This window comes from Misgurnus anguillicaudatus, chromosome 5 (assembly GCF_027580225.2).
Source record: "Misgurnus anguillicaudatus chromosome 5, ASM2758022v2, whole genome shotgun sequence".
Taxonomy (NCBI): Eukaryota; Metazoa; Chordata; class Actinopteri; order Cypriniformes; family Cobitidae; genus Misgurnus; species Misgurnus anguillicaudatus.
The window spans coordinates 14,062,276-14,123,223 of NC_073341.2; the positions used below are offsets into that span (position 1 = coordinate 14,062,276).

The 60,948-nt window shown below is 38.4% G+C and overlaps 1 protein-coding gene and 1 long non-coding RNA gene across 3 annotated transcripts; one reads left to right on the forward strand and one right to left on the reverse strand.

Moving 5' to 3' along the window:
- Window positions 1-28,881: 28,881 nt before the first annotated feature.
- On the forward strand, window positions 28,882-60,654 carry adrb3a (adrenoceptor beta 3a). 2 transcript variants are annotated; one of them, XM_055168724.2, is made up of 2 exons: window positions 28,882-30,802; window positions 58,661-60,654. In XM_055168724.2, exons 1-2 carry the CDS (start codon window positions 29,442-29,444, stop codon window positions 58,686-58,688), a joined length of 1,389 nt encoding a protein of 462 aa, XP_055024699.2. In that variant the 5' UTR covers window positions 28,882-29,441; the 3' UTR covers window positions 58,689-60,654. The 2 variants fall into 2 exon arrangements, with proteins under 2 accessions (XP_055024699.2, XP_055024700.2); XM_055168725.2 differs by having other exon boundaries at window positions 58,664-60,654.
- Window positions 41,750-46,040, reverse strand: LOC129446697 (uncharacterized). Its single transcript, XR_012369616.1, has 5 exons — window positions 45,874-46,040; window positions 44,527-44,614; window positions 44,346-44,454; window positions 42,641-44,256; window positions 41,750-42,520 (listed from the first exon to the last, which is right to left on the reverse strand). It is a non-coding gene; the product is annotated as an uncharacterized lncRNA (long non-coding RNA).
- Window positions 60,655-60,948: the final 294 nt, after the last annotated feature.

Here is a 60,948-nt window from a genome sequence, read left to right on the forward strand (position 1 = left end):
CTGGTAAGTAAATGCTTTGCTTTAAACAAATGCATCTATTTTTAAATGTGTTTTAAATGCTTCCCCATGGATTTATTGCATATGATGACTCTGTACCTGTGGATATGGTGAGATGAGAAACATTTTTAAGTAATGCTTTTTAAAAAAAATAATCTATATCCAGGCGTGTAACCACAGTAGAAGCACGACCGTCAGAGAAGAAGAAGCTTAGCAAGTTAAAGGGCGTTTTGCAGGTTACATTTTTCAACGCATTTGTGCAATTTGCTTGTTGATAATAAACACAGCACAAACGGTTTTGGCAGCATGTCTCTAATCCTGGAAGCTGAGTGAGGCACGTCATATGTGTTCGCGCGGACCAGCGACCCAAACGCACTCACTTTCTTACAACCAGTAGCGGAATGGCAATCGGGAGAGTCGGGACTTTCCCGGTGGGACGATCTGATAATAGTTATACATTTCGAGATAACACCGTCTGGCGGCGTGATGTGCGCCGGTTCCCGCAGCCTCTCTGCTCAACAAAGTATATAAAAGTGCTCAACCTGTTCGGCAGATCCAAACATGTACAGGATTTATAAAAATATGGTGATCAATGAGCGGTTCCTCCTCAAATGGCATAGCCTGTCGTGATGTAAAAAGCCGCCGAACGCCTGTTTATTACAGTATGTATGCGGTCGGATCCGAGTGTGCTGCAGCTGCTGACTGCTTCTGCGTATAAAATGATCGTGTGATTCCTTATAATCGCATAAACAATATAACAAAGCATCCTTTTATTTCACAAAACAATATATTTGAGATATTATTTGATAGACTAGTAAGTGTGGATTAAGGATGTTTAAAAATCTCTAGCCTGGTGGTCAGGACATGAATGGATCAAACCAGCAGATTTGCGAAGTTTTATTTATCTCCACATGTATCATAAATATTAATTAGCATGGTAACTTTGCAGTATACCACATTATATATATCCTACGATGTATATATGATTTCCAAATTATATACGTAAGTATTAAACAGCAATAAATGTCTCATCTATCTCTATGGCTCTGGCTGAGGCTTTCTCCACTTCTCCCCAACATGACGTCATCGCAGAATTGCGTAAAAAAAAAACGTTAATATCAAAAACGTAAAAAAAAAAGGTCTTTAAGACCATTTTTGAGACATTTTAAAAATTATACACATATCTTGAGTGATTTATGTACCCATTAATCGACAGTGGTGGTTAACCTGCAACACGCCCTTTAATCCACAAACGAAGAAGAAACAGCTACTTGTTGTGTATGATTTGAGAAGACCAGCAATGATGGAAGTAAATAAACTATGACTATAAACTAAACTATAAACTAAAATGGTCTAATGACCTATGACGCAGTTTTTTTTACCTGACAGGAGGGGTTCTGGTGGACCAATCACAGTGCTTGCGGTCTGCGTAGAACTGACGCATTGTTAAAAATTTTTAAGGTGCACATCAGGCTACGGATAACCTACGGCGTAGAGCTTACACACGACTATAAATCAGGCTTAACCCTAAACAGAAGCGACAATGATAAGAAAATAGGACAAAACAGTTTAGTAACCAATATGTGATAATCACACGAAAACAAGAATCCATTATACGATCACAAATAAATGCAGAGTTTCGTGATAATATCACGAAAAAAATTAAAAAGTTACGTGACTATATAACAAAATCTCGTAGGCATGGCGCAACTTGCTTTAAAGGGGATGAGAGCTGAGACTGGTCATTGGAGAAAAAATTTAAGATAAGGGCCGCTAATGTGTCTCACCTGACCATTTGTGATCAGATCACAAACCAGCGTTGGGTCAAAAAGGGTTGGGTTAAATTCATTTAAAAAAATGTTTATATTTGACCAAACAATGGGTTAAAACAACACAGCCTTTTGGATTGAAACTACCCAGCATAGGTTAAATTACAACCCAATGGGCTGGGTTTGTCCCTTTTGACCTGATTAACCCAGCCTAATGTAATATCAAATGAAAACAGTGCATTGGATTCTTTAAGTGAGAGATAATTCCATATAATATGAAAAAAATGGTACTGTGTGTCAGAATGTGGTCAGATGAGATTTGCTGAATTGCATTAAAACTTGATTTTCAGCCACATTTCATGCTCTTTGGACTTGGAAGCAGACACAACACACAAACCACTTATTAACTGAACCCATGCAAACATATGCTTTAATTCTATAAGCATTTCCTCTTGGCAAGAGTCAGGTATAGGGGAGCTTATCACTACATGGGTGCTTTGACCATACAGAGAGGAACCATATGAGAATTTATCGATACAGTTCAAATGTTGTCTCTCACGTTCAGTTTCTTACAACTCATCAGTATAATTCTAAAAAGAAAAGAGCAAAAACATCATGTGGTTCCACTCTCTATGTAATGACGGCAATTTCCCCCAAGAACCGAAGGTTATATTGCTCCAAACTCCACAGTGTGTTAAACATGTGCTTTATGATCTCATCCTTTCTTCTACAGACAAGAACAAACACTTGAGGGATGTAACAAGCTGAGATACGCCTTTTTTGCTCAGTTTATTTATTTTTCATTAGGTTTTTCTTAGATTTAGGTAACTGATTTTCAATAAAACAACTGGGAGTCAAGAAACGTAGTTCCTAATAAATTATTCTCCTGTCCCCAAAATCTGATGAAGTAAACATGTTTAGCTCACAAGCTATAGTTTAAAAGTACACTGTCATAAAAAACAGTCCCTAGCTGTCACTGGGACGATACCCTTTCAAAACTACATCTTTGCACCTAAAGAATTCATATTAGTACATTAAATGTACATGGTACAAAAAAAAGTTAATTCGACTTTAAAAAAGGTAGTTGACAGTGACACAACATTTTTACACAATTTTCTGAGTAAATGAATATTTTAAAGTTTAATTAACTCAAAATTTAAAGGGAAACTCCACTTTTTGGAAAATATGCTCATTTTCCAGCTCACCTAGAGTTAAACATTTGATTCTTACCATTTTGGAATCCAAGAAAAGTGCAATTATATTGCGTAGTGCCCGAAAAAAAGTCCCCTGCTATTGAAAGATACTAAGGGGACTATATTTGGCTGCTGCATAATATCATTGCGCCTCCTGCAGCCATGTTACGGCAGCAAAGTCGCAAACTTCTGTTACCACAATGGAAGGCCTGCCTCTCCCCTAATTCGATTGGACAATGGAAAACGGGAATGACGTCATTATAAAATAATTAAATGCCCATAGACTAGCACTTTGAAGAAAATCTGTCTTTATTTGTCTCCCCTTATGACATTTTCTTCAGTGAAACACAAATAAAATATAAATCATTGAATCGATCAAGTCAGATCTTTTGATGAATAGGTTGACCCTTTCACAGATCTGAATAATTCATTTAAAGGTGCATTATGTAACTTTTAGAAGGATCTTTTGACAGAAATGTAATGTAATATACATACTGTAACTATATTATCAGTGGTGTATACAGATCTTATATAATGAACTGTATTGTTTTTATTACCTTAGAATGAGACGTTTTTATCTACATAGACCACGGGTCTCCTTACATGGAAGTCGCCGCCATATTTCTACAGTAGCTCTAAATGGACAAACTGCTTTACAGAGCCGGTTTCATCACTACGTTGTCACAGTCGACTATATGTTTGTCCTGTGACAGCTACCATATGCGTTTTGAAATTGAGGGGTGAGTTGTTGGTTGCAATTCGCAGTCTCACCACTAGATGCCGCTAAAATTTAAACACACAACCTTTAAGAGATCAGATTGATTGAGTTCTTGAGTTCAACTCACTGAATCAATTATAAGCACTTTGGGCTCAATGAAGTGTAAAAGTATCATAATTACTTTAAATTTAGTGCTGTTCATCATGCAAAGACCAAAAATTTTACATCTTGACAGCAGCAGTCATCTTTTTTTATTGTATGAAAAAGGGTAAGCAGGATATTTTTTAATACATTATCCTTTGTCGAAGAAAGTCTGCAAGTTATAAACAGTATTTGATGAGTGACGCCAGAATATTCATCAAATCCTCCAGATTGCTGTTACAGTATGTCTCCAAAAATATTCACAATGATAAATGCTCAATCTTTTGTTAATATTTACAAAAAGGAAAGGATGTGATAATCTTAAACAATGACTTAATGGTTTGGCTTTATCCCACTCTTTCGTGAACAGTTTAGGATTTTTCCTCGAGTGTTTTCTTGCTGTTGAATATCAAAGCCAACATGACATCACGCCCCATACAGTTAAATTATGCTCTTTTCTAAGGAGTGAAGAACAAAAAGACATTTGACTTGTGTTGAAATTGCATGTCTCTCTGCTCTGTTGAAATGAGTAGACGAATTGACCAACAGAGCTTCACAAATCATTTAGATATAGACTCCAGCATGTCTCTAAACAATTACAGGATGGATTTGTTCAGTGCTTATATATGCATTGGCCATCATTCCCAGAGCTCTATTATGCAATGAGGGATTAACTTTGACACACAGAAGTGTCTCTTGCCAAGCTACAGTGGTGAGAACTGTCATAAATAAAACAAGAATAAAATTTCAATGTTAGAAATGTTTCATATATTCCTGTGAGGCACGTAAACGCCTATCTGCCTGACACTCTGCTTACCCCATCCCTTGGGTGTAGTTACCTTGTGACCAGAGCATTTGTCCCTCTGTTGACCAAAGACCTGAGATGCATTAACATGAAATATGAATGCATTCTTCACTGATTTCATACAGTAACTTTGATATATATACTATACAGTTCTATGGTATTGTATGAATACCATATTTACATACAATGGTATTTACATAGTGCAAGTTTGTTTTTGAGCGGGCACAGCCTAACACCCACTTACTATAAATGTAACACTGACCTTTTACCTATTAAAGTTACACAGGATTTGTGTTTGGTCTTTTTCTTTTGCAATTTTGTAATACGTTTAACTTTTAACAGAGAAAGAGCATTCAGAACTAACAGTACCTGCATATGCATTCAGCGAAGGCAAAAAAAGGAATAAACGACGAAATCAAATGAGAGTGAATATCGCGTGTCATTTCCCCGAGTCGATGATGCGATAGCGGTATTGTCTCTGGAGTGTAGTCCTCATCAGAGTCAACAATGCTTTCATCACGGAAACTCTTACATGCAAAACACAAGTTATGAATCTTCCACGAAATTCACCTTCATCACAGTGTAACTGATGGTAATAAAAAACTCTGCCTTTTAAGTAAGGTAACAAAGTATTTGTACCTCTGCATTTGCAGGTTTGTTAATCCCAGATAACAACCACTCAAAACGAATAACACACAGTAACCCAAATGCTGCATTTTGACAGGTACAGTTTAATATTACACAAAAATTGAATATAAATATGTCTTTTAATAACATATATGACAGTATATTTACAAATGATTAAACTAAATAACGTGTTTGCTACATTTGGAAGGTCTGTACTTGTTAAAAATGATCTAATGAAATATTTCAAATCAATATTTAATGTTCCTTATTTTACTTATTAGGTAAATAGCCGTGTAATATGAAGATTTTTATAAATGCCTGACGTAAATATATTAGTTTAGGGGTGGGATAGAGGCAGTAGCTCTATGTATAAATCTATGTATATAATCTTTTTATACAAATTTATATGAAATTGCTACCTCATAAAAGTTATATATAGCCATCAAAATGACGTAATAACAATTTTTTTAGGCTGTCATTTTAATAAATTTTTATGGTCTAACTAACAGACATACACTGGACAGGACACCTATAAAAACAGTGGTTATATATAACATAGTAATGAAGAATAGTTATTGAAATTGTCTTTTGCTGAGGTAGAAAGGGAGGGACGCAGTGTTTTGCTTTGAATGTTTCCTATTTCCTTCAGCTCTCTTGATTAGCCTCGAATGCTAATGGAGAATTTCCTGTGTTAAGAAAACGCCACTCAAACAAACTGAGACGGCGCAATACTAAATTACACATAAACAGGCTAGTCACGACAGGCTTTAAATGACCAAAAAAGAGAGAAATATCATAACGCAGAATGCAGCGCAGACATACTTTTGGACATATGGAAACGTCTTGAAGAATTTTAGCCGTCCGAAAAATGTTTTAGAGTTTGACATGTATTAATATACATTGCTGCTTTTGATACCATATCTGATTTTGCGAAGATCACATATGGGAACATTCGAAAGGATTTTATGCAAACAAACACTTGAAAATCACTTGCCATCATATTTCTTTTGATTCCAACCTGAAATGTAATTCTTCAGATTTTATAATGCTTTCAGGTTGAATTGCTTTATTTTGCGATGTGTGGTTTGCTGGGTGTTTGAATGGCTGGGATTAGTGTGTAGTCTGGAGACCCCGCTTTTATGAAATCTGACACAGTTTTTTTCAGTACAATAATCATATACAGTGTGATCAAGGAGTGTTATATTTGCTGGTAGATTCCTGGAGAGGCAAGATGTCAATCACACCCAAAAAAAGTAGTAGTACCTTAAGGAATATACCAGGTGGGACCAAGTCATTGTTTTGCAAGTCACAAGTAAGTCTTGAGTCTTTGCATTCAACTCTAATGTTGAGTCAAGACAGGCAAGTCCAACTCGAGTAAGCTTCAAGTCTTAAACAAGTAATTAGTGCTATTTGCCCAAATTAGTGTATCAATATTAATAATCATATAAAATGTATATTAATTTATATCAGGAAGGCAGTTCGAATATTTTTAAAATAGTTTCATTTTATGCGAGAGGGGTGCCTTTAGTAAAACTACTCATTCAATTTAGGGATTGTGCCAAAATAGGACAAGCAGTGAAGAAAAACACAATTTTATTAGAGATGAATTCGTTTGCTGGTCTGATATGAACATCAACGCAAACAGAATTACCTCACAGAACTTTGAGATCCTACACATTAAAATCTTAAATGTAGATATAAAAATAAAAACTTTTTAAAAGGGAAGTTTAACACTGAAGCACAAGCAAACATGCTGAAAGAGGAACTGACGGCAGCTAGTGAATTATATGAAAAACCATCGATCAGGACATCAGCATGGGCTTATTGTAGTGCATGTAGTGTTTGTGAATCTATGGGAACAATCCATCCATTGATACAGGTCATTGAAAGTGCTTAAATTAATTTTATGCAAGAAGTTTTCTGGAAAAAAAATCCATATTATTCCCAGTGTAGGATAATATTATTAAAATTCTAGACTTTGTAAGCACAAGTGCTAAACTGTTTGCTTTAAATGCTTATATCTTCTGTATGCGAATGTTGATTCATACCAAAATGCTTTTTTGCATAGTTGTGTTTGACACATGAAAACATCTCTGTTATGTATGTATCTGTTGTTCCCTGAGAAGGGAACGAGACGCTGCGTCTCCCTTGCCATACTTCCTGCGTCCCTGTAATGCCGTCTTTGGCAATATTTCAGATAGCGATATACTTCCTGGCTTCCGCGTCACCCTGTCTTTGTCATTAAGCCTCACCATCGGTTGAATTTGATATACACATTCAGACACACTTACCCCTGGAGGCATCCCCAAAGGGTCACCGCAGTGACGCAGCGCCAGTTCCCTCAAAAGGGAACTGTAACAATGTATCTTAAACGGTAACACGATGTAACCTTGCTCTCACTTGAAATGTGTCCCCACATTTAGTCCTTGAATTTGAGGATAATGGACCTGGAAAGTCCTTGAAAGGTCCTTGAATTTGAAGTTAGCCAAGGTGTGGGATCCCTGTTGTGGTGCCACACCAGACTGCTTTCCAGTCACTTTTGTGCCGCTGTGGTAATTTGATTTAATATGCCGATCGGATCACAGAATGGGTCAAGTGCACACTGCAGGGACTCATCTAAAGTGATAAGGACTCTGATCTTATTATAAAGTCTTTCCGAGTCACAGGGCTCAAGTCCAAGTCAAGTCTCGAGTCATTGCTTATCATAGTCTAAGTCGAGACTGAAGTCTTTTTTAGTTATGTCGAGATGAGTCGCAAGTCATCAAATTTGGGATTCGAGTCCGAGTCGAGTTGCAAGTCATCAAATTTGGGACTCAAGTACGAGTTGAGTCACAAGTCATGTGACTCGAGTCCACATGACTGGAATATACTGTGCTGAATCGATATTTTTAGTCATGTTTTTGTCAATCAATTAGTATGAATCAGAGTGAAGTTGAATGACTTTTGGGTCTGCTTAACAAACAAAGCTCAAATACGACTTCAGAAAATTAGGACTGCAGTGCACAAGTTCAAGCGTAAAAAATCTCTAGTTGTTGGAATATAAAAGATTTTTTAAACAAAATTGTAATTTGTTGGCAAACAGTTTCTTTCCAATACTCCAACAATTTGATTTGCCTCTTGTCTCTTGCCATTTTTCATATATCATTCTGCCCCATTTACAGTTTATACTTCACAGCCTTATTGGTTCTCCTCTATTGACCAATACCACATGCCAAACATTTATCAACTTAAGCAATCATTCCCTCTAAATTCAATTCGAACTTTCATCTTTAATCCTACTTTTCTCGCTCTGCTTTTTTCCTTTCAAGGAAGGAGATCATGTCACAGTTCTGCAAAGAGAGCCAGTTTCTAATTCAATCGCAATGTGCGCAAAGGGTCTCCATGGAAATTAATGAAACAATCCCGAAACAAATTGGTGACGGGTGTATGATAAATAGGCAGGTCATAACATTCCGACTGCTCTCATAATTTACGGCCGAGGTAGAGATAGCATCTCGCTAATTCAAGAAGGCCTTCTGTTTGTAAACGGCATTTCCACCCTTTGAAGGACAAAGCTGCAGTCTCGTAAACTTGTGTGAGGCTCTTCTAAGGCAACGCCGAGAGACACTGAGGGCAGACAGATGTGGGAAGGGTCAAGGAAACAGAGCAAAAAAATTGACATGGGGTTATAGGAGATTATAGCTTTGAGTTTGACCTCAGTGATAAAGATCTTTTCCTGAGTCATTACGGAGATGTGAATGTTCTGGAAGGGCGGTTCTCAAGCCTATCAGCTAATAATCAAGGCTCTTTTTTGTTGGAATTTAAGCATTCAACACACCTCTCGAGGTAGTTTCAAATAAAAACAACATATAAATTACATCATGCATTGCATGGGAGGTATTTCACCACTGTATCCAATTTCCCCTGACGAATGGATAAACAAAACGAGAAAGGACAAATATTGGCTTGCGATATCGCAACAAAACGGTCATGCTTTATTTCACACAACAGACCGCTATCGGTTTCGATCCATACAAGTATTTTGTTGTGACCAATAAAAAAAAAGGAATGCAACAACTTTGCCAAAAGATGAACAGAAGATTGTGCAAAGCACTGACTGGGTTACAGTGGTCACTGGTGTTTGTGTGAGAAATGATAAATGATCTGATATGGTAACTAATAGCATTGCCTATTTTGGTAAGTTATTTAGAAAAATGCTATTTGAGTTAGGTTGAAAATGGGTTGTAAATTAGTATATCTAATCAATTCGTATCTAGTATTAAACAAAAGTTTAGTGAATTATGATCGTAATCAAAAACTATCAACAACAACAAAAAAAAAACTAAAAAAGAAAACTAACCAAGCCAATGCACCGTTGTGAAATCCTCTTAAAACTTTATGAGCAGTGTTGAACATTCTGTAAAGCCCTTTTCACACACAGATTCTGGAAAATACACAAGAAATGCATCCACATTTAAAACCCACGTGTCAAAGAACTGAACAATAACTTCTTGTTGCGTCTTGTCAACATGATCTCACAAAGTTCCGTGGGATAGTCACTCATTTTCCGTGGAAGTCTCACGGATTGGTTACTCAACTGCTTTTTCCAATTTTCAAACAGTTTTCACTTCGGTTTAGGGTTAGATTTGGTGTTTGCATTAGTTTGTCAATTTAAGTATTGGTTTATACTTTTTTCTGATTTATTATTTTATATTTTCTAAACTTTAAACAATTGTTGGGGTTAGAGTTGGGTTTGGGTACGGATGTCATTTTATGTAAATTTAACCTTAAACCGAAGGGAAAAAAAGTCTGTGGCAGGGCCAGGTAAAAATGCGGACATCCGTGAGAATGCCACGGAAAAATGAGCAAAAAATTCTGTGACTATCCCACGGAAATTCGTGAGATCAGGTTGGGTCTTGTTCATGCACTCCAGCATTGGCTGCGGCCGAAATCTCTAAAATCCTGCTTTCGGGGGCAGCATTCGAAGACATCAAGCCATGTCCAAATTCAATGTGTGGTTTACTTCCTGTCTCATGATGTTCCTTCACCGTCTTCTCGCACAATTTGATGCATGGGCGTGTGAAAGGAATGTGATTGGTCGAGCCTGGTCAAGTTCGAAAAAATTAAACAGCGAGCAGCTGGAGCATAAATTACTTTTAAATAAGGTTTTATTTTTTCCTTTTACACCTTTTGATTGCATTTCTAGAGAAAAATGAGCATTGTAGTTTATGAATATGAGATTAGTTATCACAAAGCCGCACTCTGTTTATATTTACAAACATAATTCCGTTAAGCTGCCTATGATGGCTGCCCGAATGCATTTCCCAAAGATATGCCTTTATGTCATTGCCTCATGAGGCAGCGAGGTAACAAGTCAGCTGCCTTAGTTTTCAGACGTAGCCAGGGTTTCTGCCTTTTGTTCCCGCAGGACGTGTTCCGTAAATGTTACAGCAATGTTACTAGGTCCTCTTTTGCGTGAGCTATCCCAGAAACAATTATGGGAGGTGTTTGCGTTCACACAGAAGGCACTTTTATGGGACTTTTCTGAGATTTGTGGGCTGTAGGAATGAGGTTTTAGGTTGTACGATAAGTCAAGCATGCTACTTCTGAGTCTGGATTGGACATAAAACCCCATTTGGGCATGAAAAGTGAGCTTTTTATAGGGCCACTGTCTATCAACACCTCAAGCTGGGCCAGTGTTCTCCCAGTCCCGCTGTACCAGCACCTCAGCCAGCCATGGCACGTTCTCACGCACAGATTAATGACCACCTGCCAAGTCTGTCAGCTTCCACACTTACTGGTGTGGTTCCCACTGACAACCCCAAAACATACACACAAAGAACAAAAAAGCCCTCGGATACATGAGAACACAGTTGCCCATCTGTGCTGTTTCTGTATATTGTCCACACAGGGAGAAATGCTCTTTCTCACAAAGCATAATTCATTAGCGTATATGCAGGCACAACGGAAATCCCTTTTGACTCTTGCATACTGCAGGAGAAATGTGCCCCTCCTCAGGACTGTTCAATCGACAGTTTCCTTTAAAGGGAGTGGCCACCGTCTTCCAAAAATCGGGCGCAAGATGAAACAGAAAGAGCTTTGCAATTCACATAACATCCTCTTTTGTACTGTATGCTCACTGTGCAATATCTGTACACGTTTACTTTATTTACCAGAATTTTATTTATTCATCTTACTAAAAAGTTAAATAAACATATAGAAACGGCATTAGCAAACAAATCTTCTACAGTTTTTATAATTCTTAGTTCGTGTTAATTTTAGCATTTAATACTTTTTTTTAAAAAAGTTGTAACTGTTTACATTAGTTAATGCACAATGAGCATGAACATTAACAAAGATGAATAAGTCCCGAAAAAGATATTGCTCATTGTTAGTTCATGTTAGCTAATGCATTTACATATAACAAAAACAACCTTTTAAAGTGAAACCCCCAAATCTTTTTTTTTCAGTGAAAATTATGCAAGTTATATCAATTTGGTCCACAATTAACAAATAAATAAGTCAGCTTTTTTTCTCAAAAATAAATAACAACTTCAAATATGGTGGAAATTACATTTTTTTTAAAGTTTCGTATGGCCCTATATGACTGGAACACAGCCAGAGAGAGAAAGAAAGAAGTAGAGCAGACGCGAGAGAGTCAGAGCGAGACGAGGTTGGGGAGGTTGCTCATCTGTGTGTGGTAATCCATCATAATAAGAGACTGAAAAAGCTTTTATTGCTCAATCCAATTAAAGTCTTAACAAGTTCAAATGAGCATCTCGCTAATGAGTCACTTTGCTTTCACAGCACATTTATCACACAGGTTGCCAATGGACATTTATCACAAATTTGCCCACTCACATCAACATGTTCCTGGGTGATGCCGTGTAAAAAGGGACTGTTTGACAATCCTTTGAGTAAGTCTGACTTTGTGCACCATTTTTCCCACATTTAAATTAATTTTATCAATGACTTCATAAATATAAATGTAGGTTAGACTTAAAGTGTCCCTGTTACAATGTAATTATACATTTATAATAATGTCATTTAGCACTGTACTGCCCATTGTCCCTGTTAAATAAAACAATTCATTAATTAATAAACAAAAAGTACTTACTATACACTGTCCCATACGACAAAAATATATTTTTAAATATAATTTTAAATATATTTTCAAAATATATTTGCTGAAATATATTTTTAAATATGTTTATAATATAATAGTATTATAATATTATAATATGTTTAGAAAAATGTATTTTTCCCCAATATATTTTTTGGCATAACAGGTTTGAAAAGATTACAAGAAATATATTTTCAACTTTAAAAATATGCTTATAATTTTATATTTTATACATACTTATACATTTTATACTTTATAGATTTTTTAAAAACTGAATGGAAAAATATGTTTTTGCTGTATGGGTTGTTAAATTAGAAATTTATTTGTTGCCCCTGAAATACAGTTTTAAAAATATATTAATATATGAAGGTTAAAACTAAACATATTTTCAAATTTAAAAAATATATTTAATTAAGCTTTACATTTTAGAAAATATATTTTGCATATATTAAAAACGTATTTTGGCCAGAGAACTGTATTATTAAAATACTGAAGTGTTGAGTACAAGTTTAATACAATTAAACCTACTATATTAAGTTTTCACAGGTATAACTTAAAAACAGGCTGAAATTATTCAACTTAATTTGTTAAGTTGAAGTAAAACAAAAACATATGTTGATATAAAAAATACAGTGTAGGGTTAGGGATAGGAAAGGGTTAGTTGCATGCAATTATGCATAATTTACTATTATTACTAAAGGATGTACATATTAGAGGTCTTCTCGGGTCCAAAGAAATGTACCCGACCCGAAATGACCCGAATCACTTCATACCCGAACCCGACGTGCATAAATACATTTTTTTTTAAAGAAAGACCCGACCCGGGACAAACCCGAGAAAATTAGACCCGAGTCCGACCCATACTAGTGAAAATTTTTTTTTAACCCGACTGGAACCGAATGTAAACGGCACTGACGCGTGTGCATTCTGCAGACCCACGCGCAGCAGTCAGAGAGAAAGAAACTCCGGTGGCCTTGCAACCAATTTGGCGAGCTGCTCCATTCGTTTTACTTTGTTATCTAACGACGACACCAACGTAACCGCTAAAATGTACATTTATAATAGACTGACATGTTTGTCTCAACGAAAATGAACCTTCCGACAACCACACAATGTCGCAAGCGCTCTTGGCAAACAGATGAGAGTTTTGAAAAGGACATTGACGCACACAGGCGAGAGAGTTCGGGTCTTCTCGGGTCCGTTCAGAAAAAACACATTCATTTTTAAATTACCCGAGACCCGATGCCGCTATTATTGTACCCGACCCGTGTCCGAGGCACATGTGAAACTTTTAGACCCGAACCCGATCGGGTCTCGGGTCGGACCTCGGGTTTTCGGATCTAAGTGGACCCGTGAAGACCTATAGTACATATAAGGGGCTGTTTACACTTGGTATTAAGATGTGTTTTCATCGATCGGATCACAAGTGGATGAGAGAGACACATGACGTTTACACCTGGTATTTAAATCCGTCTCTTTTGTCCACTTTCGACCGCTTCTGTGCTGAATACTATGAGGGGGTGGTCTGTGAGACGGTGGGCGAGTCTCTCTGTTGTCATTCAAACCCGAGCGGGAGTAATTATGAGTTTATATGGACGCAAACTAATATAATGTCGGAGTGCACTGCTTGTTTAGCAAGTAAACATGCTGCACAGTGTTTTGTACATGAGTATGTAAGAGCTTTCTTTGAATTTTCAGCGCAATTGATGAAATAGGATCGCACAACTTTCACACGCTTTCAAAACGAAACTACGGAGATCCTCCGCTTTAGTTTTATCAATGAAAGGCTAAAAATAGCGCTGTTCACCGAATGTTCACGCCAGAAGTCAAAAAAGACGTAAAACTTGTGTTTAATACCTCAGATTAGATAAATGGGCGGAGAGAAGGCGGTCGCGTGTGGCTGTTCGAACGCATTCAACCACATGTGCGTTCCGCAGCTCCAAAGCGATCCGATCGAAAGTGGTTTCGACCACCTCTGGATGTGGTTGAAAGTGGTCGAAAGTGGACGAGCTCAAAACGTTTTGAACACCGTTTACACCTGGCATTAACGTCGTCCACTTGTGATCCGATCGACGAAAACACATGTTAATGCCAAGTGTAAACAGCCAATAACATGTATAAACGGTTTCAGCAGTAACAACATAAACACGTGGCTTTCGTGGTCATCACGTAACTTCTGGTAAACTCTGCGAAGAATAAATATCAACAAAGTCCTTTTAAAGTAGTTTTATTGATGTAACAAGCAAAATCAACAACACGTAGATTATATAGGAACCCAAAACATTTATTTTCGAGGAGGTATTTGTTTAAGAGTTCAGTTTACACCAACTAGTCAGACCATTAAACAAACAGAAACCGGAAGTAAAGTTCGGACCAGACGATTAACGCGTCACCGCACGTGCGCCCAATGAAACGGTCTATACAACACTGTAAAATAAAGTGTTACAAAATGTATGTACTTACTAAATGAAAATGGCAAAATAACAGTAGCATTAAAGTTTTAGATTAATTAAAGTTAAAAAAGTTGTAAATCCAGGTGTAGATAGATGACATAAGAGAGAAAGAATGAGAAACAATTCAGGGTAGCACTTTATTTTTTGAGTCCACTTCCATATGTACATACAGTACTATGTCCTTATTGTGTAACTGCAGGTACCAGCCCTGAACCTAACCCTAATCCTAACCAACATTAAGTACATGGATTTACCAGTATTTTGTTGGGTAAATACACTTTAAGTGCACGCACTGTACAATAAAGTGCAACTCAATTCAGTATGCAAATATTAGAATTGACTCTGTATAAAAAGCAGCTAAATTTGGTTGTCACTTCACCTTTTTGTGCTTTAATCCAGTTCTGTACCCACACAATGCAGTAATTTACAGGAGGGACAACCACATTCTACTACTGAATTAACTCCTGCGAAATGCAGAAAGTGACAACTGCATTTACAGATACTATGCGTAGTGTACTACAGCAGGGGGTAATGTCTTTCGTTTGTCCAGTCATTGATATAAGATTGATTTTTGTGAGGAAAGCATTGTAAAAAGAACAACTTTAGGCCTAAATGTAATTTTAATCTTATTATTAATATTATTAGCCGTCGTGAGTAACTGCGCTGCATGCTCCAAAACGCAATAGCGATGTCCAACTCAAGAACGATTTGCGTGTGATTTACTACAAAGGCGCAAATAAAATACACAGGCACAATAATGACATAAGAACATTTCCATAATGACCATTGCAATCTACTAAGAGCAGCGCAAATTAGTACAGAAACCTCGGCAGGACATCGCAATGAAAATGCGGACTGCGGAGTGTGAAATTCCAGCTAAGTAAAAGCACCCGGAGGATGCAAGATGAAGCATGAAGGGTTAAAGAAGTTTTGAAAAACCTGATTTGACTTCTCTTCGTGACTTCTCCTCCTCTTTTCTTCAGCAAATTAAACATAGCATAGGTTTGGCAAAACTATATATTTTTTATATTTTTAAAAAAGTGTGTTCCTCTGTGCTTCTAAAAGGAAAAATTCTACAAATGCATATGCAATAAGGCCGCAAAATAACACCCTTTCAGAGCTAAATATCTACTGCGTGTCTCTAGTAAGTTCAGTCGTTTTTTTAACGTCAAAATTATGGTTTGCGCAAGCTGTTAGTAAATCTGGCCCTTAAAGGGGTGAAATGATGAAATTTTTTTAATTTGTAAAATAAGTCTTTGGCGTTCACAGAGTCCTTATGTGAAGTTTTATCTCAAACACCCTACAGATAATTAATTATAGCATGTCAAAGTTGACATTTTGTAAGCCTGAGCAAAAATGTGCCGTTTTTGGGTGTGTCTTTTAAAATGCAAATGAGCTGATAAAATGCAAACACTGATGATGGTGGTTTGTTGAAATAAACATGCTTCATCAGTCAGTGATTTTTACTTAAATGTTTAAAATTAATTAGTTAATTAATATTACTAATTATTTGTCTTTAAAACACAACTTTCGTTTAGTTTCGATGAAGGGGTACTTGAGCCTTACTGATAGGGCTGTGGGGGTACTTAGGGCTGAAAAGGTTGGGAACCACTGTAATACAGAACCTAACTGAACAACTAGTCTCTCTCTCTCTCTCTCTCTCTCTCTCTCTCTCTCTCTCTCTCTCTCTCTCTCTGTATGCGTGGTTGAGGTACAAGCATTTAATAACTGTACAGTACTTGTGTTGACAGATCTTGCACAAATAAACAGCAAACAACAGGTTCATAATAAACCAAAATAAATCCACATAATTTACATAAAAAATAAGACCAAAATATCTGTAATATGTGGCCACTGCTAACATTTGATTTGATTGCTTTGCGAGCCAAACCCAAGAAAGTTGTAATAGATGGACATGGCAACACAGCAAGAGAAAAAATACAACACACTATGATTTTGTAGATGGTAGTTTAGTTAATATTGCAGTAAAACACTAATATTGCTTTGGTCAATGCAAGCAAGATGTTAAATGTTTAATTGGAAAGTGTGGAAATTTGTGTGGAAAGTGTGAAAAATTGTGGCAGAAGAAAAGGAAAGAAATTGAGCACTCTAAATATATCATCCACCGTATGTGCACATAAATTTTATTTTTAACAAGCCAATACAGTTTTTTATCCTAGTACTTATGCTATAATGAGTTCAAATCCAGCTTGAATCTTTTCTCTAATCCCTTTCTGTTTCTTTTTAACATTTCATGTGTCTCAGCTTTAAAGATTTAAATGTAATTTCATCATAATTTGCAGTAATATAAACACAAATGCTGGACGTACAGACTGTTGGACTGTATTTCAGGGTAGGATAGATTTTAATTCCACTACTAAAATACCTGAATTATATATCTGACAAGTATACAACAGTTCATATAGTTTCAGCAAAAACTCTTGTGGAGTGGCATGAAGGTTGTTGATTATTCTGAAATCTAATAAAGTACCAAAGTCACATTGAGTTTATAAAAGAAATCTTCGGTAGGTATACATAACGCAGACATACTTTCAGTGCACAAACGTACAATGAAATTCATGTGTTAACAATACAGAAAGACTTGTGCATCTTTTTCAGATTTCTTTATATCAATAGTAATAACTCACAACTTACAGATGTTCATATAGTCTCTTTCTTATTCTATATTTAAAAACGTCCCAAGACAGCAGCAAAAGCAATAAAACCTCACTTAACCGAACAGAGAACAACGCTGCCAACTCTTTGCGGTGAAAAAGAGGAAACATATTTTGTTTTTATCTGTGTCCATCTATATCCAGCACCGTGTGACCGGAAAAAATTGGGAGTCTAGTCTACACACTGAAATGAGTTCCTGTTCTCATTGGCTTTTCCAGAAAGGTAATACAACACTATTAAGATAGCGTTGTACATGATGCTTTAAAACTGACCGGAAATATTATTGGCAATAATGCTTCCAGGTGTAAAATATGAATAATGTGAATGGAAATGACAGAGAGTCAAACGTTCATGATAAGAAGTTTACAATTGTGATAAGTAATTGCACAACCCTGCATCACGAAATTAGCTACCTAAAGTCACGTAAATTTGTGAGTTTTTTCCATGACACTAACACGCTTTTCCGCCTTTTTTGCGTGAACATGTCACGCATTTCTGTTTACGTGTCACTGTCACGTATTTGTTAACTGTTTTGTCCAATTTTCAAACCATTGATGCTTCGGTTTAGGGTAAGATTTGGTGTTTGTGTTAGGATTAACTTTATACCTGTTATACCTTTTTTCATGATTTATTTTTTTATATTTTATGATTTTTAAAGGTGCAGTGTGCAATTTTTAAAAGGATCTCTTGACAGAAATGCAAAATAATATACAAAACTATATTATCAGGGGTGTATAAAGCCATTTTTAATGAACCGTTATGATTTTATTACCTTAGAATGAGACGTTTTCATCTACATACACAGAGGGTCCCCTTAAGTGGAAGTCGCCATTTTGTGCCGCCATGTTTCTACAGAAGCTCTTAACAGACAAACTTTTTAACGAAGTTGTCTCCGTTGATGACATGTTTTTCCGGTGGCAGCTACCATAGCTTCTCGTTGCATTTCAAAAGCGAGGGGTGAGCAGTGGACTGAGCAGTTGGTTGCAATTCGCAACCTCGCCACTAGATGCCGCTAAAATTTACGCACTGCACCTTTAAACTATTGTCGCCTGGCATTAGGGTTAGAGTTGGTTTTGGGTAAAGATGTCATTTTATGTAAATCTAACCCTAAACCGAATGACAATGGTAAGAAAATAGGATAAAACAGTTGAGTAACAAATAAGTGACAATAACAAGTAAACAGAAATGCGTGACATGTTCACGCAAAAAGATAGAAAAGCAGGTCTGTGTCACGTAAAAGACTCACAAACTTACGTGACTATAAGTACGTAATTTCGTGATACTGCGTTGAATGGCAAGCAGTTTGTCTGCCTTCACTGACTGTTAAAACAGTTCACGTTTTAACACTATAACATCAAATAAGGACATATTTGTGACCCTGTCTTTGAAAGTCTCAATCTAATAATGAGATTAGGAGCATCAAAGTTTGATTTCAAAGATATATTAACATTATGTAGGATGATTTTATGTAAAAAAGCACAAAAAAAGTTGTTTAACTTTCAGTTACAATGATTGGAATTTTGGTCCAATGACATTTGACAGTGGGCGGGGTTACTACTTGCAGCATAGAAATAGAAACCAAGCAATCAACAAAATGCCCGGTGCTTGCCCTCGTGTCTGGTTATGGAAAAAACGAAGACAGATTTATCTCTTTATCACATCACGCCTGGTTTTGACATGGTGTTATGAAGAGCAGGATTTTGCACCAATGACATTTCGCCAGAGGAAGTGGGTGGGGTTCCCCCCAGCATGGCGCCGGAGAAATAGACTGTGATGACTGGTTTGGAAAATCAGGAAGCAAATGCAAGATAAATGAAAACAGGTTTATTGAACAGATGACTCAGATGATATGACAGATGGCACAGATGGTATAATGTTAAGTTGGACAGACAAAGGCTGCGGTGACGGATCCAAGTGCTCGTGAGTGTTTTCAGACTGACGGATGAAACCGGATACACAGACTGGTAGAACTCCACAGCGAAGACGAGACCACAGGAAACACACGACACGAGAACACGGGTGACAACGTAGTACAATCATCTGGCAGTGAGAGGAGAGAATGAGTGAGTATATATGCCGTGTGGTAACTACCACCAGCTGGAGCAAAGCAATCACGCACACCTGCACTCACTCAGATCATTAGCGATCAGACACTCACACACACACCTCAATCATACAGACAGACACAACACAGAAAGTCACGGTGGACTTATCCTACCGTGACAGTACCCCCTCCCCCACGGACGTCACCTGACGTTCCCGGGCTCCTTGACCTGCGATGGAAATCATCAATAAGGGAGTGATCCAATATGTCCCGAGCCGGAACCCAACTTCTCTCCTCCGGACCGTAACCTTCCCAATCCACCAAGTACTGAAATCCGCGTCCCCTCCGTCTAGAGTCCAGAATACGATTGATCGAATAGGTTGGTTCCCCATCTACGATACGAGGCGGGGGGGGAACCGGGGCAGGCGGATTAAGACGAGATCTAAACACAGGTTTGATTTTGGAAATGTGGAACACCGGATGAATTCGTCTGTACACAGGAGGGAGATTAAGGCGGACTGTTACTGGATTAATGATCTTAGCAACAGAAAATGGACCTATAAATTTGGGAGTCAACTTATTCGAGACGGAACGCATCGGAATATTCTGAGTAGAAAGCCACACTTTTTGACCCACGACGTAAACGGGAGGCTTTGACCGGTGGCGATCGGCCTTGGCCTTGGTGCGCTGTCTCACTTGGAGTATGACCTCACGTGCCCTACTCCAAGTGCGACGACACCTCTGGACGAAAGCGTGTGCGGAGGGGACCGCGACCTCGGACTCCAGACTGGGAAATAATGGTGGTTGGTACCCTAAACTACACTTAAACGGAGATAGGCCCGTGGCTGACACTGGTAACGAATTGTGCGTGTACTCCACCATAGAGAGTTGTTGGCTCCAGGAGGAAGGATTCTTGGAGACCAAACATCGCAACACTCTTTCCACATCCTGATTGGCTCGCTCGGTTTGACCATTGGTTTGAGGATGAAACCCCGAAGACAGACTAACCGTAGCCCCTAGCAACTTGCAAAACTCACGCCAAAATTTAGATATAAATTGGGGACCCCTATCAGAAACCACGTCTGTCGGAAGGCCATGTAACCGAAATACGTGGTCAACGATAGCGACCGCTGTCTCCTTGGCTGACGGTAATTTGGGCAAGGGAATAAAATGGGCCGCCTTCGAGAATCGGTCCACTACGGTTAAAATCACCGTATTACCCTGGGAGGGTGGGAGGGCGGTAATGAAATCGAGCGAAATATGGGACCAGGGTCTCGAAGGGACCGGCAGCGGTCTAAGGAGCCCGTCAGGAGGACGATTAGACGCCTTACCCACAGCACAAACCGAACAAGCCAATACAAAATCATGTGTGTCACGAGCCATCCCTGGCCACCAAAATCGTTGCTTAACCAAAAACTTGGTTCGACTGACCCCTGGATGGCAAGCTATACTGGAATTATGGCTCCATTTAAGTACCTCTGATCTCAGTCCCTCTGGCACAAATAACCGGTTCGGTGGGCAACGGGCCGGAGGCGTTACCCCTTCTAAGGCTTTGGTCACCTTCGATTCGATCTCCCATGAGAGCGCGGAGATGAATATAGTCTCCGGTAAAATGGGCTCGGGAGATGAGGCACGATCGGAACGCTCAAAAATGCGGGATAAAGCATCAGGTTTGGTGTTTTTGGAACCTGGACGGTAGGACAAAGTGAAATCGAAACGACCGAAAAATAAAGCCCACCGAGCCTGCCTAGAGTTCAAACGTTTGGCAGATTTGATGTATTCAAGATTCTTGTGATCAGTGTAAACTATGAAAGGCACACCCGACCCCTCAAGCCAATGACGCCATTCTTCCAGTGCTAGTTTAACAGCCAACAATTCCCGATTACCAATGTCATAATTACGTTCGGCAGGCGATAAACGATGGGAATAAAACGCGCAGGGATGCACCTTTCCGTCTGAGGACGTGCGTTGAGATAACACGGCTCCTACCCCCACATCTGATGCGTCGACCTCCACTATGAACTGACGCTTACGATCAGGGGCCACAAGAATTGGGGCTGAAACAAAGCAGCCTTTCAGTTTGGTAAAAGCAGTCTGGGCTGCCTCCGACCACCTGAACGCAGTACTAGCGGAGGTCAAGGCAGTCAGAGGTGCGGCTAGTTGGCTGAAATTGCGAATAAAACGCCGGTAAAAATTGGCGAACCCCAGAAATCTCTGCAGGGCCTTGCGAGACTCTGGGGATGGCCAATCAACCACAGCCTTAACCTTCTCCGGATCCATACGGACGCCCTCAGTCGAAATGATGTGCCCTAGGAAAGAAACAGACTGTGCATGAAATTCGCATTTCTCCGCCTTGACAAAAAGCCCATTCTCTAGCAACCTAAGAAGCACTCGTCGTACGTGTTGCACATGTTCCTGGAGAGACGAAGAAAAAATCAGTATGTCATCCAGGTAAACATACAGAAATTGGTCTACCATGTCTCGCAACACGTCACTAACGAGTGCTTGGAAAACTGCCGGCGAGTTAGATAGCCCGAAAGGCATCACGCAGTACTCAAAATGGCCACGAGGGGTGTTAAAAGCAGTTTTCCATTCGTCCCCCTCCCTTATGCGAACCAAATTATAAGCATTGCGTAAATCCAATTTTGTGAAAACGGATGCTCCTTGCAACCTCTCGAAAGCTGAAGACATTAACGGCAAAGGATAAGTATTCTTTGCCGTAATGTTATTCAACCCTCGGTAATCAATACAAGGTCGCAAAGATCCATCCTTCTTACTAACAAAAAAGAACCCCGCCCCCGCTGGAGATGAGGAAGGGCGGATGAACCCGGTTGCTAAAGAATCAGAAATGTATTTCTCCATGGCCTTCATCTCAGGAACAGATAGAGAGTAAAGTTTGCCCTTAGGCGGAGACGTACCTGGCAATAACTCTATGGCACAGTCATAGGGACGATGAGGAGGTAGAGAATCGGCCCGAGACTTACTGAACACTCCCTTCAGGTCCTGATACTCCACGGGCACGTTAGTTAAGTCCACCGTCTCCTCCTAAAACACAGACGCAGAGACAGATACACAAGCAGAGACAAGACAAGATTTATGACAAGCTTCACTCCAACCAGTGATAGTTCCTAATCTCCAGTTGACGGATGGGTTGTGTTTGAGCAGCCAAGGATGTCCAAGTACAATGGGAGCCAGAGGGGAAATAGTGACATAAAACTGCAAAGTCTCAGAATGATTGCCAGAAATACACAGGGTGACCGGGTCCGTGATGTGAGTGATGACAGATAATTCACTACCATTGAGTGCGAAGGGTGAAATGGGTTTGGAGAGAACTGTCAACGGAACCTGGAGCTTACGTGCAAAGTGGTGATCGATTAAATTCCCCTCGGCTCCCGAGTCCAGTAGTGCGTCACAGGTGAGATGTGTGTTGCGCCACCGCAGCTTCGCCGGAAGGAGGGTAGATGTTAAAGGGGTCTTTGCTGTAGAGATCCCGCCCGAAAGTAACCCCAGCACTACTCCCGGGCGTTGCCTTTTACCGGACACCGATGGAGGAGGTGCCCGGCCTCTCCGCAGTACAAGCAAAGCCCCAATGATCGACGACGAATCCTCTCCTCCCGGGAAAGCCGAGCTCGACCCACCTGCATGGGCTCCGGATCGGACGTGGAAGAACCGGCCGCAATCTCCCTCGACGACAGTCTTCCCTGAGAAACGGCTTGAGAACAACCATCATCGTCATGAACGGGAATACTCCTCAGCCGGATATCCACTCGGATCGCCGCGTCAATGAGACCGTTGAGAGAAATGGGAATCTCCCCATGTTGAAGTTCGCGCTGGATGCGGCCGGTTAACCCATGCAGGAAAATATCCCACTGCGCTTCCTCGTTCCAATTTGTGTCCGCCGCAAGAGTGCGAAAATCAATGGCGTAGTCTGAAACGGACCGTGTACCCTGACGCAGATCTGCCAACTTCCTAGCCGCATCTCTTCCAACTGCAGATCTATCGAACACCCTTCTCATCATGGCAGACAACGCCTCGAAACTCAGGGTACACGGGTCGTGATTCTCCCACACCGCTGTTCCCCAACGCGCCGCCTTTCCCGTCAGGAGGGATAACACAAATCCCACTTTACTCTCCTCCGTGATGTAAGTCTGGGGCTGAAGAAAGAAATGGAGAGAGCATTGCGATAGAAATGGTCTACAACATTCAGGATCACCTGCATATTTCTCGGGCGTGGAAAGTCTGGGTTCCTGACGGGACGCGCTCGCGGGTGGTGTAGAAGGAACAGACGGTGCGGGTGGCGCAGTGGGTAGCGTCAGCTGTTGGATCGCCTGGGTGAGCTCGGACACTTTGTCTGTCATATCCTTCATTCCCCGGCTCAGTTCCTCAATCCGACTGTCCTGGGTGGTGAAACGATGTATGGCAGCGGAGATAAACTCTTCAAACCGAGCCGGGGAACCTTTACCTGCTGCTTCCATGTTGGCCAGATGATTCTGTGATGACTGGTTTGGAAAATCAGGAAGCAAATGCAAGATAAATGAAAACAGGTTTATTGAACAGATGACTCAGATGATATGACAGATGGCACAGATGGTATAATGTTAAGTTGGACAGACAAAGGCTGCGGTGACGGATCCAAGTGCTCGTGAGGGTATTCAGACTGACGGATGAAACCGGATACACAGACAGGTAGAACTCCACAGCGAAGACGAGACCACAGGAAACACACGACACGATAACACGGGTGACAACGTAGTACAATCATCTGGCAGTGAGAGGAGAGAATGAGTGAGTATATATGCCGTGTGGTAACTACCACCAGCTGGAGCAAAGCAATCACGCACACCTGCACTCACTCAGATCATTAGCGATCAGACACTCACACACACACCTCAATCATACAGACAGACACAACACAGAAAGTCACGGTGGACTTATCCTACCGTGACATAGACAACAAGCAATCGACAAAATGTCTTGTCATTCGACACTTGTCATGATGGAGGCTAGATACTGTAAAACAAAATAGAGAAGACTTTTTAGAAGTAGTTTTATCGCTTGCTTTATCATGTCGCGGCTCGTTAGGACATGGTGTTAGTCAACACTTGCAAATAGTGAGCTAATATTAAAATGGGCTTGAGGAGTGTGCTCGGACAATCTGAAGGTAAAAGAATTCAATATATTTACATATGTTCATTTAGCACACACTCCTGTTCAGATTTAAAGGAGAGTGGATGAAAGACAAAGGGAAGGAAGTACTTGATGACAAAGACCTTGGCGACTACTCTACCCAGATTTTCGCAACTGAATGGCATGCCAGGCATTTGCCTTGATTGTTCTTCCTGGTCGTGGTCGGGTTGGCGTGAGTCGGAGGGAAGATAATCATCTATTATTTTTAGTGCTAAACACCAGCCGCAAGGGAACTGGTATCCTGTCCATATCTAGAAAAGTATAAAAAAAACACAACAAAATGTGATTATATAAGATAATTCGCAAGTGCCACTAACAGATGTGTTTTAATGGTCAACAACAGTTTTCATTTGACACAGGAGACTTATGGCAGGCCAAACAGGACACCGTCAAAGAATAATAAATATTTAACTACTTAGTACTACCTCATATAAAAGTGGCACAGATTTTATTTAGTGTGAAATGGGACCAGGGTTCAAATCCTGACCTAATGTGTTTTTAAATAACTGAAGCTGACATTCGGTGATCACACCTGATTTAAGCCAAGCATGAAAAAGAGCAACTTTGACATTTTGTTCCACAGGAAAGCAGTCAAAGTTTGGGGCGACCGGAGGTTGGAGATGGTGGCTGAAGGAGTTGATCCACAGTACAGTAGGTGAACAGATCAAATCCGGTGAGTTCAACATCTTTTTCATCAACAACAATTGCTCAACTTAGCTAAGATTTGAAAACCCCTGAAAAAACATATATGGGCTTAGCTCTCCCTAATTTTTCTGTCACATCAGTGGTTCGAAAATAAGAAACACTGCAGTGCACTGTCACAAAAGAAATGGTCAAAATATGTACCACATGGGCTCTATTAAAAAGGTTCCTAATTTAATATAATAATAAGTGACAGCTGGGGTACATACAGTATTATGACCATTTTTCTGACCGTGTGTAAAAGTGTTGTTTTCTACTTTCTATAACAAGACCTCTAACAGGCAAACGTGCACTATTATCTATCAATCATGCTTTGTCTACTATGCTGCGCTCAGATTAGTTCGGCAGAGCCTTGTGACTGCATTCTTGATGAATGACTACGTTTTTAACTTTCTTTGAACATGTTACATCAGGGCAATGCAGAGTGAGATTATTTAGTCCGTATAAACAGGCTTTTCCTGTTACGGTCACTACTGACAGTGTGCGACACTTAAGCAACATCATTTTTAAAGGCAACGGCTATTTACACTAAGTGCAAATAGCGTTGGATACTATTTACACTAAGTGCAAATAGCTGTAGATGCTATTTATTCTAAGAAAAAATATAGAGATATTTTCTAATTACAGTAAGTGACATCAGCATTTTTCTTAACTATAAATATAGAGAAAAATATGTTTTATTTAATAAATAAAATAAAACATTTGGCACTTTTATTCCACTTTCAGACAGTTTTTCATTTTTATTGGAAACAAAAGCCTTTTTGGTATGATTTGTGATAGGAAAAAGGAGAATGTTGGCAAAAGGCATATTCAAACCAGCAACATCACGTCAAAAGCGTGCTTCACAACCCATACACTCCACAAGCACCTGCAACACTGAAGTTATTGATTTCAGTGCGTCTTGTTTAAACTTTAGCGCTCCAACCAGACATTGGTAGGTAGAGCTAGTGTATAGCATTTTTGCCAGCAAGGGACACTATTAACACTTGATTTTTAACCCCCCGTGTCCACCGGATGTTTTAACCTGCAGCCGGCGAATGTTTTCAGTTGTTTACAATGAAGGTGCGTTTACAGCAGCTGACATATTTTGGTCAATTTAAGCTTATATTATTAATGTTGTTTTGTTGTAAATGATAATTTTGTGAAGTCACCGTTCAGGTGATCAGGGTTATTTACATGAACCCTGTTCAGCACATCTTATTGTAGTTCTTTCCACTCAGTACTGAAAATGCATCTCAAAAATTCAGTTTTGCGTGTGTTTCTGTGGAGAATCAAGATTTTTAATTTTGTGTTACACTGCCATTTATTATTAATATTACCAATTAATATAAAAAAATGTCAAGTTAAATCAACTTAAAATTAAGTTTATTGAACTTGATTACGCAATACGTGGTCACGCTGGCGCATCACACGGCTAGTGCAAGACGAAAGTTGTGGTTTAAAAGCAGTGTTCATATTTTGGGCGAACGTGAACTGAACGTACTGTATTACTGCCTGATGAACGTTACTGTGAATTCTGGTGTTTGTGAACGGCACGCTCTCTCAGTTTAACATCGTTCAATAGGGTGCCAGATTTTTATAGTCTCCCAGGTGAAAGCCCGGCTAAAACACACTATAAAACCGACCTCAATGTGTAGCGGAAAAAACACCCATTCTGGCAACACCAGCCACCAGTGTTTCACGGCTGCATGCATCATCAAAACAAAAAGCAGCATGGATGTGACACACTGACTCTGGACGCTGCTGAATTTCCTGCCTCTCACATAGTTTAACATTAAATAACATAATATATGTCCCAAATCGTTAACGATTAGCATAGGCTGTTAACGCATATTATGGATCTTGAAATAGACTCTGACTAAGCTCACGCTATTTAACGTGCACGTGCGGTGTGCGATACCTGCGAGTTGTCCTATACGTGATGCCGCGCAGCCCTTCTCACCCGGTGTGCGACCCCCTTGAAGCACCCGGCTAGCCTTTCAAGGTATGTGCCATAGATATATACACTAGATATCGCCTTGGGGTTCTAAGCATGCGTCAAAACTGCCGCCATCTTGGAACAGGGGTCTTGTCATAGGAAGTAGCTAGGTAAAGCTACTTTATCTGCTTGTACTTGAATTCATAGACGATGTCGGACTTTTGTGCTGCGTATGGGTGTTAGGCCTACTAGCACTATGCATTATAGTTAGAAAGTAGATTTTCATAATATCAAAACTTTAATTTTTTTCTGGACTCAGTGCTAAATACATGTCTGATTGTTGAAACAAACAAAAAGAAAAACTAGAAAATCGTATTCATGACGATTTATGGTGATTTTATTTCCGTGCCTACAATGCCTACAATGACGCTTATGCAGGGCTCCAGCAAAAACTGAAATTTAAAGACACTCAATGTAAACCTTGGTTGGATAAGGATTTAAAGTTGGATATTAAGATGAAATCTACGCATTTAGCTTCAGTGTTAAAACTGATAAAACAATTGCTGTCTATATGGGCTATAATGGCAATAACTTTTAAAAACTAATTTGGGAAAAAAGAACTATAAATTAGTTCATTTTTGGAACCGTGAACTATACTAGTCAACATTTGTAGTGGATCAAAAACGTTTTTCAAAGTTGTCCTAAGACAAGAACGGGTATTGGGTATTGATTTTAAGACAACTTTTAGAAAACTTTTTGATCCACTTCAATTGTTGACTAGTGTAGTTCAAAATTTTTAAACTTGAACTGTAAACTGAACTAGTTCATTTTAAAATTTGTGAACTGAACTTTGAACTAGTTCATGTACAATATGAACTTTCCCAACACTGTTTAAAAGTACATATTTTTTCATTTTCTTGGCGAAAATGACGATCGCTTCGCTAAATAAGACACTTATGTCACGGTTGGGATAATTTAGAGCACTTTGAAGTTGCATTGAAACTGCAACTTTAAATTGCATTGAAACTGCAACTTTAAATTGCATTAAAACTGTTGAGGTCCAATAAAGTCTATTAAATTAAGAAAAATCTTCTGTTTTGATAAAGAAACTTAATTTCTTCTTGACTGTACAAAGTAAGACATAAACATCTTGCATGACATAAGGGTGAGTGTTATCAGAATTTTTTTATGAAAGTAGAGTAATCCTTTAAGGTTTTTTTTTGATAAAAAATATATTTTTTTTTAATATATGTAGTATTATTTTATGTTGGATTTCATGACACATACATTGATACCACATGCTTGTTGGTTATGCATTTGTTGGGTGGACAGAACGAGACAGGCAGCCTTTTAAACTTTAGGAGTGAGGTGTTCCTTACAGCTCCACCCCTAGGGTGAAGTGTGACTGCAACTACAGCATGCTGAACGCCCAACTCCAAAAGGCGGGGAGACAGGGGGAGATAGAAAGATATAGAAAGAGAGAGAGAGAGAGAGAGAGAGAGAGAGAGAGAGAGAGAGAGAGAGAGAGAGAGAGAGAGAGAGAGGATAACAGAGAGGGAGGGTGCTTGAGCACTGTTGACTTGTCTGGTCCTAGCTGAAGTGTCACTGTTCCTTTGAACATTTGGCAGTAGACACACCTCCACACACACAGACAAGTGTGCGGCGGCAAAAAGCTCACTAAACCTCCAGCACCACAGCTCAAACTCCACTCCAGCGGACTACTTCAACAGGCTGGGTGCTTTTCTGCCTTTGCTCGGGTGGTTTGGAGAGATTTTTTGAAAGTTCTTCACATCTTTCTCTGACTCGTAATTAAAGGGGATTCTCTGCTTTTTTGCCTTACATCTGCAGTTCAGCTGTATGTGGAACATGACAGATTTGTTGGCTTCTAATGCTGCACGACAAACGAGCTGCTGGATGTTTTTAGGATAACCGAGGGTGAGGTGAAAAGCCGTCATTGATGGTATTGTTCAAGATTTGGAGATACTGTGGTATAAAATGCAAGTTTAAATGCACCCTCGTCTTGATATCTGAGTCAACAGTATAACAGGTCAAAGGTTTTAAGGCACCAAATGTTTTTTGTACCTAAAGTAGCCATGTGTCTCTTTGCTGATGCTTGTTGCTTTTCATATTCAGATTGAAAATATAATTCGATATCACTGCAACATGGAAGGAACAGCAAACTATAGCATCCTACTTCCCCAAAACTCCACTGAGACACAACTGCCTCCAGAATTAATACCGTTTGTGCTGGTTGTCATGGTAATAATCATTGCGAACATTGTTGTGGGTAACCTTCTGGTCATCATCGCAATAGCTCGCACCTCGACGCTGCAGACCACGACGAACATCTTCATCACATCATTGGCATGTGCTGACCTCATCATGGGGGTGCTGGTGGTGCCAATGGGTGCCACTATTGTCTTAACGGGTAAGTGGCAACTAAGTAAGACTTTGTGTGAGTTATGGACATCGGTGGACGTGTTGTGCGTTACGGCCAGCATAGAGACCCTCTGCGTCATTGCGGTGGATCGGTTTATCGCAATTACGCGGCCACTGCGCTACAAAGTCCTTCTGAATAAACGCAGGGCTCGCTTTATTGTCTGCGTCATTTGGGGGGTCTCCGCTTTGATCTCATTTGTCCCCATCATGAACCACAACTGGAAGCCAGCAGAAGATGATGAAGCAGCAGGCTGTTATGAAAACCCAGAGTGCTGTGATTTCGTAACGAACTTACCCTTTGCTATTATTTCCTCTGTTGTTTCATTTTATGTCCCGCTGCTCATCATGATATTTGTCTATGGACGGGTCTTCCTCATCGCCTCACGACAGGTACAGTTAATTGACAAGAACCGCCAGAGGTTCCAAAATGATTGCATGGCCAATCAGGTACAACCATCGTTGCAAGGTAACAACAACGTCCCATCATGTAACAACGGGGGCACAAGGAGGAAGAGTTCCCGCAGACGACCCTCGAGGTTAACCGTCATCAAAGAGCACAAGGCCCTAAAGACACTGGGCATCATCATGGGCATCTTCACGCTGTGTTGGCTGCCATTCTTTGTGGCAAACATCATCAATGTCTTTAATCGAAAAATGCCCTCACGAGACATTTTTAGTTTTTTAAACTGGTTGGGCTACATAAACTCCGGCTTGAACCCCATCATCTACTGTCGAAGCCCAGAGTTTCGTGTGGCCTTTAAAAATCTTCTCGGCTGTCCCTGGATATCCTCTGTAAGAATAAACTTCCTTTACAAGGACCTTAAGACTCGATGCCCCTGCTTTCTGGGGTCTGCAGAGCAGGGAATGGGTGGACATTTCCAGAAGTCCCCCACATTGACCGGGACGCTGCCTGGGGAAGGAAGTGTGGGGAGCAGCCAGAGTAGCTACAGGAGCGATGAGCCTTCGCCGGGACCCCCACACTCCAACGGCAGCACGCACTTCAGCGAATTCTCCGAACCTGAGACTGAGTTGTAAGTTTCACACTCTTTTAATTGGTGTCAGGGTTTTTTTTATCTCGCAGAGATTTATGACACACAACTTTTTTTGTGTGTCAATATTCAGCATCTATTAATAAATGGCTGTTGCATGTCAGTAGGGTATTTAAGGTATCCGCTGAATTTTAAACCTGCTGCGATCAGGTGACCTAAAGGTCTGAATGTGCTTGTGGTGAGTTTTTCTCAGGGGATGCAGCTCGGGCAGTGTTGAAGTTTACTCCGATTGCAAAGGGATTTAACTTGTTCAATATTTGACGTAAAAATGAATATGTTGTTATGGCATAGCTCGCATATGTAAAGAAGGCAGGTGAAGTTCAGGGAAAAGCAAATACAAGCTCATAATCACTAATAAACAGAAGTGTGGTGGCAAACAAGAGCGCCTCAGACAGCCAGTTAAATCCTGAGTGGATAAGGGTTCCTTTAACCGCCAGAAAAACATATTTTTCAACAAAATTGGCATGATGCAGAATAATTTGGGAATAGTAGAAAGTGTTTGTCAGGAGAAAGGCATGAGAAACAGAATATGATTAAATCGGATATAAAAAAGACAAACCATTTCTGGCCATTTACTAAGATAGGAGGACGTAATAGTTTATTTTACTCCAGATTGGAAAAATATGAAAAACAAAATTATGGAAAGGTATATATTGCAGCAACACACACAAGTCCATAAAAGCACCCATACATTCTGAAAAAAAAGGAAAAATCCTATTTGCAATTCACCTTATCTAATCTCCCAAAAAGGCATATTTAATTTAGCAAGGTTACAATAATTAAAATATTTTAGTGAGCCTGTCCATCAAGTGTTGATTTAACCCTTGCCCCTAATAACTACATAACTAAACATAATAACTAAAATTACAGCCCTAATATGCAAGCGTTTTGTGCACATCCTGACAAAATGATAATTGAAGCAAAAGTGCTCCGAGGGATATCCAAATACTTAGGTTTTGTTTTGTATCCTAATGCGTTTGTGTTTGTTGTGCTGTTAAGTTTGTTTGGAATGCTCTGTAGAAATCATTTTAACAACTGTCATTCAGATTTACTATCTAAACAGTGATTGCTAATTGTGGGGATTTGTCCTAAACACGTAACTAATCTGTGCCAGAGGCCGTTTGTGAGGCCATTGTGTTTCTCAACACATGAACTAAATCCTAATTTTAAAATAAATATATCAGCTGAGCCTATTTCCTAACAAAAACAAAAAGACCCAGTACTGTTTAAGTTTGTTTATACGGTTTGTTTATATATAGTTTCAGTGCTTTAAAACAAAGATGTCGCAAATGACTGCGTTTCCTATTCGGTAAAATGAAGAATTGATCAGATGATTTTGCTCTGTATATAGAGGCTTTTTAGGAAAGTCGTTTCCTAGAAGGGGGAGATACACTTGACTATCACAGTACAGGGTCCACAGCAGCTGTTAAAGGGGGCCGGGTGGGCCGGCCCTGGAGACACAGCCTACCCACAATGAAGTGGAAACAATGCACACGCATAGGCCTCTCGCTTTCAAATACATTCATGCATACCAGACGCAAGGGGAGGGAGAAAACACCTTTAGGGTTCTGAAGAACATAATCAAAGACATCCTCATCTCATCTAAATGACTACATGCTGAGAAAATTATACACTTCAGTCGTTCAATACATGAGAAACACACACGTTTATGATTTAAACCAGGCAGGAATTTTAGATTTGGACTTTAAATGCATTTTTGGTCAGATTTTAATAACTGATGTCTGATGTCAGTTTATCTGCACTGTAAAAAATTCAGCATGAAGTTAAAACAACTTGGTTTGCAAGTCAATTCAAAATGACTGTTTTGACCTGTGATACAGTGACATAACTTATAAAAACAAGTTGAATTTTTTTTATTTGTTGAGTATTTAAAGTAACATAAAAATGTATGTTGATTTGACAAAGATTTTGAAAAAAAAAACCTGCATGAATTTCTTTTTCCTGATGAACACAAAAGAAGATATTTTGAGAAGTGATGGTAAACACACAGCAGTAAGTGACCATTGACTTCCATAGTAGGATTAAAAAATATGATGGAATTTAATGGGTCCCGTCATCTGTGTGCTAACCATCATTTATCAAAACATTTTCTTAGTCATTTATCACAATACTTCCAAAATATTTTTTCCTACTATGGAAGTCTATGGTCACTTACTGCTGTGTTTTCCATCATTTCTCAAAATATCTTCTTTTGTGTTCATCACAAAAAAAATCCATACAAGTTTAGAACAACATGAGGATGAGTAAATGATGACAGAATTTTTATTTTAAAGTGAACTATCCCTTTAAGGGGTGGTTTCCCGGACAGGGATTAGACTTGTCCTAAAGTAAAATAAATGTAAGAGCTGTCTAAACTGAAAACAAGTTGCACTGACATATTTTAAAATAGTGCCCTTTGATTTGCTTCAAAATGCACACAAGTATTGTTTTTAGTAAGGCATGTTTGTTATATTTCTTGGTTTTAACTAGTCCCTGTCCGGAAAACCACCACTAAATATTTTGTTGGGGAAAAATCCTTCGTTTTATTCTTTAGAAATGATACACTGTAAAAAAAGTATTACTTATTACTGGGTATTAGTGGCAACTAGCTGCCAGTAACTTACTGTAGATTTTACATTTATGTTATTTACTGGCAACAGTTTGTTCAAAGTTAAATGAACATGAAACATTTTCAGTCTTTATCTTCTACAGTAAGTTACTGGCAACCAACTGCATAATTACAGCAAATGTTTTACAGTAATTTGTATTTTATTGCATATATACCTTGCAATGCATTTACAATGTAAACTTTACAGCACAAATACATGTTTACAAATGTAAACTTCTCGTAAATATGTTCTCTTGAAAAACTACGAGCTGACAAAACCCAGTAATTCTGTGAGTGGCACAAATTGAATCCATTTGATTTCTTTGTTCTTCAGAGTTCACTCCGTGAGCGACAGCAATCCCGAAATGGCTGAAGCATCAGGTTCACCGGTGTCAGGTGGCCCATTTCAACAAACAAATCACATTATTCGGCGTATAGCTCACCACCACAGGGCGCGTTCGCAAGCACACGGAGTAAAATTTGATCAGTCCTGTGATGACTGAAAAGCCGCTTTACGTAAACTGTGTACCGCGGCTTTCATAAACCGTGACCTTGCCTCTAGTGAGATTTTTTCGGAATGGCACGGGGCAAACTGTGGAGAAGCCAATGTGTCACATCCAATTTTGCACTCTGTATTAGAAAAATTGCAGAAAATGATATATTTTGTTTAACAAAACGTTTGGCTCTTTCATACTGCTGATCCTTACATTTCGTGGCATCACACAAACATGTAAATGAAGACACAATGATTGCTTTGTGTTTGAGTGGGTGAATAATGGTGTTTATGTGTATTGATTATCCAGCAGTGGCGAAAGAGAGAGAGAGAGAGAGAGCTTTGAAAGGACACTTGCTGTAATTGCAGGAGTGATTAAGTGGAGAGGAAAAAATGTAAGTGGTGTTTTTCCTCCGACACAAACGTGCCTTTTGAACCAATTTGTATTATGGCCCTTTTGTATAGCTGTGTAAACGCTATAGATTGCTTGTTGTTTGTGTATTTGTCTTAAACCTCACCAAAACCCACACTGGAGAGAACGAGGTGTTTTCTGAAGGGTTTCCGTGAGTTTTAAGGGCCCCTCTGTTCCTTTTCGAACACCCCCAACTGCTGATAAACTTTATCAACGAAATGCAACACTTCCGCCTCAGAAAAGCTGTTTACCACCAAAGCGAATGCTCAAAGTCAGGGCAAAGCTCAAGGCTTTATCTACATGTAAATAAAAGATTATTTTGTTCTTGGAGTTGTGAACATTTTAGGCACAGCATTTATAATAATATAAATGATAACATCCCATTTGTGCTGCATTCATTCTTTTTTAATCAGTGCTTAGTTTTAACATGTTCCTGTACTCAGTGGTAGAGCATTGCAATAGTATTGCAAAAGGTTGTAGGTTCAATCCTGATTAAACACACAAACTGATTAAACCAATATCTTAGTGCACTGCAATGCATTTTTCAAATAAAAGCGTCTGCCGAATGCATTAATGTGAATATAAATAGCAGCTGCAAATGCAGAATTTACTCCTCCAATACATTTGTATACTTTTTGATGGGAACAAGTCCAGTTATTCGTGAACGCCTTTAAACAGTTGTTTGTAAAAAGTCGCAGAATCAGTTTTTTTCCAGATTTGCATACTAAAGTCAAAAAGTTCAGTTTTGTTTGGAGCCCATAGAGTTGTTCCCTTTCGGACGGGTGGCCAAAAGCAATACATTGCCTGCACCTTTCCATGCATTCTTGAGTTAGATGGACACATCAAAAGTATATTTTAAATGTGAAAATAAGCAAATGAGTTACTGTAGATGAATACCAGACAGAGCACACATTATCATTTCATTCTGTCTGCATTACTCCATAAGATTACAATGTTTTGAGTAAAAAAACTGGACACGTCTTAGCCTAACAAATGCTTTAAATCTGGATATTTCTTTCATTATGGCAAGCGTGGAAATTTCCATTTCCTACCGTAGAATTGTGAATTATGCAGTGTGACATTTTACAAAAATGAGGATTTTAGTTTCATTGAATCATGACTCTCTTAATTCAATGACTATTTGCAAAATTACCTGTTACTATATGGCACCTGCATGCATATTTTCCAGGAGCCTGATTTCACAAACAGGTGCTTAATCATTGAATGGGTTTGTGGGTATGAGCACAATAAGGTTGACAAGCTTAGGCTAGCATAATAGCTTATCTACTCCCATCACCTTCATTGCTGTAACAGTGGGGCACCGTGTTTCCACAGAACAGACGATTATCACTACCATCAGCTACTGGTATCGCTCTCTGGCTACTGTTGATCTTCACAAGAAAGGCTAGCCAAGATTGGTTCCTGATTGATAAATAACAAAGTAGAACGACAGGTTTCAAGTATGAGGTCTCGGATGAAGGTGCGGCAGAATACTTAAGTGTTTTCCTTTGTTCCATTTCAGTAAGCTTATTCAGGTCAAATATACTAAATGTGCAAAGGTCATTAATATTTTAACACTGACCACACTGTAAAAAATCCAATTAATGAAATGTTGGAAGGGCAAAAATATATAAGTTAAACCAATTTTCTTGTTTGGGCTTAGTTGAGTAGACATATTATTTTAAGTCTAGATAAATCTGTGTTTAAAACATTAAGTGAATGGTTATTTTCAAATTCAGTCAACATTCAGAATGGCTATGTTGACTGAACTAATTAAGACAAATCTGGTCAATATGTGGACTTATGACAGCTATGTTTCCTGACAACAAAATGCTCATAATATTACTGTTATTTGGTAACAAAATGTCATTTTAAGAGTTGTTCAGGCGTGAATGTATGTGCTTTAAGTTTAAATATGCGGTCGGTTAATATAGATAGCGTCTATTTAAAAATGTGCTCGGACACTTTCGGACGGAGATGAGCTCCAGAAGAGCTCCAGAAAATCACAGACACTTAAGCGCTCACACCCCGCCCAGCGAAGCCTCGCCTCGGCAAGCCCATCAGAAATCGACTGCTGGCTCTGATATCTCTGTGGCGTTTAAACATGCGATTTAATTCATTTTAATTTCTTATACTTAATAATAAAAGGTTTACCGGTATGTTTTAAATCATATTTTAGGATTGCACTTAAATGATATCGCTGTTGAATGATATTTCATATCTTTCACATTCGTTATAATCGGACTGCGTACTGCCTGCGAATTTGAACTTCAGAGCTGAAGGTGCGAGTGGAGAAATAGTCCCAATATCATAACAATCTTAAAACTTCTAAATATACCCGTGTGTGTACCCGTGTGCGTGCGTGTGTGCGCGCGCGCGTCCTCGCGCGTGTGCATGTATGTATGTATGTATGGGCGTGCGTCTGTGTATTTTGAATTTAAAATGTTTTAACTCGGAAGGATCTGGATCACAGGTCATTTCATCTGAGATCAATCCGCACGCAACGGCTGGAATCACTTACTGTTTCACACAAGGAAGGACACACAAGTCAGCCGTTTCCTCAAGTTTACGTCAGGTAAGTGTTTGTAATTAAATGTTAATTTTAGAATATATTAATTGGCAAAGACGCAAATACTCGACGTTTTTGTAATTATATTTTTGTAAAGATATATTAGAAGTGTGTTATGTTATGTGACCGAAGTAAAGTGGAGCTATTTTAGTTAAGATAAAAAGCCTGGATATAGGGTTGGTTTACCGGAGTTTCGAACTCGGTCTTTATTATAATTGGGACATTTTTACAAACAAACCTTATATAATACAATACTGGCGTGCATTTTGAGACAAAACAATAGCACTCATATGTTAAGAGATGTAAGTTATTTTAGTCAGTGAAAAGCCCTGTCCGAGAAAACCGCCCAATAGTGTTTAATTATGTGTGATGTCTGAGGGAAATTTGGCCTAACATTAACGTTATTTAGGGAATAAAGTCTTTCACCGTCAAGCTTTATTATATTAAACATGTATTTATGTATGTTTGTGTGTTTATAGTCCTCAGAGGGATACATAGCGAGACAGTCTCCGCTTGGACTGGCTGAGGAAAGTCTCCTAAATGGCCCTGGAGATGTTCTGACTGAATTTGGAGGCTTTTTGGACTGTTTTATGTCCTCTATTTAAAGACTTAATTCTGTATGTTCAGTCTGTATGATAAGTGAATAAAAAGCTTTTGTTTTTATGTGACTGAAGTTAATTATTTTGTTTACAACACCAGCATAAATTATTTGATAAATAATTTAAAAATGTTATTAAAAAAATCCCAAATAATAAATATTAATTGAAGTAACACATAAAACATTGAGTGAATACTTAAATTTTAATTGACAGAGTCTTTGCTGTAAGTTTTTAAAGATTCAACTGATTAAAACATTTTAGTTGAATGAACTATAAAGCTAATTGAGCCAACATACTTTTTTATATTTGAGTCAAATTTGGGCCAACTAAAAAACATCAATCCAGGAAACACTTTGGAGACAGAAATTGAGTGAACGTAAAATTTCTGTGGAACTAGTTACTAAAAAATAATTCATTGAGCCAACAATTTATTTTTTACAGTGCAGAAGGCCTTTTTATTTTAAAATAACTCCCCAATAATGTCGCTCCAAACATGTGCGTTCAACCATATAAACCATATGTTGTGCATCAGCAAATGCATGCCTTCAAATAATTGCTCTATCATTCCCAGAGATGAGAGAGAGAGAGAGAGAGAGAGAGAGAGAGAGAGAGAGAGAGAGAGAGAGAGAGAGCAAAAACAGCACAGTGCAGACAGAATAAGCAATGAGGTAATTCTCTGCAAGGGGATATGAACTCAATGTGGAAAAAAGCCCTTTATTTAAAGCCCATAATATAGAGCAAATCAACAAGATCTAGCTAAGCATATCGGGATGACCTCACTGGTTTCTCATTTTCGGTGATGATCCCAGTTCTGAGCCCACCTGAGTTTATTCTTGTAGTGTAGACCTGTGTCGCTTATGAACATTTAAAGCAACCAAGTTTAGAGAATTAATATAAATGTTTTGAGGCGCACTCTCTTTAAAATTGAATCAATTACTCTCCCTACATAATATATTTTATAAAACACTGTTGATATGTGTATTCTAGAGGCTTAGACCTTTCCAACAATATATAGTTTGTTGTGATATACATAAAATTTATATGGAAAATATTGACGTAAACTTAGGTGTCCCGTGAGCGGGACAGCGCCACTTAAGGAGTTTAAGTAAAAGAACTCACAATCAACACATCTTTAATACCTCAGTTATTTATTCTAGACAGCAATGAAATTAAATTGAGCGCTGCCTGCTTCTTAGATTCAGATTTGCTCGGACACAAAGGTCCACGTCATACGTCAGTAAAATCTACTGTATATGACTATAAGATTAAAGGTGCAGTGTGTAAATTTTAGCAGCATCTAGTGGTGAGGTTGCGAATTGCAACCAATGGCTCAGTCCACTGCTCACCCCTCGCTTGTAAAACACATAGAGAAGCTACTGTAGCCGCCACCGGACAAACAGGTCATCATCGGAGACAACTTAGTAAAAAAAGTTTGTCCGTTAAGTGCTTCTGTAGAAACATGGTGGCCCAAAATGTCGACTTCCATGTAAGGGGACCCTCGGTGTTTGTAGATAAAAACATCTCATTTTAAGGTAATAAACACATAACTGTGTTTATACACCACTGATAATATAGTTTTGTATATTATTTTGCATTTTTGTCAAGGTATCCTTCTGAAAATTACACACTGCACCTTTAAATAATCTAAATGTTTCATTTCTCAATGATCTGTACCCTTACTGTCTACTGTGAACATATGTCTACCTCACATCATATGTGCTCAGTTAGCCCCTGCTGGTTACTGTACATCCTGTAGTTACACTGAGAAAATCTGAATTTAAAGGGCAACTATTATGCAAAATCTACTTTAACATGGTGTTTGGACATAAATGTGACCCGTCACGGAAACCAGTTACACATGTCGGCAGCACAAGTTTTGAGATAATGAGAACCAAAGTTTTATTTTTTCAAAATTTTTGATTTTCGTTTTATTGCAGAATCTGTTAGTTGAGATCACGAAGAAGCCTCTCCATGTTTGAGAAAGCTGTTTTTGTACATTTAAAACCATACATGCGGTTGAAATAAGCTTGTTTTTTCTGAGATTCTAGTGTGCAGCGAGGGGCGTCATTGTCTGTGTGTATTTACATACTGTATAAGTGGCTTGTGTTTTCGCCCCCGTCCCCAAAGGGAACAGCGTGACTACTAAATAAGGATAGTTTGCCCAAAAATGAAAAAATTTCATTAATGACCCATATGTCGTTCTAAACTCAGAAGACCTCCATTTATCTTCGAAACACAGTTTAAGATGTTTTAAAGTTAGATTTTTTATGTTCTTTTCTATGTTTTTTTTCTGTCTTTAGTGTCAGTTCACAGTTCAGTGGGGGTTTATGGGGACATGAATAGTAATGACATGTTTATAATGCAATAAACATGGTTACGGGGACACTTCCTGTGAACGGCTTAAACACATACTAAATTATACTTTTTCATAGATTAAAGACTGCCAACAGGTTTTTTGTGATGGTTGGGGTTAGGATAGGGCAGGGGTAGGCAAGTTCGGTCCTAGAGAGCCGCAGTCCTGCATATTTTAGCCTAAGCACTGATAATCTAACCTGATTTCTAAATCCTAAAGACATTGATTAGCTTGTTCAGGTGTGTTTGATTAGGGATGGAACTAAACTCTGCAGGACTGCGGCTCTGTAGGACCGAACTTTCCTACACCCGGGATAGGGGAATAGAATATTCAGTTTGTACAGTATAAAACGCATTGCGTCTATGAAATTGTACCCGTAAATCATGACTGTGTGTGCGCGTGCGTGCGTGCATGCATGTCTGTGCTAAACCATTTACCAATCAACATTGTCACTTACAGTTTCTGAAAGATGTGCATATCCAAAGTGATTAGAACCTTCTAGTAACATCATTTATCAATATGTTTGTACCCTTGGGATCAAACCCCTGATCTGTGCGCTATTAACACAATGCTCAAAGATGTCCGATTTTAAATCTCACATTTTAGATTTTCAAAGTCTATAAGAAACTGCTATTGATACGATTGTAATTGCAAACAGACCGCTTCTTCAAAGCATTATAGACCATTCAGGTACTGGAACGCCTTAACCCTACAATAGCTTCAGTGGAAACCCATGCTTAATGTCAGTTGGACAGTCATATGTTCGCTAAATCTGTGTTATATCAGGCAATAGATGTAATGATCAACTCAACCAGCATCTGTAGCTACTGTGCAAACCAATCAAAACAGTGTACAGGCGATGCATTGTACTACAGGGCTGTGAAAAGCTTGAATCAGCAAATTCCCATTCACTTGATCATGTGTTGTGTTAGGTGCCAGTAGGGTAAGGTGTGAGGGAAAGCTGTCAAGCTATAAGACATGAATAAGCTGCATTTATGTATATAGGGTTTGTGAATAAGGGTGTGTTTTCAGATTTGCCCTGATCTTATTGGCAGTGACCCTCGGTTTATGCTGTTGTATGAAATGTCAGCACGGTTATGATTTAAAAGAGCTGTGCTGATTTTTGTAAATGTATAAAGAAAAACTTAATACGTTATTTTATTTCTATCGATAAAAGTTCTTAAAAACAAAAACAAATAAAGGCATACGTGATCTCATTGCAATTCTTACTTATTTCATGATAAGGCTAATTTGTATTAATTTGTACGACCACATTCAAACGTTGTCGTATGATTTGCTTTCGCCCCGTACGATTCACTTTGTACAAATTTATAAGTTAAATAACGTAAATACGTACAATACGTTTGCAATATTACGTTCACAATCATGTCATTGTGTTGATTATCAGCAGCTTACGAATGAACTGCAGCCGTGCTGATATTCAATACAAAATCCTCTGTTTGCGTGCTATTGCTTAAGTATTCACAAATCTGCATCTTCAGAACGTACCTTTGTCTACACGCAATCTGGCTTTTTGACGTGAAATATGTGCATATTGTAATTCTCGCACTAGCTCATCTCATACGTGGATGTCTTGGGTTTGGAAAGCAAACACGCACATCGGCACTGAACCCTGTGAACCCAGTAGCAGACCAAGTGAACTGGAGATCATATTATAGATCCATTAAAGCTGATTAAGTACGAGATGTTACCGGAGAACGTTCCGAAAATTTACACAGCAAAACCACCAGTGTTAATTTAACTCTATGAGAGTTGATTTCAACACTATACCAGTGTTTATATAATTCTCACTGCCCAGAGTTAAAATAACACTCCAAGTAGTGTTAAAGATTTTACTCCACCTTGGTGTTGATAATTTTACTCTGATAGTGTTAAAGAATTAACTCCAAACACTGCCTTTAAAACACCCATTAGAGTTAATTACACTTAAGTAGAGTCAATATTAAAACACTGATAGAGAGTTACTTGAACACTGAAAATAGTACTTCATCATACATCTTTGATTATTAATGACAACAAGAATTAAATTAAGCAAAGTTATTGACCACAAATTTATTTAACAAATTTATTTGACATTATTAAATATTTATAAAAAAATAAAGTTTCACTTGTGAACTTTTTCAAAATTTTCAGAGAGTGGTTATGTATACAGCCCTTTCAATTTTGCCAAGGAGTTTAAACAAAACTGGAAAAGTGTTTTAAAATCCATGTCTGACACACATCTAGGGCAAATCACAGCAAATCTTTCACTAAACATTCTGTAAAACAATACATCACAAAAGTAATCACAATTTTCTTCAGCACATATTAATTAGAAATTTGGGCAAGGATAAAATGCATGCTGAAACTGTAAATGAGATACTAGTTACAGCTAGTTAAAAAAAGTTTGCTCTCAATCTCTAGTTTTCCCAACATGTAAACTGTTGTTTGATTAAATTAGTTAAAGTAAAGGAGTCCATAATCATACATTACATTAAAAACAAAGTCAAATGCTAATAAAAGGGAGCCTTCCGACTGACGGGGTGAGATTCTTATCAAAAGCCACGTCAAAGTTCTCAAATCTGGCCGCAGATCCTGCTAACCGCAGTAAGGTACGGTTGTCATCCTACTCGTTGCTGAAGATGTTCTTCAAGGCTGGTACAAGACTATAAAAGATAAAGAACAACAGTTATTATATTAGACCTATACATCTGCATAACATTGAGAAAATCATTAGAAGTACAGAGCCACACAGACAGATTTAGAAAGCAGGCTCTCCTACTTACCTTATGATACACCACAAGCCTGCTCACTGCAAATCTGATGCACTGATTCCGTTGAGGTGATGGTGGAAGGAGATGGAGCAGTAAAGGCAGTGTTGCCATGTCACTATCACAGTCTATGCTCTCACTGGTTCCTTGTAGGAGTCTTCCTTAAACAACATAAACAGACATGTCACAATACTGTACAATTAGGGCTGTGCAAAAATATCGATACAGCTAACTATCGTGATAGTGGGCTGTATCAAAAGTGTATCGATATTTCGATCGCTACTATTGATATTTTAAAACCAATCAAATTCTTCTGTGTGCGTCAAACGACCTCCTCTGCCGCTGCTGTAGTTGTCACTGTGCAGTTGTCTGCCATATACGGCCAATGTCTCAGAAGTTAGAGGGAGTGAGAAAATGGCAGAAAATTTAAAAACACCTGCAGCTTTTCAAATTTTTTTTACAGTTTTAATAAAAAAGAGAAAAAGTATTGCAATGTATCACAACATGCAACGCATTGTATCGTGATACGTATCGTATCGGGAGGCCCTTGCCAATACCCAGCCCTATGTACAATACATAATAGAGGTCGACCGATTTTTGGCATATTTTTAAAAATCGGCTTTGGCCGATTTTGCTGCAAAATTAGGCCGAATAATAGACAGGCGCATCTGCGGGCACCTAAGCGTTGTTGTAGAACTCGTGACGCTGCCTCTTGCTGCAAGCAGATAGCTCCCGTGTGTGTGCAGCCGTGCCTTGTTCACAAACAACTTTAGTAAACGATGGCGGGACAAGACATCACTGTCAGCACAATCAGTCACTTATAGCGCCTCAGAAATGATAATGTAAATGTGTTTAGAAAGATTTGCCCTAAATAACAGTCTCAACTAAAAAACATAGACATTTACTATGTTAACTTTATGATGAATAAATAATTTATCAGGTCTACCATATAAGGATTTTATCCTACAAAGCAATAAAAGCCATGGAAAAAAACTGATCAAAGATGACAGCAGAGTGTCAGGTAATATCTGTGTCTGATAAATGCATGGTGCAGAGGAGCTTGTAAAACTCTTCAGAAAGACCAGTCATAATTTTTTTAAATACTTTGACTTAAATAGTGACATTTTTACATTTAAAATATCTGCTAATGATGAGAACATTTTGATTATTATGTACATGTAGAAAATCAGCCAAACATATCGGCCATCGGCTGCCCTGATTTCTAAACATCGGCATCGGCCAGAGAAAAAGCCATATCGGTCGACCTCTAATACATAAGATGACAGACACATTTCAATTTGACAAATGAATAAAGATTTTGAAAGTCATCATTTATGAAAGCATGTATTTTGACAAATTAAATTAAAATAATGAAGTGCATTTACCAATATGTGCAACAAAAATGTTGACTAGGACTTCCACTATTCTGCTTAATGGCACAAATGACCATCTTCCAAAACACAACAAATGTTTGCTTGTTACTTCTTCACACACATTTAATTATGCATAGTGAAAATACTATGTGTACTCTTTTGCCTCGGTCATGGAGTCATCTGTTGTCTTAGATTTCTTGGAACGACTTTGGTCAAGTTCAGATGGTAAATGACAGTGGCAGAAGCTGCTTGTTGCATCTGGTGACAAAAATTCATGACAAACACACAAAAACTGAAAAATAAACCTAAATCAGTTTTATAAAACAAAGATAATCATCACACTGTACCTTCATTTTGTCCTCTAGCTGTAAGCAGCACATCTTGCAGAATGTCTTTTTTCGATTTCAGTGTCATCAACAATGCATACATTAGTCCACAGTCAGTTTAGCTTACCACCTATGACAAAACACAAATTGCATTTTATATATGTAAGGAAGCAACAAATAAATAAACAGTAAAAAAAATCACCTTCACTAATGAGCAAAAATAAATCAATCCTGCAGTTTGATACATTTCCTGGAGCCCTGATAACCAACTTCAGCAGCATGTTCCAAACCTGAAATGGTGATTGAATAAAAAACTTTGTATTATCAAACAAAATGTACTATAACATTAAATATGAAAATGTTTTTCATAAAGTTATTGCATCTTATTATAAAGTAATTTAACAAAAATATATGCAATAAAAAAACTGTGGCTTAGGTGAGTGACTTGGTTAACAAAAACTATTCAGGACAGGTTTTAGTACATTGATGATGAGTGTTCTTTTAATGTATTCCCATAAATCCACCTTTAAAAGACCTTAACGCGCTTACGTGCAGATTTCTTAATTTTCTACCTTCTGTAAAGTTGTGCATTCAAATCGCGCGTGGTCATGCGTCGTCATACGTAGATCAGACGCGCGTGAACAGCTTTGAACGCGGTTCAACAAATCAAATCTAATTCCAGCTATCCGTCACTATTAGGGCCAATTCCAATCGTTAGTCACCGTCCCTATGCCCTACTCCCTTCAAAGTGCAGACATACTCGTGTGTGAACTCTGAAAGCAGCAGCACACATTTAAAATGCTACATTTTAAGACAAGTTACATTAGGCGAAAAAACGAGCAAATCATTTTCTCTCACGAAGTGAATGACGCAGCCATTTACCACAAACAAGCAGAAATAACGGACATTCACAATTTAATTACATTTAAACAGCGAAAATAACCACCAAAGTCTAATTTATTAACAGTCTAAAATGAAGATATTGTGACATGTACAATTAGTGATAAAGGTTGAATATCACAAACACCTGCATTGCATCATGTTTCTCTGCCCACATTGCTTGACTCACACCATAATCTGAAACCACCACCCTGAACGTAAAAGAACTGCACTAACATAACTGGTTAAATGTACCCGCAAATACAAAATTAGCTATTTTTGCGTTGTTTTGCAAATACGTCGAGCACATACAGAATTATAGATTTTATTAATTATGTAATGTTAGACAAATTGTAGTGTAAGTTACCTCAATACAAAATTAAGAAAGCACATTTAATAACGTTAGTCCCTTAATAATAATAATTGGTTAACGTTACATATTTGTCCAAAATCACTCAAAAATTAAACTTATTGCATTATTTAAACAAAACTGCACCGTCATGAGGTAACGTTAAACGTCAGCCAATTATAAATTGAAATTCAGTTCAGTTCAATTTTAAAGATTTCCTTGTGGTCACCCACCAAAATATTCACGATTTAACAAACCTCCACTGATTATTTGCAGTTTATTATACATTTATCACCATAATATTTAACTTATTTGACTTACCTCAGTAACGTGAGTCCAGGTCGGTCGATGCTGAGTAACTGACTTTCCCGCTTCAGAAAGAAGGGGCGTGGCGTGAATCTTAACTCCCCGCAAACGTTATTATTGGAACACTGGAAAGCAACACCCCCTTGTGGAAGTTTCTGACACTGTGAGTGATGATAAATTATAAACGAAACACTACAACTAACACCTGACCACTCTAGAGTAGCGAACTCTGTAAAATCAACACTGGTGGTTTTGCTGTGTATCTGAAACTTTGCACGCTGCCTCGGCGAACAATCATTTGTTGAAATCGGAGGATGAAAGCGCCGACATTTGAGCAAAACAGCTGCCGAATAAAAAACGAGATGTGTCGCAGGGTTAAATGGATAATGATTTGGATTGTTGTGTGTCGGCAAGATGTGGTTTAGCTTGTTTTGGATGTGCTGAGATTAAAGTTCGTGCAGACAAAATGAAGAGATTTTCAAATAGTGGGAGGAAAATATATCAGACAGCCACGGCACTGCATGATAAACAGCTGATGAATACAGTTTACTTATAATTACTTTTGGAATAAAATGGTGTAAAGATGTGGTAAGTATGTTGTTACCCGGTAAGATATTTTTTCCAAGGAAGAGATCTGGGTTTGCCCTCAAACCCACATCAACACATTACGGTGCATTGCAAGTCTGTCACGTATACACCAAGTGAGAGTAGGGGGGATGGAGCTAATGTTTCCCATGGTTCAGCTGCAACAAACAGGGCTCTTTTTCTACAACCGAAAGACTTCTCGAAAGCTTCAAACAATTTCCACCAATTTTTTAAAATGTCCTCAATGTCCTGTTCCACAGACTGTAGACCGGGCCACTTCACATAATTAGTGGCACCAAACTAATCATTGATCAGTGCCGGTCCTAAACTTCTCGGGCCCTAAACAAAACTGTGAAGGCGTCCCTGCAGAAAAACCCATTCATTGTGTCTGCTTATATGTATACATGTTACTTACCACATACTCTAAATATGTGTCGTATTGTCTTATAGTACTTACGTTGACTCTCACGTCTGACTGATAACAACATACATCCTGATTATAACATTGAAACGTGTTTTCTGTAAAGCTGCTGTGAAACAGTAAATGTATGTATTGTTTAAAGTGCTATATAAAAAACTAAATTGAATAAATTAAATTGAAAACACTATAAAGTGAACAGATTTCAATAAACATTAATATTAACGATTAAGGAATAAACGATTTACTGTGCATTACAATATCCACGAATGTGTTTTATTGGGTTCAAATCTATGCTCTTTTGTGCTTTTGATGCAATGCTTTACTACAGAACATTTTAAGAACCTATATGAATTTCTATCTACAGCAGACACGAGAAGAGAATTTAGACGGATATTAAGTCCACATTCACTTGAAGAGTAGCATCAACAGTATTAAATGTTTCCTTTCTTATGTCTCATTAAAGATAGAACGTCAAGCAGGTTTTGAAAACATGAGGGTGAGTAAATGGTTCATGTTGCATGCTTTTGAAGTGTCCCACAAACTGCAAATCAATAGGAATGTGTAGGGCTGGGCGATATGACCAAAATCTTCTATCACGATGGGATTCATTTTATATCATGATAACGATATGTATCACGGTAGAGGTTTTTTATGTTTTAATAAGGTTCTTCTGTTATTTAAATCTGTAATATCATAGAAATTTTCATAATTCTCACAAAAACCTTATACAAGCATAAAAAGAAGATAAAAACAAACAAAACTCAAGCTGAAGATAAAGGAAGATAAGCTGTTAATGATAAAGGAATGATAGTAAATGTATGTATGTATATATATTTTTTATTTAAGGTAGAAATGTGATTTAGTTAAAAGCAGGGAGAGATTTTCTCTCAATGCTGTTTAAAGGCTCTTTAAGCGAATAATGTGCGACGTCACTTCCTGTTGATGTTTGAACTGTTTTCAAACAAACGGAGTGTAGCTAACGCCTCCCTCTCCCGTCCGTGCTTTCATGAACGCGCCCAACCCCCACCCCCAAATCCTTCTTGTCGTTTATTGGCTGGAACACTTTGTTATGTTTTGTTGTGCTAGGTTTGGCCACTATGTTGATATTGCAGTTTGTCGAGCCTGAGCTGTCTACAGAGATCGCGTTTTTTTACAGTTTGATCAGCGGACAGGCAGCAAGCAGATAGTGAGGAGATGTTTGCTGTATGTAACAAAAAATGTTTTATGGTCTAAAACGTGTCAATTCGCTTAGAGCGCCTTTAATAAACACGAGTGACAGACAGGAGCAAAATTAGGTAACTTCCCCTTTAAGACCGGATCCAATATAATGTTACACATGCGTTTTCTCTTTTAGCTGTTCACTTTCTCTTAAGCCCTAAATGGTTGTGTATTACTTGCAAAGACGGGAATTTTGACGCATATATGTATTTAAGGCCAAAAAAGTGGGAAAAAATGCTCACGAGCTTAATGAGCAGCAGTTGAGCAACTAAAGAGCAGCGATTGCGTGACTTGCGCACTCCTCACACAGAGAAAGAGCGCACGCATATAGATCTGTTGTTTTAATGGCTTTAAAAAACTTGTTTTAAAACTGCAGTGCTTACATTTTTTCTGTGGTGACCACGCGCACAGGAGTGTGACGTGGGCGCGTAACCTCCATAGAGACGATAGTCCAAAATCTCTACCGGTTGAAATTTGTCAATCTTGTCTACCAGTTTATCGCCCACCCCTAGGGATGTGTCAAATAAATACTGTAACCTAAAAATGGTCACGCTTTAGTTTAGGGTCCAATTCTCCATAGGACCCACGGGTGGGCCCAAAATGTTTTACGCAACTATTAAACCGATAATAGCCTATTCTAAAACTAAAAATAATCTTGACAAACTATATCTCATTGAAAAGCTCTAATGCGGCGTTTACACCAACTGCGTTTCAGGCGTCAAAAATCGCGTCTACTGCGCCTAGTTTGCCGCTTAAACAGTTTAAATTCATTCACGCGTCAACGCGAAGTATACGTGCGAAAAAAGCAAGCATTTAACGCGCGTCACAGGCAAAATCCGCTTCTTGTGGGAGGGGCAAGTGCTTTGCGGTTGTCTGTTTGCAAGATGACTGATGTTGATTGTGCATTTATCGAGAAAGTTACCGGTTTGTATTTGGTAACCTTACTATAGGGGGAAAATAAACGGCGTGACTCGATAAATGTCACGTGACTCAAAAGTGACCTCCAAGCGTCAAATGCAAAATGCACAAAAAAGCACCATTCGCGCATATTGCGCCAGGCGCTCAATTCGCGCCATTTGCACAAACTAGACGCGCGAATGAGGCGGAATCGCGTCTTCCGCGCCGCGCCAAACGCCTCAGTCTTCACATTGACTTAACATTGAAATCACTCGTGTTTCACACCTCTACTGCGACTGGTGTAAACGCAGCATAAGAATAAAAGAATGACGCAGTGATTAGTTTTGTAAAATGTCAACCTTTAGATATAAAATTTCAAAGGTACCGCCTTGTTCCTTTATTTTGAGAGTGCATGAGAGGGGACACTGCACTATGCACAGCTTTTCAATTCATTTTACAGCTCTTTCTTATTTGGCCACGTTTTATACATCTGCTGTTATGCACTCCTAAAATTGCCTGTAATAATGTAAAAAAGATCATATTTTTTCAGGCCTAGAACCATTATCCCCCCACATTCTCCGCAATATTCAGTTTTCAGTGTGAGTCTTAAATGACCAACTTGTACATCTGGTCTCCAAAATCTTTTGTATCAAGTGATTCAGACATAATTTGTGGCGGTTCTTGTATACATTCTTAAACAAAGATGCAGTGATACTCCATCTCCTGTGGTACTGAAACTAAATTAACCAAAATTAGTTAAAATTCAATTTATGTGACATGATTTGCAATAGCTCTCTTTTTCTCAACTCTGCACCACTTTCTCATTCGGCCAAAACAGCTGCGTAAAAAAGTCAATATCTTGGCATTTCCAGATATTTCTCATAAGAGGCGAGAATTGCGCTGCTTTTAGATGAAAAGTGGAGGGGGCAGCTGCTCCTGTCTTTTGGAGTGCCTTGCCACACTTTAAATAGTTAAAAGTGTGATCTTTGAGTCAGTGACTGGCATAGGCAGCTAATAGACAGTTTATGGGGTGAGGACATGGATAACTCACAATATTATAAAATGCATTCTTTCTCTCTCTCTCTCTCTCTCTCTCTCTCTCTCTCTCTCTCTGTTTTTAAAGTGTCCGAACATTTGGTCATTTGCTACTGCATGCAACACAGATCACAGACTCATAAAACAAGTACAAACTAGTTTTGGAAGCACTGGGTGAGAACTTTTGTGTGGTGGTGTGTGAAGCATTTGTCTTTTATGGTTTGGCCCGTGCTAACTGTCTCAAAGGTGTAAAGTACATTCATTCAGTTAAGCCTTATTCAGTTCAGACTGTCAGAAAAACAGTCTATAAAACTCCCTAGCTGTCACGGGGGTGGTACCCTTTTAAAAGGTCCACATTTGCACCTTCCAATTACTATCTCAAAGTACCCAAATGTATATCTATCTGTAACTAAGTGGTACATACAGGATCCTTTTAAAGTTTACCGCCCCAGTGACAGCTTCGGGACAGTTTTGACCATTTTTTCTGACAGTGTAAAGAAAAAAAAATGCTGAGTGTTTTGCATGGTATGCAAATGGGGTCAGAGGTCAACCATATTCAGGTTAAAACAGAGTAAAACAGCTGTCTGCCAGCTGTTGATACTGAAAAAGCTTTGTCTCAAGATTTACCATTTATTTGAAAAGCTGGACCGGGTTTTTGTAAATACTTGCATGGGAAAAAATGCAGCATTTATTGTAAGAAATCAACATATTTTTTTGTTACCTTAACTTAACAAATTAAGTTCAATTTGTTTTTATAAGTTATGTAAACTTATCAAAAGTCAAAAAAATAGTAGCTTGAATTGACTTCCAAAACCAAGTTGATGTAACTTCATGCTGCGTATATTTCACAGTGTGTTTATGTCCAAGAACTGTTAGTTACTCTTCACAATACATTAGTAAATGCATTAGTTAACATGAACTAACAATATAGTTATTCAGTCTTAATAAACTTGTGTTAATGTCAATGCAATTGTTCATGTTTGTGCATGAACTTTGTTTTCACATTGTAAAAAATCCTTGTTGCACTTAAATTTTTGTACAATTACAATTAATTTCAAATTTCTTGACTAGTGAAGAGATGCTAAAAAATAAAGTTAAAATAACTGAAGCTGATTCAATTTTATTGCTAAGATTAAAAGCAAATTACTAGTAAAGAAAATTTAAATTAAATTTAAATTAAAAAGTGCTAAAAGTATTTTTTTAAAGCGAGTTACAACTTTTGAAAAATTAACATGAACTAAGGTTAATAGATGCTATAGAAGTATTGTTCATTGTTAGTTAATGTTAGCTAATGCATCACTGTAAAAATAAATTACTTCAATTGGTAACTAATTATTTCACTTAAATATAAACAACTTAATTTTTTAGGTGTTGCCAACTGAAGCTATGTTTTAAGTCGATCCAACTTTTACTTTCTACATTGTAATGTTAAACAATACAAGTTTTTTACCAACTTGTTAAAGATAAACATATTTGCTGACAGTTTTCCCTCAAAAGTGTACCTAAATATATTTTTGCAAATGTACAAATCATGCTTTATCATTTAATTTTTGTTAAAATTAGCCTTGGCTCTCTGTAAGGACTTTAATGGGAAAAAGTAAAAGCAAATTGTTTGCTAGGTCCCTTCCTCATCCATGACAGTTCTGCGGTTTAAACAACTGGGCTGAATTATATTGTTGTTTTGAACTCTGACCTGAAGTCACAACAGATTGAACTGCGTAGAGTAAGAAGGACAACAGGCACATGATGCTTTAACTTAAGATATAAGGGACATTTGGGACATGTATAAAGTAATTGTTTGATACAGCTGGTACTGAAGCATGAAATCAGTCTTGGACGAAATCCATTGTGCTGAATAATGAGGCTTAACTACATCCAAAGAAGCACATAATGGGAACTGGAGAACGAATTAACTTAAAATTACTGCGCAAATATTCATGCACACATTTAATGACACTAAACTTCCCAGACAAAAGAGATGGATGTGTCTGTGACACACAAAAAGCAACAAACGAAATCTGGATTGCTGTCAAGTCCACTGATGGAATATATTACTTGGATGAACGAGTGCCAACTTTGCCGACTGGATCACTTTGGGGTTTTTTATGACGAGGACCTTAGATGGCATTGTCACCCAATCCTGTCGAGACTTTCCAGTTCCCAGTGTAATGGTCACTTCAGTGATATTTCTAGAAAGTCTTTTCCGCCCAGTAACGGACACTGGACAATGTCACTCATCATTACTTGTCAGCAAGCAAAGCCATTTTTCTCATGAGAAACCAAATAGTGAACACGTTATAAAAAGGGAATGTTTCTTCTAGCATATGTATGCAGTCTCTTATAAGATTATTTTCATATACTGTACATGAAAGCCTTTCTGGATATCCAATGACAAACTTGATAAATGACCTAAAGTCAGGCAGGATACTGATATTCTACCCGCAGTGCAAACTAAACCTTTTATTTAGCTTAATGTAAATCATGCTTTTTTACAATGCCGACCTCACTTCCTGTCAGGCACGGTGTGTGACAGTTGTATTGTACTAAATGACCTGACTATGATTCATCTAAATTGAAAACAGTACGAGCGGTGAGGGTAAATCAAGGTGAAACTCAATCGCTTCTATGTAGGTGACTGGATTATATAACTTATGTTTGTTGTTATAGGTGTGGTCAGAACGGGTCATTTGATTTCTAGGAATGATCCTAAAATAAGCCAGCACATAATGAGTGTTTGCATTTGACCATATATCAGCCATCAAAAATGCTAATTGTCTTTGTGCATGCATACGTATTAAGCAAGAAGGATGGAGCGTTAGAAAAAACAAGCATGCATACTAGTCTTCAGATCTTGCAATGTAATACTGTGTTGACAGACCTAAGCCCCAAATCAAAGAGTTTCTGGACACACACGGAAACATTCGTAGATTCAGTGCAGGGCCTGAAAAATGGAGGTGCCATTAATCCAGGGCTTGTATTATTTTACAAGAGAATGGATTAAAGAGTAGCAGAAAAACAAGATTTAAAGGGATAGTTTACCCGAAAATGAAAAATCTTGTCATCATTTACTAACCCTCAAGTTAATCCAAACTTGAATACATTTCTTTGTTCTGCTTAACACAAATTAATATAGTTTGAACAACAGATCTGGGGCACCATTGACTTCAATAGTATTATATTTTTCTACCAATGGTGCCCCAGATCTGCTCGGTTACAAACATTTTTCACAATATCGTAATTTTTGTTCAGCACAATATAGACATACAGGTTTGGAACATTCACTTCATTTTTGAGTGAACTATCCCTTTGGAGGGACATTCCACTTTTTTGGAAAATGCTAGTTTTCCAGCTCCCCTGGAGTTGAATATTTCATTCTTGCCATTTTGGAATCCATGTAGCTGGTCTCTAGGTCCGGCGCTAGCACTTTTAGTATAGCTTAGCATAATCCATTGAATCTGATTGGACCATTGGCGTCGCGCTGAAGATTAGCCAAAGAGTTTAGACATTTTGATGCTGCGCACTGCCCGAAAATGGTCCCCTGCCATTGAAACTAACCAAGGGGACTATTTTCGGGCAGTGTGTAGTATCACTACGCCTGCTGCAGCCATGTTACATCAGCAAAGTCTGTGATTATTACGCCAGTTTGAGAGTATAGTTCCTAGCCATATCTGCCTAGAAAATCACAACTTTTAATTTTCTGTCAGTCTTAGTATACAATTTAAGTCAAGTTTTAAATAGGAAAAATATTGAAAGTCTATTTTTTAGCGCGATGCTAATGGTCTAATCAGATTCAATGGATTGTGCTAAGCTATGCTAAAAGTGCTAGTGCCAGACCCGGAGATCAGCTGAATGGATTTCGAAACTGTAAGAATCAAATGTTAAACTTTAGGGGAGCTGGAAAATGAGCATATTTTCAAGAAGAAGTGGAATGTCCCTTTAAGGTAAATCTCATGCATAACAGGTACAGTTTAGTTTAGGAAATAACTTTAGTCATAGTCCTCCAGTAATCTGTAACATAAAGATAGTCACCGTTTATTGGAGCACTTTGAGATGTGGGACAATAACCAGATGATTACGTTATCTTTTATTCGACTGTGAAACGGAAATGAAATGGAAGCTAAGTTTCAGCTTTACTAAGATGGCGGCTTTTGCTCCTCCTTTCACTTTCCTCGCATTGACACGGATGGCGGCAGACAAATAGAGGCCACAGCAGATCAGAAAGCTTAAAAAGGTTAAAAATACCCCTTTGAATTCTTATGTGATTTAATCGGCACTGAATTCATAACAGCGCACAGTTAGCAAGAGAGAGGAAGAGATGAATGAGATACTGATTGAGGTGCCACCATGAAACAAATTTTGATATGCGGATGCAGCCAATAACAGTGTGGATATGAATACAGAAATGGAAAATGCTTCAGTCATACATACAGTATGATGATTAATTGGAACAATTACAGTGGTAAAAGCACAGACCCAATTTGAAATTATAACATAACAGACCCCTTTGACCCTTATGGTGTCGAGTAACCCTCAAAGCTCTCCGTTTTAATGAATAGGTTTGTAAGAAAAACAGCCGTGGAAACATGACAGGAGAAAGAGCGCGGGCTGAGTTAGCGAAGATCTGAAAATGAAGAAATGCTAAACGTGTTCCAGGTGGCCTTTCTGGGCATGGCGGCGATGCCAGACGTGATTAAAATATTTTCGTCTCATCAATCACTGAAGTCAACAATGTTTTACATCTGACATTTCACTGGAGCGTTTTCTCAAATAAAGCAGTGGCCAATACCGTGCAAACCTGTACTGAAGAAAAGACATTTTAAACTAAATACACAGCATTTGAAAAGCTATGAAAATCTCCCCCCTTTCACACTTAACACCCTTCCATGCGGTCTAACTCGAGAGTATCTGCCAAACTCAAAACAGAAGCAAGGCTACGGTGCTACCGACCTTAACTACAGTGAGTATCCAGCTAATGGGGCTATCTGTGGTCAAGGACATGACTGGGATATATATTACAAAATGGACAATGTGTATTTATTTTGCAATGACACATTTGCCTTGAACACATACACCAATGTTATGCTTCATCTTGTTTGATTGGTGTGATTTTTGGAAAGAGACTGGTCTCGAGACCAATTTTGATGGTCTTGGTCTTCGGTTGGGTAAAATGTTAACAAACAAAACTGTTGGGTTTAAATGATCCTATACTGGGTTGTTTGAACGCATGGTTATGCCAAATGTGGACATTGGTGGGATTTGTTCATATTTTACCCAACTATGGGTTGAAACTACCCAGCATTTTGGTTTGAAACAACCCAGCAAAGGTTAAATTCAACCCATCTGTTGGGTTTATCCATATCTGACCCAACCATGGGGGGAAACAACCCAGTATTTTATTAAAGTGTATGAAACTAAGAATTTTGTCAAATTCATCAAAATTTACCAGAATCCAAAAGGGTGGTGTCAAAAATAATATGCAGCCCTGTCTCCTTTTAAGGGATAATATTGTTATTGGCATTTTAAAGACTTCTGTTCTGCTTGGCTATATTGTGCAAGTGAAAAAATGCATAGCAAGCCATGCACTGTAAAACACTTACTGAAACCTGATGTCATTGAAGTTAAAGCAACAAAAGTGAACATCCAGTTTGTTTTAGTATTGTTGTTTCACCTTCTAAAACAGAAAAGCTTTATTTAGGAAATGTGTTCGGTCATCTTATGTCATCCCCAAGGGTTGCGCGGTGGGCCGGGCACTCTCAGAACATTGCTCATTTTGTTTTTTCCTCTTCCACCAGATAGCACATAAACGCTCAGTATTGTTTACGTGTTCCTGTGGAGACATGTACAGTAGATGAGATAGGATCAGAATCTCAGGCATTTAAAGTAAAAGAAAATAGTGGAGATGGCGAGGTCAGGCTCACGGGTGGATGGTGTGACATGAGGGACGCCTAACAGAGCTTGGTACAGATGGATATAATTGTCAAAGCATCACATGGCTTTTAAATCCAAAGAGATCACTCATGAGATCTTTTGAAAATGACTAAATTCGATTTTGGTACCAAATAAAATATGATGCTGAAATTTGTCATGTTTTAAAAGGGAAAGCATTAATTAAAATCCATCATACAGTAGGAGTTAAGTGCCAAACCTCGAATTGTGAATCGCATGCAAGCTGAACTGTGGGTCGTGATCTGTACGGAATGGATCACGGATGAACTGCGATCCGTTACACCACTAATTAGTGTTAAAAAAACGAACATCTTGAGATACTTGGTAGCCTACAATATTTACCTCTTATGATTGAGCATTAGAGACTTGTGCTTGAGTAGGCTACTTGCTGGTGGCAAGCGTCTAATTTCTCCGATGAGTCAACTGCGACCGGAAGTGAACTTCACCAAGTCATATTGCACAGAAATCTTGTCAAAGAACTGAAAAAATAAGGGTATTAAAGGAATAGTCTACTCATTTTCAATATTAAAATATGTTATTACCTTAACTTAGAATTGTTGATACATCCCTCTATCATCTGTGTGCGTGCACGTAAGTGCTGGAGCGCGCTGCGACGCTTCGATAGCATTTAGCTTAGCCCCATTCCTTCAATGGTACCATTTAGAGATAAAGTTAGAAGTGACCAAACACATAAATGTTTTTCCTATTTAAGACGAGTAGTTATACGAGCAAGTTTGGTGGTACAAAATAAAACGTAGCGCTTTTCTAAGCGGACTTTTCAGGCAAGTCGAAGTACTCCCAAAAGTGCTATTACACCATAAAATGTAGCTCCTCTTTTAAATCCGCCTAGAAAAGCGCTACGTTTTATTTTGTACCACCAAACTTGCTTGTATAACTACTCGTCTTAAATAGGAAAAACGTTGATGTGTTTGGTCACTTCTAACTTTATCTCTAAATGGTACCATTGAAGGAATGGGGCTAAGCTAAATGCTATCGAAGCGTCGCAGCGCGCTCCAGCACTTACGTGCACGCACACAGATGATAGAGGGATGTATCAACAATTCTTAGTTAAGGTAATAACATATTTTAATATTGAAAATGAGTAGACTATTCCTTTAACCGGTTACCATTATTTTCAATAAACGGTTCTGTTCCGGAACATATATTTTTGGAGAGTTTCTGGTTTCGTTTTTGTTCCTTGCAAAACATCAAAAGTTTCTGGTTTACGTTTTCGTTCCGTGAACCGGTTCAAAGCCTTTCCTCTGAGGAACTAATATGCACTTATTGGTACCAATATGTACCTTTGGGGTAGTAATATGTGCTCTTTGGTACCAATATGTACCTCTGACATAGTAAAATGCTCTATTTGATAACAATACAGTATGTACCTCTGAGGTACTAACTAATATGCCCTCTTTGGTACGAATATGTACCTCTTGGGTAGTAATATGCACTATTTAATACCAAAATGGTAAACGGGCTGCATTTATAGTAATTTAATAGACCCATGGCCATCCAAAGCGCTTTACAATTTGCCTCACATTCACCCACTCATTCATACACAGACGGCGGTGTCAGCCATGCAAGGCGCCATCCAGCTCGTCGGGAGCAGCTGGGGTTAGGTGTCTTGCTCAAGCCGGGGATTGAAACACCAACCTTCCGGTTGGTAGACAACCTACATGAATCACTGAGCCGCTGCCGCCCTATATACCTCTGGGGTAGTGATATGCACTCTCTGGAACCAATATGTACCTCTGAGGTAGTAAAAGGCGCTATTTGGTACCAATATGTACATCTGAGGTATTAATACAGTTTAAACTGTTTAGGTGCAGATGTGTACTTTTTAAAAATGGTGACATGGCCCCGGTGACAGCTAGGCACCATTTTTTGACCATTTTTTCTGACAGTGCACTTAATTTAACACACATCACTTAAATGTAAAGTCAGCAGTTTTTGGTAGATTTGAATGTTTTAAAGTAAACAACATTTTGGAGTCTCCTGTGCCTCTATCTTCTGAGAAGCAGTGATTTGTGACATGCTCATTCTCTTCGTGGGGTGCTGTGGTGTGTGGCGGTCTAAGGTCAAGGAGTGCGACATAAATAACGGATGCCTAAAGCATCACTCTCGTGCCCTTGAGCAACAGAAATGACCCCTAAAAGCATGCAATCGTAAATAAGTCAGATGAAAGCTTTTGTTAAATGATTACTTATATTTCATCAATCAGTGCAAGCAACCAATACTAGTGCAACAAGTATATCCAATGGACGGTCAAAATATGGTATGTGGACACCAAAATACTAAAACCATACGTATTCGCCAAAACATCTTTGTTTTAAAATCATAGGCATTTAGTTGTTCAGCCTCCGCTCCTCTGGGTTCAGGTCTGTACTTTGTGCTAACAGACTCATTAATTTGTTTCTATATGGACCGTGCTTTGTCCACATGGGCACTGTCATGCTGGAAATGAAAAGGACCACTTTGTAGTAAAAATATTTGTTTAAGGAAACTACTTGATTTTACGCACCTGTTACTAATGAGTGCAGTATAAAATATCTAAACCCGATGTTTACAAAGGGGTTTTCACATTCTTATGTCTATGTAGAGGGAAGGTAGCCAAATGGTACCTAAAAATCACCACACAGCAGATGGTTTTGTACGGTCTTGGTTTGAAAAAGTAATTTTTGTGTTTGTTGTTGTCAGCAGTAACCTACAGGAGCAGGATGGCTGATTCAAACGAAAATGACTGAAAGAAACTGAGGAAGAAATGAAGAAAGGGACTGACCTCAGGCACAGGCTGACCTTCCTCGGCAGCGACCGCAAGGGCCCAGAGACATTACCCATAAAACCATCAGGGGAGCTTCCGCCAGAAATTACTTTTTTCTGAGAATACAGAGGCAGGAAGGGCCAACCAAACAGTCGGTATATGGAGAGAGTGACTGATCCGGTACTGCTTACGGAAACGAGTAATGGAGTGATCCGGTACTTTGTTGAGACGATAAGTACCACATTGATCCACTTCAGCCCGGGTTGCTCCGGTTTGTACGGCGAACAATGAATCGGACCTCTAGGACCTCTTTAGTTTTTCAATATTGAAACTTTAATAGCTTATTCGCACACGTGTTGTTATTGTTTTCAAATATAAAAGACAGATTTTGTACAATGTCGTATATTAAATTATTTTCTATTTATTTTACTCCCCACATTTTAGCTGTGAATGTGCAAGACGCTTACCACATTAATATATATATGTGCTGTACAGATGGACGCCTGCAGTTGTAAGTTGCAGTTGTTCATTTAAAGCAGTTCAGCAACCTCAGTATAAGCTACAAGACTTCCGGGTCTCCGCGTTGTCCCTGCAAGTGAGCAATAAACGTGGCAAGATGTAAGCACTGCCAAAGTACAGCTTTAGCCAACATGATCTTCATAGGGAAATTCATTAGTATTTTATAAGGTGACTAATTTGTATGACGTGAATTGTGCAAAAACGGCAATTATTAGAAAACGGCAATGATGAAGCCCCACCCCTAAATCCAACGTCACTAGCGGGAATGCAGATCGTACTAAAACGTATAAATTCATACGAATAAGCCACCTTGTAAAATAATTACGAATTTCCGTGAGCTTGTGTAGCTTCAGCAGTTTGAATTTTAAGGTTTGGTCACATGTGTCGCTTCATGCAGTGCAGACACAGCAAAACACCCACAGACAATAAATGTCAAATTATTCATTCAGATATTTTAACTTTGACACTTGTTTTTTGTTTACTTGTGTTTAATGCTGCTATTTTTCCAGTTTCAATAAGCATCACAGCCCAGAATCCATTTTTGCGTACGCACAATATCGCTTTTTTACACTAATGTAGGCTTACAAGCAGGCACCCGGAGCCTAGTATGCTAGAATGTATTTTTGACATAGTGGGCCATAAGGGAATGCATACACTAAGCTGTTGTATAGATGATATCATTTATTTTCCAAAAAGTGATTCTTGGCAAAAAATGTCATTTTTGTCATGGAATGATTGTGTTTGCACTGATCATGTTTCAGAGCGCTCTATAATAGATTTCACTACACCCCCTCCCCACCAAAAAGAAAACTTTTCAGTAAGGATTTGCAAGTTAGTAACTTTGTATTCTGGATCAGCAAGATGTGAGAGCAATGTGATGATCTAAGATGTTGGTTTAATGGTGGTTTTCTGGTGTAATTTTAACACAAATGCTTGTGAAAAGCTAAATGTTTTCTAATACAGTATAATGTAAAGAACATTTTGTGAAAACGTTATCTTGATACTGACAAAGATTGAAATGACTTTGATGCTCCACATTTCATTATTAGATTATGAGACTTTAGACTGACAGGGTCAAAAAGGTAAAAATATGATTTAAGGTACATGTACTTTTATGATTTGGTACAGATAAAAACTGTATTAAGTTAGATAACAAAACTGAGTAAAAGTGAAGCCAGAGATATCTGTAAAAATGTAATAATTGTTTTTAAATTATATTGAGCTATTGTTTATTGATTGAATTTGTGTTATATGACATTTTAAACACATCTAGACATCTTAAGCAAACAAGAATCCGGTCTGCCTGTTGTACATAATTCCCTCCTAGTTGTGTTTTATTGTATGTATGTGAGGCGAAAAAGAGCTTCCAAAAGGCTCGAAATGATTCAATAAATAAAAACTGTTAAAGATACTGATGTGTGTCTCAAAATAAATGTGACTGTGTGTAAAAAATGAAACAAAACAAAGACAATAATTCATTTTTGAGCAGGGTTTTCCAAATAATGTTCATCACTAAGTTATGAAATTATTACAATATGCAATTTAAAGTTGTAATTTCTTCTTCATTTTTTTCACGGTCAGAAAAAGATGTTAAAATATGTACCCTTTCATTGGGGCTTTACGCTAACAAAATATACAGATTTGCAGGTAAAGATTTCATCTAGTACCTCTAAGGTACATATTGGTACACACATCTATACTTAAA

What these genes read in the sequence shown, in the direction of transcription:
- adrb3a (XM_055168724.2), top strand. Translation starts at nt 29,442, where the DNA reads ATGCTTGTTGCTTTTCATATTCAGATTGAAAATATAATTCGATATCAC. An exon ending in TCCGAACCTGAGACTGAGTT is followed by an intron (nt 30,803 to 58,660) that starts GTAAGTTTCACA and finishes TGTTGTTGTCAG; the next exon opens with CAGTAACCTACAGGAGCAGG.